General features: G+C 47.4%; 4 protein-coding genes across 8 annotated transcripts; 2 read left to right on the top strand and 2 right to left on the bottom strand.

The window, feature by feature from the left end:
* Window positions 1–8,285: 8,285 nt before the first annotated feature.
* On the top strand, window positions 8,286–19,724 carry NRBP1 (nuclear receptor binding protein 1). Of its 2 annotated transcripts, none has more exons than XM_059660283.1 (18): window positions 8,286–8,435; window positions 11,345–11,574; window positions 11,726–11,848; window positions 12,040–12,141; window positions 12,755–12,844; window positions 12,963–13,003; window positions 13,366–13,460; window positions 14,954–15,037; window positions 15,201–15,259; window positions 15,425–15,523; window positions 17,388–17,520; window positions 17,939–18,044; window positions 18,186–18,236; window positions 18,330–18,465; window positions 18,601–18,654; window positions 18,741–18,804; window positions 19,060–19,115; window positions 19,191–19,724. In XM_059660283.1, exons 2-18 carry the CDS (start codon window positions 11,365–11,367, stop codon window positions 19,293–19,295), a joined length of 1,608 nt encoding a protein of 535 aa, XP_059516266.1. In that variant the 5' UTR covers window positions 8,286–8,435; window positions 11,345–11,364; the 3' UTR covers window positions 19,296–19,724. The 2 variants fall into 2 exon arrangements, with proteins under 2 accessions (XP_059516266.1, XP_059516267.1); XM_059660284.1 differs by lacking the exon at window positions 8,286–8,435 and adding an exon at window positions 10,553–11,240.
* Window positions 19,725–19,772: 48 nt separating this feature from the next.
* On the top strand, window positions 19,773–21,434 carry KRTCAP3 (keratinocyte associated protein 3). Of its 2 annotated transcripts, none has more exons than XM_059660285.1 (7): window positions 19,773–19,896; window positions 20,039–20,223; window positions 20,310–20,369; window positions 20,544–20,750; window positions 20,872–21,006; window positions 21,113–21,225; window positions 21,348–21,434. In XM_059660285.1, exons 1-6 carry the CDS (start codon window positions 19,869–19,871, stop codon window positions 21,218–21,220), a joined length of 723 nt encoding a protein of 240 aa, XP_059516268.1. In that variant the 5' UTR covers window positions 19,773–19,868; the 3' UTR covers window positions 21,221–21,225; window positions 21,348–21,434. The 2 variants fall into 2 exon arrangements, with proteins under 2 accessions (XP_059516268.1, XP_059516269.1); XM_059660286.1 differs by having other exon boundaries at window positions 21,345–21,434.
* Window positions 21,435–21,493: 59 nt separating this feature from the next.
* IFT172 (intraflagellar transport 172) lies at window positions 21,494–52,623 on the bottom strand. Its single transcript, XM_059660282.1, has 48 exons — window positions 52,455–52,623; window positions 49,398–49,541; window positions 49,069–49,181; window positions 48,591–48,630; window positions 48,211–48,276; window positions 47,916–47,995; window positions 47,610–47,697; window positions 46,610–46,824; window positions 45,610–45,733; window positions 45,135–45,230; window positions 43,838–43,999; window positions 43,204–43,257; window positions 42,856–42,959; window positions 42,604–42,689; window positions 39,831–39,943; window positions 38,633–38,800; window positions 37,116–37,252; window positions 36,846–36,953; window positions 35,357–35,441; window positions 34,965–35,057; window positions 34,193–34,270; window positions 33,691–33,939; window positions 33,434–33,512; window positions 33,101–33,221; window positions 32,772–32,916; window positions 32,230–32,319; window positions 31,552–31,649; window positions 31,244–31,379; window positions 31,045–31,161; window positions 30,644–30,786; window positions 29,788–29,881; window positions 29,569–29,633; window positions 29,200–29,380; window positions 28,853–28,962; window positions 28,608–28,737; window positions 26,173–26,271; window positions 25,857–25,966; window positions 25,658–25,721; window positions 25,460–25,546; window positions 25,081–25,197; window positions 24,166–24,276; window positions 23,864–23,983; window positions 23,244–23,339; window positions 22,978–23,037; window positions 22,800–22,898; window positions 22,345–22,498; window positions 21,844–21,935; window positions 21,494–21,640 (listed from the first exon to the last, which is right to left on the bottom strand). Exons 1-48 carry the CDS (start codon window positions 52,491–52,493, stop codon window positions 21,551–21,553), a joined length of 5,250 nt encoding a protein of 1,749 aa, XP_059516265.1. The 5' UTR covers window positions 52,494–52,623; the 3' UTR covers window positions 21,494–21,550.
* Window positions 52,624–54,389: 1,766 nt separating this feature from the next.
* FNDC4 (fibronectin type III domain containing 4) lies at window positions 54,390–57,517 on the bottom strand. 3 transcript variants are annotated; one of them, XM_059660279.1, is made up of 7 exons: window positions 57,109–57,516; window positions 56,794–56,938; window positions 56,591–56,706; window positions 56,155–56,353; window positions 55,599–55,688; window positions 55,143–55,267; window positions 54,390–54,976 (listed from the first exon to the last, which is right to left on the bottom strand). In XM_059660279.1, exons 2-7 carry the CDS (start codon window positions 56,912–56,914, stop codon window positions 54,941–54,943), a joined length of 687 nt encoding a protein of 228 aa, XP_059516262.1. In that variant the 5' UTR covers window positions 56,915–56,938; window positions 57,109–57,516; the 3' UTR covers window positions 54,390–54,940. The 3 variants fall into 3 exon arrangements, with proteins under 3 accessions (XP_059516262.1, XP_059516261.1, XP_059516263.1); XM_059660278.1 differs by having other exon boundaries at window positions 56,155–56,359; window positions 57,109–57,514; XM_059660280.1 differs by lacking the exon at window positions 55,599–55,688 and having other exon boundaries at window positions 56,155–56,359; window positions 57,109–57,517.
* Between the last annotated feature and the right edge of the window lie 10,954 nt (window positions 57,518–68,471).

Below are 68,471 nucleotides of genomic sequence, written 5' to 3'. Positions count from 1 at the left end.
CAGTGAAGTCTTTTATCAGTCTGACTGCTGTTTCATAGGTAATCTATTTTTTTCTCCCATCTCTAATATCTTTTACAATTTTCTCTTTATCCTTGATGTTATATAAATATCACTATGATGTGCTATAGCATGTGCTTATTTTAGTACTAAAAGCTTACTTTTAATATTTGAGGACTAATGTCATTCATCAATACTTTAAAAATCTTATCTGTTTTCAAACTGTTTTATCATCATACTCTTTATTTTCTTTTACAACTCTCATATGTTGGGGCTCTCAATCTATTATCCCCCTCTCCTAGCTATATACTGTATATTCTTGTGTCTCCTCTCCAATTATACCCAATTTAGAGTTCTTATTAACTTTTTATTTTCACTATTTTGTTTCTCTTAGTCCCAAACAAACCAGGCAAGGAGTTCCTTTACTTATTTTGGAGAGGGCTTTGTCACTCTCTTCCCAAGCTTGCTCCAAAAAATAAAAAAGTGTTCTTATCTGATTCTCTCTTTAGTTTTCTCATTTACTCTCTTAATGTTCTCCCTGAAGAGTTTCCTCTTCTAGAAGTAAGAAACTTTGTAAAAACAAAGATTAAGTTTCAAACTGAAAAGCCAGAGGTGAGGTTAAAGGAAAGAAAAATAACACCTATGTTGGAAATGTTCAACTCTTACTGTTAAAAAGTGACATAACTTGCAGTGGAAAACCATAGGATTTATGGTCTAATTTCCTTTCTTCCAAGACTGGTGAGTCAGAAAAAAGGACAGTTGGATCTTCTCTGGACTATTCTTTCCTCCCTTTACTGCTAGTTGAATTTCTATTCAATTTCTGTCCTTTAAAACCAAGGTTAGACAGGCATCAGTTTTGTCTGAGAAACCTTATGAATTAGTTTCCTAAGGCTATTGTAACAAATTGCCAGAAACTTGGTGGCTTAAAAGATCACAAATTTATTCTCTCACAGTTCTGGAGGTCAGATGGCTGAAATCGGCATCACTGGTTTAAAGTTACGGTGTCAGCAGTCCTGGTTCCTTCTAGGGGCTAGGAAGATGCCGTATTTCCTTGCCTTTTTAGCTTCAGGAGACTGCCTGCATTACTTGGCATCACTCCAGCCTCTTGCTTTTGTGGTTACATTTCTCTTCTGTAGTCAGATCTCCTTCTGCCTCTCTCTTTTATGAACACTTGTGATTACATTTAGGGCCTATCCTGATAAGCCAGGCAAACCTCCCCATTTCAAAACCTTAATCATATGCTAAGTTCCTTTTTCAATATGAGGTAGCATTGACAAATTCCAGAGATCAGGATGTGGGTATCTTTGGGGGCCATTCAACCTACTGCATCTTCCCAGGGAGCTTTCATCTAAAAAGTCAATCATGTCCTTCTCTATTCAGTCTATGGAACTTTATATGTACTTCTGTTATTGCTCTTGTAAGTATTTGTAACTTTTTAAAAAGCTTTTTTTGTTTCGTTATTTTTATTTTCTTGTCTGTTTTTTTGTTTTGTTTTGTTTTGTTGGGTATTGTAACTTTTTTTGTTTAAAAGATATCTTCCCAAATAAAGATAAACTCTTTGAGGACAGGAACTTTGTCTTATTCATTTGTTGCCCTACTGCCTGCCTAGCCTGGTGCCTGGCACATATTTGTCATTAAACAAGTATTTGTTTAATTAAATTGAATTTTGCTCTCTTATTCACGCCTTGAAGTACAGCTGTGAGATATGAAATAAGGGAGTCTTAGACCACTAGTGCTAGAAAGGGTCCCTAAGCCTTTCTTTACAGTCTGATCTGTTTTTACAGGAAATAACTTTAGATTTGGGAAAGTTATCTTTATTACTACAACAAAAGTAAACCAACTACATGAAATCAAACAGAAAAGGTTTATATTAAGGTTTTTAGCCCAGGAAAAGCTGTAGAATGACCTGATAATTATTTTAATTGCACAACATCCCTGTGATATAAGACCGTATTACCTTTATGCCAGTAAAACACAGAACAAAATACATAATAAATCTGATTTTAACATAATTGAATGCAATGGTGGAAATCAAATAATTTCAGGTGAATTCTTAATTTAGGTGGGCTGTTTGTTATTTTATTATTTTATTCCCCTATGGCCCTATTATGTTTATCTTAGAAGTTGACTCAATTTCTTATGACAGAGGTATAGAGCTAAATAATGTTCCCATTTCATAAATAATGAAGCTCAGAGACCTAACTTATGAGGTGATATCACAAGGAATCATTCCTAGACAGGGATAAACCAGGCTATTTGCATCAGAGTCACCTTGGAAGATTCTGAGACATACAGATACTCAAGACCCCTTCCCCCCACCCCCACCCCCCAGTTAATCCAGGGAAGATCCTGGGAATGTGTATGTTTTAAGCACCTCAGGTAATTCACCATTATCAAGAATTCTCTTAGTTTGTGGCTCTGCAGAAATGTAAATGCCAAGCTTGAGGCAAAGGAGCATTTCCTTTGATTATGCCTTCATTTTGGAAAGAGGCTCTTTTCGAAGAAAGGATCCACATCACATCCCTAGAGGGATGATCACATTAGAGGCACGATTAGTGAATTTCATATTGAAGAAGAAAAGCTTAGAGCAGAAACCCAACAGATTTGCCAATTGTCTTGCTCTAGGAAAACCAAAATCTTGAAAGATTCTGGACAGTTTTATTGAGGAATAATTTTCACACTATTAAGATTCACTCACTGTGAATTCTTATAGTGATTTTTAGTAAATTTATACATTTATAGATGTCACAATGCAAAGCTAGAGTCCATTGGAAGATGAGGTCAGCAGGTCAATTGGGAAGCTTAGAATTAGACAAACATGGGTGGTCTTAAGGCATTGCCTTTCTTTACAATCATTTAATAAATTATTCAAAAGGTAAAAATAGGTATATAAGAAGTCTTTCACCCTGTCCCCAGCCATCTAGCCTTTATTCCCAATAATCTGGTTCTTGTGGTGGATTACTGACTTGCAATAGAAATCTTTAGGTAAATTAAGTTTGAAATGACAATGGAGCATCCACTATTATTTTGGCGTTTGGGCAAGAAGTGCTAGAGATAAATATAATAATTCAGGTAATATTGGAAGCTCAACAATAGATATATTATCTAAAGGATGGTGTAAAGAGAACAAAGAATACAACTCTGGGCACATTAATAGTTAGGAGGAAAGAATAGAAATTAAAGGTAGAAATTAAAAGAGCCCTGGCTGGTGTTGCTCACTGGTTAGAGTCAGCCCTCACACCAAAGGTTCTCCTGGTCAAGGGCAGATGTCTGGGTTGCAGGTTCGATCTCTTGCTGGGTGGGTGTGGGAGCCAATGGATTGATGTGAGATATCAATGTTTCTGTCTCCCTCCCTCCTTTTCACTCTCTCTAAAAATCAATGGAAAAAATATCCTCGGTGAGGATTAAGAAAAAATAAAATAAAAAGAGAAATGAGGACAAGTTGAGAAAGAAATGAAATAAATCAGTATTATAAAAAGTAAGAGAATAGTTTTAAGAACGTGTTGCTCAGTCCCAAATTCTAATAAAGAGGTCCTGTAGAGTGAGGAATGTGAAAGGAGTAGGAGTAGGAGTTTAAATACATGAGTAAAGCTTTGGTAGTGATATAGGATGGGATTCACATTGTAGGATATTGGGGAGACAATGGGAATTTCCTAATATACAAAGAACTCTTAGAAGCCAATAAGAAAAAGATGATCAATCCAGAATTTGAAAGGCAAACTGAAGAGTAAATGCAACTGGGCAATAAACATATGAAAACAATGTGCTGGAACAACTGGACACCCACATGTAAAAAATGAATCTAGCCTAGCCCGTGTGGCTCAGTAGTTGAGCGTGGACCCATGAACCAAGAGGTCATCGGTTGATTCCTGGTCAGGGCACATGCCCAGGTTGTGGGCTCAATCCCCAGTGGGAGGCGTGCAGGAGGCAGCTGATTGATCGATGCTATTTCTCTCATTGATGTTTCTATCTATCCCTCTTAGTTCCTCTCTCTCTAAAAAATAACATCCTATCTAATAATAGACAAACATGGTAATTAACCATACCTCTGACATGCTTCCCATTGGCTAATCAGGACGATATGCAAATTAACTGCCAACCAAGATGGCGGCCGACAGCCAGACAGCTGAAGCGAACAGGAGGCTTGCTTGCTCCAGTGATGGAGGAAGCCAAGGTTCCCCACCTGCCGCTGCCGGCCTCTGAGCTGCACTCTAAGAAACAATGTTGCAATTATAGAAGCTAAACAAACCCCAGAAACCTGCTTTCAGCCAGCGGGGCCTCAGAGCTGGAGCTGCAACAGTGTTTCAATTATAGAAGCCAAACAAACCCAGGCAGCCGAGGTCTCAGAGCTGGAGCCGAGCCTCAGAACTAAAGCCGGCTCTCAGTTCCAGTGACAGCCATAGAAGGTAAATAAATCCCAGAATAAAAAAAGAAAGAAAAAAAGGAGAGGTTGGGAGCTTCAGTCACCCGCCAGCAGCAGCCCTCAGCCCCTCACCCAGACTGGCCAGGCACCCCAGTGGGGACCCCCACCCTGAAGGGAGTGTGACCAGCTGCAAACAGCCATCAGCCCCTCATCCAGGCTGGCCAGGCACCCAAGCGGGACCCCCACCCTGAGCTGAGACACCCTTCAGGGCAAACCAGCTGGCCCCCACCCATGCACCAGGCCTCTATCCTATATAGTAAAAGGGTAATATGCAAACTGACCCTAACAGCAGAAAGACTGGGAATGACTGGTCATTATGACACACACTGACCACCAGGAGGCAGATGCTCAATTCAGGAGCTGCCCTCTGGTGGTCAGTGAGCTCTCACATGGGAGGAGCTCTGCTCAGCCACAAGCCAGGCTGATGGCTACCAGTACAGCGGTGGTGGTGGGAGCCTCTCCTGCCTCCTCAGCAGTGCTAAGGATGTCCGACTGCAGTTTAGGCCTGCTCCCCGCTGGCAAGTGGACATCCCCCGAGGGCTGCCGGGCTGCCAGAGGGATGTCTGATTGCCATCTTAGGCCCAATCCCCCGGGGAGCGGGCCTAAGCCAGCAGGTGGTCATCCCCTGCGGGGTCCCAGACTGCGAGAGGGCACAGGCCGGGCTGAGGGACCCCCCCTCCCCCGCAAGTGCACAAATTTTTGTGCACCAGGCCTCTAGTATTTTATAAAAAAAGAAAACAAATCAAATCTAAGCACAAACTTTACACCCCTCACAAAATTAACTCAAAATGGATCATAGACCTAAATGAAAAGTGCAATACTGTAAAACCTAGAACTTAACATAGGAGAAAACCTTCATGACCTTGTTTACCATGATGCTGTTTTATTATATTAGTATTATTTTACTCCTTACCTGAGGATATTTTTCTTTTTTAAAACATATATTTTATTGATTATTTTTACAGAGAGGAAGGGAGAGGGATAGAGAGTTAGAAACATCGATCAGCTGCCTCCTGCATACCTCCTACTGGGGATGTGCCTACAACCAAGGTACATGCCCTTGACTGGAATCGAACCCAGGACCCTTCAGTCCATAGGCCAATGCTCTATCCACTGAGCCAAACCGGCTAAGGCGTGAGGATATTTTTCCATTGATTTTAAGAGTGGAAGAGAGAGGGAAAGACAGAAATATTGGTTGCCTCCTGCACGCGCCCCAACCAGGGTCTGGGCTGAAGAGGAGCCTGCAACCAAGGTATAGAATCGAACCCTTTAGTCCTTAAACCAACACTCTATGCACTGATCCAAACTGGCTAGGGCAGAGAAGGTTTTAGATATAACACCAAAGATGCAACTCATGAAAGAAAAAGCTGGTGTCCTGGCTGGTATGGCTAAGTGGTTTAAATGTCGGCTGTGCACAGAAGGGTCCCAGGTTTGATTTCTGGTCAAGGGCACTAACTGGGTTTCAGTTTCTCTACCCTCCCCGGAGGTGCGTTCGTTTGGGGAGGCAACCAGTCAATGTCTCTCTCTCTCACAGGATGTTTCTATCTCTCTCTCTCCTTCCCCTCCCACCCTCCCTTTCACTCTCTGAAAAGCAATGGAGAATCAACAAAAGGACTTGTATGCATGCATATAAGCCAAACCAATGGACATGGACAACAGGAGGATGAGAGCATGAGTGGTGGGGGTGGAGAGGATGGGGGTTAATGGGGGGGATGATGACACATTTGTAATTCCTTAACTAATAAAGAATTTAAAGATTAAATAAAAAAAAGCAATGGAGAAAATATCCTCTGGCAGGAGGAGGGGATCAATGGGGGGAAACGGGGGATATCTGTAATACTTTCAACAATATAGAAAAATTAAGCCTTAACTGGTTTGGCTCAGTGGATAGAGTGTCAGCCTGCAGACTGAAAGGTCCCAGGTTCAATTCCGGTCAAGGGCACATGCTCAGGATGCTAGGTCCTCAGTAAGGGGCATGCAGGAGGCAGCCTATCAATGATTCTCTCTCATAATTGATGTTTCTCTCTCTCCCTTCCTGTCTGAAATCAATAAAACCTCTCTATAGCCGAACCGGTTTGGCTCAGTGGATAGAGCGTTGGTCTGCGGACTCAAGGGTCCCGGGTTCGATTCCGGTCAAGGGCATGTACCTGGGTTGCGGGCACATCCCCAGTGGGAGATGTGCAGGAGGCAGCTGATCGATGTTTCTCTCTCGTCGATGTTTCTAACTCTCTATCCCTTTCCCTTCCTCTCTGTAAAAAATCAATAAAACATTAAAAAAAAAAAAAAAAAAAAAAAAACCTCTCTATATAAAAAGCCAGCAACCGGAACATCATTCTAGACCGGGATGACCAGTTGCTATGACACCCACTACAGCCATATCTGTGGGTGGTGCCAGCTGGCCAACCTCCCGCTGGGAAAGGTTGATAATGCTACGGCCCAGAGGGAATGGAATGGGAAACTATAAGAATAATATCAACTGATATCTAATGAGTGTTGACCCATGGGCCAGGTGTTCCAATTGCTTTGGAGCTCACAGAAAGTAAAGGTTAAACAGGAGAGGAGAAACGTCTTTTCTTTGAGATTAGAACAAAGATTTATAATCTCAACTACCTGAAATTGTATGCTAACTTTGGTGGGTAAATCCAAAACAAGGTCCATAACTTTCACTAGATGTCTAACAGTGTTAGAGCCTTCTCTTTCTTCTTCTTCTTTTTAAAAAAAATATATTTTATTGATTTTTTACAGAGAGGAAGGGGGAGAGATAGTTATAAACATCGATGAGAGAGAAACCGATCAGCTGCCTCCTGCACATCTCCTACTGGGGATGTGCCAGCAACCAAGGTACATGCCCTTGACCGGAATCGAACCTGGGACCCTTCAGTCCACAGGCTGACGCTATATCCACTGAGCCAAACCGGTTTCAGCTAGAGCCTTCTCTTTCAATGGTAAAAGAATTAAGGAAGAATGAAAGACTGGTTTTTAAAGTAAGTATTTTGAGGTGAAGAGACAACGAGAAGCTTTTGCCAGACTCCTTTTTTTCTCTATTTAAGACTGAGAAATTCCCTTTAAGGACAATGAAATGTGGTGATTATGACATTCCCAAGTTCTGATGATGGGTTTGTCCTCCTCCCTCCCTAATACGTGTTTCAGGGCAGAGTGAACTGCTATCCTTCAGGCTTCGTGATTGGTTTTAGCAGATCAGCGGGGTCTCCCAGACTCTTTTGCCCCCAAACATTTTTCAAGAAGTCTTATTTGATGAGTCTTACTGTTTTGGATTTGACTCTTATCAACTTTCGGTAAATAGCTTAATGTCTTTGAGTCAGTATTTTGCAGTTGTCCACTATCATTGAATGATAATTTCAATTTCTTAGGAGCAAATGAGATAAACATCTGTGAAAATCTCTGACAAAGTTTTGGCCAATATCAGTGCTATGCAACCACGAAAAGTCAACTATTAATTTTCAGTGTTAATGTGTTCAGTAATTTTTTTAAGCTTTCGGAGTAACTGGTGCTCTGCGCAGTCTCCCCAAATAATGGGAGTGGGTGGGCGCTCCTCTAGAACTGAAGCTACTTCTTTGGCTCCTTTTGTCTTTTAGTCGGACAAAAACTGTCATGGCGCCTTCGAAAAGAGGGAGGAGGCCTTCCTTTCGCCCCGCGGAACCTTCCGGGGCACCTGGGGTGGACGGAGGAGTGGACAGAGATGAGCCCCAGTTGAGACCGACAAGATTGAAGCCTCGGAGAGGTCTCGGCCGGACAAGCTCAAGGGGAGGAGACGGGGCGGAAAGCGATCCCTGCCGGCGACCATCTATCCGAGGCCCCGCCCTCTCCGGCGCCCTTGTCCAATGGAAACCCAGCGGCACTGCGGCACCGCCCCTCTGTTGGCCGGGACGCCGAGAGGGCGGGGCCCACAGTTCGGTTGCGCTGCGGAGCGCAGCTGTGAGGGAGGCTCTCGGCTCTGCTGCCCCGGAACCTGAGCTGGAGCTGAAGCGCAGGCTGCGGGAAGCCGAGTGGGCAGGTGAGCGCCGAGGGGGGTGGGGGTAGGGGAATAGGGGTGGGGGGATGGGGTCCTGCGAGACGATGGAAGTGTCGGTCTCCGCGGCCTCGGGCGGGGGGACCCCGGCAGGCGGGTGTCTGGAGGCGGCCCTGCTGACTCGGCGGCCCAGGCCCGGCCCGCGGGAGCCGAGGGGCCCGGCCTGGGCCCCACAGTCCTAGCCGGGCCCTCCGTCACCTCCCCCGAGTGGCGGCGACGGCGGACGACGGTCCAGAACCCTGCCGGCGCCGGGCGCGAGGTCCGGCGTTCCTGTCCAACTCGAGCTGGCGAGAGGCGGGGCTGGCCGCGGGGGCGGGGGCGGGGGCGGCGGGCCGGGCCGGGCGGCCGGCGGAAGCGCAGCCACAGCCACGGGGCCGCGCCTGCTCGCGGGGTCGGCGCGCTGACTGCGCGGGGGCGTGGCCTGCGCCTGTGGCGGCGCCGCGGGCCTCTGGTGCTGAGGTGGCCGCCGCTCGCTCCCCGGCCGGCCTCCCCTCGCCGACACCTGGCGGGGCGCCCTGTTGGAGTGTGAATTCCTCCCCTGCGCCCGCGGTGTGTCTGCCCAGGAACCCTGTAGATCTCCGAGGCCCTCTGGGGTCCGACCTGGGGGAGCGCAGCCTAGGCTTGGGGCCTGCCGCGCTGCTGGCCGAGGAGTTGCCCTGCTGAGGGGCTGCAGTCCCAGAAATGCACGTCTCAGAGAAAAGCTTTGCAGGGTGATCTACCTACATTGCTCCGAAATGAACACGCTGTGCATCTCGGGGTGGTTGGAGGCGGCGAGAAGGCTCCGTTAGGGGCGTAAATGGCCTTTTCCGTAGTGGTGTATTCAAACCTCTGAACGACCCTGGACAAAACTCCCAGTGTTGCAAAGATTTCTTCATTAGGAGGGGGAGTGCTGGGGGGTCTTGGCATTGCCTTTATTTTGCTGCTGGGGAAAGGTTGGGGAGGGAGAGGACAAGCACGTTCAAAGGGCATCCTGTGACTGATGAAAGTTTGGCTTTTTTTGTGGTGCCCCTACTGTGGATTAGTAGTCTGTGTTCTGGGTCCAGAGGTTTCTTGAGAGTCCATTGGCGACAGGCTTCCAGTATTAGAATTCCACTAGTATTTCCTATTGTAATCTAGCTGGAAATTTAACTTAGCTGTTCAGATTCCGGATATATTCTATATTATAGCTGCGCTAGAAAGGAACCAAAATTAACTCATATTCTGGTAGATTACTAACACATTCTCATTATAGCCTTCCTGGCTGGTTGAATAAAATGTTTGATAGTCAAGAACCTAGAAAATAACATAGGGAAATAATATCTTGCCAGATTTTCTCCGTATGCTTTGTTGCTCTCTGGTATTTAGTAGGGTGTCATATAATAAAAATCTCCTGACTTGAGTTAAAAGTAGTGTAGGTTAGCCCTAGCCAGTTTGGCTCAGTGAGCATTGGACTGCGATGGAAGGGTCCTGGGTTGGATTCCAGTCAGGGCACACGGCCAGGTTGCTGGCTTGATCCCCTAGGGGGCGTGCAGGAGGCAGCCAATCAATGATTCTCTCTCATCATTGATGTTTCTGTCTCTCTCTTCCTCTCCCTCTCTGAAATCAATAAAAATATATTTAAAAAAACATAGTATTAGGTTGGAGAAGAGATGGGCAGAAGGGGGCATTCTCGAGTTCTAAAAAGAAATGAGCGTTTTTCAAAAGATTGGTGTTGATCAGAGATCTGTATTCTGAACTGACTTAGAGGAACAACTCTACTTTCCAGGATAACATTTTCATACTGGAGAGCACTCCCTGGAGACCAGCACACACGGGTTCCAACTCCTTCACACCTTTTGTTGTTAGAGAAATGGAGTAACAGACCATGGTTGTTCTATGACTATCTGGACAATTAGTGACTTTTAGCTTTTGAGAATTTCTTTTCTTCCAGTAGCTATGCCCCTGAAAAAATGTTTTACTGTATAGTACTTTAGTATTTGTTCCGATAACTACTTGTACTTGAAAGGAGTCTAGGAAAGTGGATCCAGTGCCCCAGGGGATGGTGCCTTGGAGCCATGTGAATGAAATGAAAGCTGGAAGCCTAAAGTCTGAGATCTGCTTTAAATTTGTGACTCCATGAGTATAAACATCGTTTTCTTTTATTCATTGTATCTCAAGCACCTAGCCCAGTGCTTGGCCCATAATAAGTGCTTAATACATATTTGTTGAATGAGTGAATGAGAAAAAATGTTGCTACTCAATATCCATTTGCCACACTCACATCACAGGGAAGGTGAGGTCATCAGGGATGAAGTCACTAACCATTGCCTGTCACCTGGCCCAAGGGTGGCCTCACCATGGACTGGCAGGCTCCTTGTGTGTGTAGGAGGGATGGATAGTGAATGCCAAGGTTAGTTCTAGTGGAGTAAGTCACAAGGAAGAACCCCTGAGGGGTTCACGAGGATAAACTGGCTGAGAGCGCTACAGGTCCAGCCTTTGGGCTGGATAAGTGAACATTTTGGGGTTTGGAGTAATCTGTTCTGAACGGTGTCCATGCAGCTTAGTTCTTGAGCACAGTACAAATACGGCAGATGAGGATTCAGAGGGAAGGCTATTGAGCAAATATTTGCTGAGAAAACAATGGGCCCCTGGTTTTGCTGTTCATTTGGACTTTACTAAGGATGCATTATTGCCATAAATCTTGTGTTTGCCACTCTTGGGTGGGTCATCTTCAACCAAACTAGCTTCTCTTCTCTAGATTAGGAGAGTAGTTAAGGCTTCAGTGTTCAGACAGGACTGTTTCTGCATTTGGATTTTAAGGAAACAAAGGAGGTATGTTTTTTCTTTTTAATCCCAGATGAGGTTTTTAGGATTAAATCTTTATAGATCTATCCTGACTCTGCCTTCTTCATCCATCCTTGCCCCAACCAATGCAGGCCTGAGTGTTCGTTCCAGCATGTCGGAGGGGGAGTCCCAGACGGTACTCAGCAGTGGCTCAGACCCGAAGGTAGAATCTTCATCCTCAGCAACTGGCCTGACGTCAGTGTCACCTCCCGTGACTTCCACAACCTCAGCTGCTTCCCCAGAGGAAGAAGAAGAAAGTGAAGATGAGTCTGAGATCTTGGAAGAGTCACCCTGTGGGCGTTGGCAGAAGAGGCGAGAAGAGGTAAGGTGATGGAAGTGTCACTGTTAGGGCAAATCCTGAAAAGTACAGACCAAACTTCAATAGGTCAGAGCCTAGGTGAAGATGATCATATGGAGTATTAAAATTGGGGGCTCATGAGATAACTATAATTACCTTTCATTTGAATTCTTAGGTGAATCAGCGGAATGTACCAGGTATTGACAGTGCATACCTGGCCATGGATACAGAGGAGGGCGTAGAGGTTGTGTGGAATGAGGTACAATTCTCTGAGCGCAAGAACTACAAGCTGCAGGAGGTAGGTAATGGTGAAATGATACAGACTGTCTATGGGGTGTTAGAATGCTGGTATTAAAGAGGAATTGGTATTGGGAAGCTGACTAAGGAGAGTATGTTGGGGTTAGATCGTTTTGGGGAGGGATAGGGAATGGTTTTTCAGGATTACAATGATTTCTAACCCAATAATCCCACTGTCTCCCCTGCTCCCAGGAAAAGGTCCGAGCTGTGTTTGATAATCTGATTCAGTTGGAACATCTCAACATTGTTAAGTTTCACAAGTATTGGGCGGACATTAAAGAGAACAAGGCCAGGGTAAGAACTTTTTCCTGAGCTTACTGCAAGAAACTAGCTACATTTATTTTTACTTACATCCAGATAGTAAAACAAGATAGTTTTGAAACAGAGCTGGAATCAACTGGTGTGGTGATCAGAGTAGGGCTTTGACTACCACCAGTGCCTTTTGTCCGGTTATAGATGGGGCAGAAATGAGTGAACTTTTATTTTCTCCTTCCCATACATAGCTCAGTAGTTTTCATTATACTACTAAGTGTAGGAAGTGGCCCTTGCAGGCGTGGCTCAGTTGATTGAGCGTTGTCTGTGCACTGAAGGATAGCTGGTTTGATTCCCAGTCAGAGCACATGCCCAGATTGAGGTTCGGGGTTCCTATGGGGAGCGGGGCGGGGCGGGTGTTAACCAATTGATGTTTCTCTCTTGCTCTAAAAATCAATAAAAAACATTTCAAAAAAAGAGATGAATTCCCCAAAAACATTAAAATAAAATTTCAGGAAGTGGTATTAAAACAAAAAAAGACAAACTTAAAGAACAAAACCAAGCTTCCAAGTTTATATACATGTGGTGTTTGTGTATATAAAGGCAGGGGATCATTTCTGCTGTAAAGCTTTATTGGTGTGCTTTGCCTCTCTAGGTCATTTTTATCACAGAATACATGTCATCTGGTAGTCTTAAGCAGTTTTTGAAGAAGACCAAAAAGAACCACAAGACGATGAATGAAAAGGTATGGAGGGAGAACAAAGCTGGTTTGGGGGTTTCAAAAATTTTATGTTAATTATAAAGCTGATCAGGAAGGTGGTTGAGAGAGGGATTACTGCTGCCCCTTGCTCACTCTGTTCCAGGCTTGGAAGCGCTGGTGCACACAAATCCTCTCTGCTCTAAGGTATGTAGGGTCTGGTTAGTGTCTTTCCCGTGTCTCCTGATTTAGTTCCTCCAAACAGATTTCTGAGCACTATTCTGCTGTTTCTGCTGCCTCACCCCACTTTCTTTTAGTCATATCCTGTCAAGACTAGGCCCCCATGAGTCTTTTAACCTTCCTAATGCCCTAAACACGATACTGCCTCCCAACTCTTTCTCCTAGTGCCTATCCAGCTATTTAACTCATCAGGCAAAATGGAGATTCAGAGAGTGGGGATTATCTTTGTGGTGACCAGCAGATCACCAGCCCCTTGCCCCTCTTAACCCCTGGGTTCCCCCTGCCCTTAATTTCCCAGTGGCCCCTCTAACAGCCCAGTGCCCCCACAGCTACCTGCACTCCTGTGACCCCCCCATCATCCATGGGAACCTGACCTGTGACACCATCTTCATCCAGCACAACGGACTCATCAAGATTGGCTCTGGTGAGGGGAGGGAGAGGTTCTGGGCAGGGGAGCCTCGGGATTTTGGGAACCATGGGGGTAAGACGAAAGGAATGGGGAGAACAGAGCAAAATTCTGAGGTGTGGGCTGGTGATACGGGAAAGGACCTTTCTAGGGGTAATTCATAGGAGAGGCCAGTCAGTAGAAAGGGTGTAGGGTCTAATCCTAGTTGTACAGCTTTTTGGAGGGAAATGGGTAAATACAGAGAATCACAGATCTTGATAGGAGGTTGGGAAAGGGCAAGAAGAGATGGGTGTAAGGTCGAACTTGAGCCTCTGGGGCTGGACCTACCAAAGGAGGTTCCAGGCTGTGCCTGCTGTGAGTGCTTTCATTTGCTGTGTATCTGTGTGCAGTGTCTAACATCTCTGTGTGCCGTGTTTGTGTGGTATTTGCGTGTCCATTTGTCTGGGGCTTGGCTGCTCCATCGCTCACAACTTTTCTCTGTTTTCCTCCCTCCCGCTTACGGGCTGCTCTGTTCCCAACAGTGTTTCATAGGATTTTTGCTAATGGTGAGAGCTCCCTCTGCCCCACATGGGGCTCTGTTTGTGCTCCTTCTGCTCCCCTTTGCGGCTGCCCAGTGCATGCAGTCGTGGGAGCAACCCCTATTCTTCTATCTCCCCTGCCTAATTACGCCTGCTTGGCTTCTGCCCTACCAGTCGTTCAACTGCTTGCCCTTCCATAACCTGCTTGTTTCCTATGGACTTGCCTGGCTGGCCACTTACATCCTAGATTCTTATTCCCCTCATCATCAGGCTGGTTCCCTAAATCATACTGTGCTCCCAAACTCTGTGACATGTAGTCATTGTTTATGATTTGAGTGAGTCCAAATTGGGCCTGACCCTGGTTCCTCGTTCAGCTCTGTGGCAGGCAATGCCCAAGGATAAGGGGGTAGAACAGGGGTCTAAAATTTTTCGTGGGTTACAAGTGAAAGTGACTCAAGGATATTGGTTCAATTTTGAGCTATTTCTGAGTTTTAGACAGCAGAGGTGGGCAAGAAGGAGGCTATCTACTTGGTTGTATCCTTCTTATCTTTTAAGTGTCTCAGGTCTCAAATGGTCCTAGATTAGGAAGGGCTGCCGGTATTTTATGCTGTTTGCAGGGTGGGTGAAAGAACTACATCAAACATTTTCCTGGGATCAGGGATTAGATGTACCTGGGCTTATGGGGAAGGTGAACAGGTCACAAGCGAATTTTTCCTTAGCCCGTATTGCTCCTTGATTAGCCCAAAGCCCCATAAACCTGTTAGTTTAGTATGGAACCTTTGTTGCAACTGAATTAGGGACCTTCGATGAGAAGTGGTAGACTGAGAAAGGGGAGGTAGGTGGTACTCCAGTGTAGTCTGTAGTTGATGGGAAAGGGTTTGTGCCTTTTGAGGGTTGGAGACTTCAGGAGAGAATTTGGCTTTTGGGGGCCTCTCTGGAGTGCGACTTCTTTGTTCATGGTGGTTAGATTGTGGGTATCTCCCCTACTCCCAGTGGCTCCTGACACTATCAACAACCATGTGAAGACTTGTCGGGAAGAGCAGAAGAATCTACACTTCTTTGCACCAGAATACGGAGGTGAGGCATTCCAGTTTTTCTGCCCTCTCCCCATCCTGTTTTCCACAGAAATAACATAACTGAAACTGCTAGTCCTCTACTGGCATACAAATTTTTTAAAAAGGCATTTCTGCCATGCCCTGCTCCCATCCTTATTCACCAAAGGCTTCTCTGTTTTCCTTAGAAGTCACTAATGTGACAACGGCAGTAGACATCTACTCCTTTGGCATGTGTGCACTAGAGGTGAGGAAACCACATCAAAGAGGGGTGGTGGTGATGGAAAGGGGTCAGATTAGAAGATGGAAGGGGAGATGGAGGGAGGACAAGTAAAGTACTGGTCTTGAGGGAGAGACTGGGAACACTGAGGTTCTGAGTTCTCCACTTGCCTTTTTATTCCCCTCGCTGCAGATGGCAGTGCTGGAGATTCAGGGCAACGGAGAGTCCTCATATGTGTCACAGGAAGCCATCAGCAGTGCCATCCAGCTTCTAGAAGACCCATTGCAGAGGGTAAGAGTCTTCAGGGTCACTTCCTCCTTAACAGACTTTGGAAATGTCTTCAGTTTTTCTTCCATGCTACCTACTGGGAATGTGCTCTCTTCTAAGAGCAAGAGAACATAACCAGAAAGGACAGGCAAAAACAGTAAACATTTCCCTATGTGGTGACTACCATGTGTTTTGTATATACACATAGTTCAGGATTTATGAAGGGTAATATTGGGGTTAAAGGTTATGCATTAATTCAGCGTGGAGGTAAACTAATTTGATGGTTACCTCAGGTAATTGGTATATACTCTAAGACAAGGGTAGAGAACCTTTTTTCTGCCAACAGCCATTTGGATATTTATAACATCATTCATGGGTCATACAAAAGTATCAATTTAAAACTTAGTCTGCTGTATTTGCTCAAACATTTAATTAACTCACCCCTAATGCCTTGGCTCTAAGACATCTGTCTTGATTGATATATATATATACATACACACACACACACACATATATATACACACACACACATATATATATATATATTTTTAAATTTCTTTATTGATTAAGTTACTACATATGTGTCCTTATCCCCACATTACCTCCCCATCCCCCCCGCTCATGCCCTCACCCTCCAGTTATCTGTGTCCATTGGTTAGGCCTATATGCATGCATATAAGTCCTTTGGTTGTCTTGATATTTTTAAATAAATCAGTTTGAATTTGATCAGTCATTTGGGGATACACACACACACACACACACACACACAGCTGACTTTGAATAACGCGGGGAAGGAGTACCAACCCCCTGTGCAGTCGAACATCTGCATATAACTTTTGACTCCCTAAAACTTAAGTTATCCCTTGGTATCCACAGGGGATTGGTTCCAGGACCCCCTGTGGATACCAAACTCTGGGGATGCCCAAGCCCCCTGTATAAATGGCATAGATCAATGCATACTGTCTGCCCTCTCCAACCACGGATTGAAAACAGTACAGGTATTTATTAAAACAAATCTAAGTGTAAGTGAACCCATGCAGTTCAAACTCATGTTGTTCAAGAGTCAACTGTAGCTTTAGGTAGGGAAAGTGACCTTAAATAAAGAGCTAAGACTTAAAGAATTATAAGGGTTATGAGTCAGTAGATAAACTGCAGTAAGGGGAATCAGGATAGGAGTGTCCATACAAGGATAGTTTGTAGCTCATTACATTAAGTGTGAAAGGGAGAGAAATGAAAGAAGACTAATGGAAATTCTTGAGGCTAGTGTGGAATAAGTTTCCAGTTCAGTGTTAGGGGTGGTGTGTTCAAGGGAAAGATTAGGAATAGGACATTATGGGCCTTCAAGATTGAAAGGAGGAAAAGTAGATTATCATGGGACCTATGGAGATGGAAAGGGGTGACTTAGAAGAGGCATGGGGAAATCCAGTGCATTTAATAAGTGTGGCGGACAAAGGAAATTGTGGTTTGAGGCTCAGGAAATTAAAGGATGGTGAATGTTATTGACCACAATGAATATGTTTGGGAAGAGAAAAGATAAATTTGGCGAGGGTTGGAGAAGATAAGTAGGCAGTGATTTGGGCCAATAAAGCAGAGAGGTAGAAAATAAGGAAAATAAGTTTGAACTGTAAAGAAAAGAGAAAGCTTATGGTTGGAGAGCAGAAAAATAATTATTAAAACCAGAAGGGCAGTGAATAATACCTTTTATATAATACCTTATAACTTTAGTTCTCAAAGCCCTTTCCAATAACATTTAGCAATGGGTTCCCTCAACTAGTGTGAGCACCTAGTATATACATACAAAGCCCTGTGCTAAGTATAATGAGAGAGATAAAGAATACAGTGGGGTGCTTGCCAATTGCCTGCTCCACTTCCTTGTTCCCTTTTCCAGGAATTCATTCAAAAGTGCCTGCAGTCTGAGCCTGCTCGCAGACCAACAGCCAGAGAGCTTCTGTTCCACCCAGCACTGTTTGAAGTACCCTCACTGAAACTCCTTGCTGCCCACTGCATTGTGGGACACCAACGTGAGTCCTGTTGGCCCTCTTAGGAATTTTCTTCTTATATGGAGCCTTATAACTATCACTGGCATGCTATCTTTTCTCTTCTGCTTCGAAAGGGATTCTTTTTTTGTTGTTAATCCTCACTAGAGGATATTTTTTCCATTGCTTTTCAGAGAAAGTGGAAGGGAGTGAGGGAGGGGAAAGAAGGGGGGGGGGAGAGGGAGAGAGGGAGAGAGAGAGATACATACAGAGATAGAGACATCGATTGAAGAGAGACACATTGACTGGTTGCCTTCTGCAACCCTTTGGTGCTGGGCCAACACTCTAACCACTGAGTACCCAGCCAGGGCTAAGGGATTCTTAACCCCCCAGGACCTCTGTACCTTACATGAGATTAGTCTGACTATCCCTGTATAACTTCTCATTCTGTCATGCCCTCCAGACATGATTCCAGAGAATGCATTGGAGGAGATCACCAAAAACATGGATACCAGTGCTGTACTGGCCGAAATCCCTGCAGGACCAGGAAGAGAGCCAGTTCAGACTTTGTGAGTAACTGAGAGGGTCTGAAAGGGGCAGACTGGTCACTACCATCCTGAGGATTCTGTCAACTGTCCATTCTCTGGGAATGGTTGAATCTACTGTTTTGCTTGTTTGATTCCTTCCATCATCTGTCTTTTCTCCTCCAGATACTCTCAGTCACCAGCTCTGGAATTGGATAAATTCCTCGAAGATGTCAGGTGAGAGGGGAGTGAGGCGGCTTTCTGAGGAAGCAGGGGTGGGCGTCCTAAGGCATGCACAGAGCCCACGTGACTTGTCTGACCTCCCTTTAGGAATGGGATCTACCCCCTGACAGCCTTTGGGCTGCCTCGGCCCCAGCAGCCACAGCAGGAGGAGGTGACATCACCTGTGGTGCCCCCCTCTGTCAAGACTCCAACACCTGAACCAGCTGAGGTGGAGACCCGCAAGGTGGGGCTCTGTGGGTATGGATGTTGGTATGGTTATGGTGGGAGAAGGCATCTCCAATAAGGCTTTGTCCCTCGAAGAAAAGTATGTGCTTCTGCTCCTTGGCAGCCATGTCACTCCCTGGTCCCTTCTCCCCAGGTGGTGCTGATGCAGTGCAACATTGAGTCGGTGGAGGAGGGCGTCAAACACCACGTAAGGCTCCGGGCCAGGGCTGCATGGGGTTGGGTGGCCAGAGGGTGGAGAAGAGGAGCCTCATTTCCTGACTGTCTCTTCCCCAGCTAACGCTTCTGCTGAAGCTGGAGGACAAACTGAACCGGCACCTGAGCTGTGACCTGATGCCAAGTGAGTCTCTCCTTTCCCTCCCAGGATGGGAGTCTGTGAGCCTTATCTGTGAGGGGCACACTCAGGGGTGGGGAAGGTGACAGGGCAGTCACGCACTGACTTCCGTAACGTGAATATCTCGGCCCCTAAAATTTAAGTCTGATAGTTTTGCTTGTATCAGTCTTTCCCCGCCAGAGTAGGCCGACTGGGGCTCTTGGAAGGGCTCCGTGCCTCTCACTTGCACCGTGTACTCACGCTCTCCTGTTTCTCTGTCAGATGAGAACATCCCTGAGTTGGCGGCTGAGCTGGTGCAGCTGGGCTTCATTAGTGAGGTGAGGTTTCTGCCTTCAGCTGCGGGGCTGCCCCCCGTTCCTCGCTCAGCGGTCTCACTGAGCTTTCTCCCTCAGGCTGACCAGAGCCGGCTGACTTCTCTGCTAGAGGAGACCCTGAACAAGTTCAATTTTGCCAGGAACAACACCCTCAACTCGGCCGCTGTCACAGTCTCCTCCTAGAGCTTACTGGGTCAGGCCCTGACCTGAGCTGTGGCTGCCACTGACCGGCAGCCTTCCCGCCCCCTCCCCCCAGTCAGTATTACCCTGTGATGCCCCCTCTCCTTTGTTCTCTAGGAGGGCTTTGGGGCTCCCTGGTTCTGAGCATCACCGACCCCTTCCCCTTCTCTTCCTCCCTCTGCACTTTGTTTACTTGTTTTGCACAGACGTGGGCCTGGGCCTCCCCAGCAGCCGCCTCGTTGGGGGCTCGTAGCTGAACTGCCGGCTCCTGCCCAGCCTGTGCGGAGTGGAGGCCCAGGTCGCCCCGGGGAGCTGACTTCTACGATCCCGCTGGGGCGGAGGGGGCGGGAGAGGGTGGTGCTGCCGTGGTGGCCCGGGGGCCATTCAGTTCGCCTCAGTTGCTGCTGTAATAAAGTCTACTTTTTGCTAAAAGCGTCCTGTGTGTCCGCGCCTTCCCGGAAGGTGGGGCGGCGCGGAGGTGGGGCCTTCAGGTGGTGCTGGGGCGGAACTTGCCTGCGAGCGGGGGCGGGGCTGCGGGCAGGTAGAGGTGCCCGGCGGCGGGCGCGGAAGGACGCGATGAGGGGCTGCCGCCTCTGCAGATTCGGTAACTCGCACCCCTTGGCTCTCGTTTTCCTGCCCCCGCCCCCCTCAACCAGTCCCACGGCCCCCGGTTAGCGTGGGTGGTCGCGCGGGGCTTCCCGGTTCCTCTCCGGACTCAGGCTGGCCCCTCCCCCCGTGCTCCGCAGACGCAGTCCGGGGCCCTCGGCGGCTTATGCGCGTGGGCCTCGCGCTGATCCTCGTGGGCCACGTGAACCTGCTGCTGGGGGCCGTGCTGCACGGCACCGTCCTGCGGCACGTAGCCAACCCCCGCGGTGCGGTCACCCCCGAGTACACCGCTGCCAATGTCATCTCCGTGGGCTCGGGGCTGCTGGTGAGTGCGGCGGGAGGGCGGGCCGGGTTGTGGGCGGCGGCGCGCGGAGCGCATTCCGGGCCTCACTCGGCCTTTGTGTCTTCCAGAGTGTTTCCTTGGGCCTTGTGGCCCTCGTGGCGTCCAGGAACCTCCTTCAACCACGACTGGTGAGGGTAGTTTATGGAGTTGTAATGAGGGGGCCTTGAGTCAGGGAAATAGGGGCTGACTCAGCTTCATCTTTAAGTGGGGAGGAGGAGACCCAACTAGAGAAGCCCAGGTGTCTATGGTCAGTGGGAGCGTGGGCCACTCCAGGCTGCTCACCTGACCTTCTGACCCTCCAGCACTGGGCCCTGCTGGCAGTAGCTCTGGTGAACCTGCTCTTGTCCACCGCCTGCTCTCTGGGCCTCCTCCTCGCAGTGTCACTCACTGTGGCCAATGGTGGCCGCCGGCTTATTGCCGACTGCCATCCAGGACTGCTGGACCCTTTGCTACCGCTGGACCAGGGGCCTGGACACGCTGACTGCCCTTTTGACCCCACAAGAATCTATGTGAGTGTGTTCTCAGCTTTTTTGCAGTCCCCAAAGCCTGGGCCTGCCCCTGTAATCACCCCAACTTGCCACTCTTGCCCTACTCCCTCTGAGTCCCCCCATCCTCCTCTTCACCTTTTAGGATACAGCCTTGGCTCTCTGGATTCCTTCTTTGCTCATGTCTGCAGCGGAGGCTGCTCTGTCTGGTTACTGCTGTGTGGCAGCACTCACCCTCCGTGGGGTTGGGCCTTGCAGGAAGGAAGGGCTACAGGGGCAGGTAAGGAAAATGAACAGGAAGGGTTCATTCAACACAGATTGGCTGTGTTGAAAAGATGCTGAACTATAATTCAGGGCCAGAGTACTAACTCTACCCTCTTCTGCAGCTGGAGCAACTGACAGAGCTTGATCATCCTAAATGTAGAGAGCAGGATAATGAGCAGCTACTGGATCAAAATCAAGAAATGCAGGCATCACAGAAAAGTTGGGCTTAGGACAGGTAATGGGCCATGAGGATTGTAGCCTGGAAAAGGGTAGGGGCAGGGATTACTTTTAGAACTGGGTCTAGTCCCTTGCTATGCTGCTTGCCCTCTGACCTAGGCTCTCCCTTCTATTAAGCAGGTGCTGATCCAGAAGCTCAGTCCACAGGGCTTTCCACTGACCCCCAGGATGATATAAATACTGTAATAAAAGAACTCTTCCACTTGACTCTGATTTGGGGGGAAAGGGCACTGGGTGACCTTAATTAAAGAATACAGTGGTCTCTGTTAGTTACAAGAGTTTAATGAGGAAAGAACTTAATATTCTTCCCTGAGCTCTACCAGTTATTGAAAGGAAAAGCTGGTGCTGGGTATCCCTCCACACCACTCACTGATGAATTTCAGCACATCCTGGCACACTGGGCTGTGCGAGGTCTGTAAGCAAATAGAACATCAGAGGAACTCATCAGTGCTGAGAAAAACATTCCTGCTATAAAGAAAATGAGCTCCATCAGTATGGGCAGCAGGCAGGGTTCAGAGCATGCACCTGCCTTCTTGACAATCCCACCATCCTCCTAGTTTGTTTTCTTCAGTGCGGTATTCTCCCTGCCCCATCATTCAAGTCTCCCTGCTCTAACCTTGATAGCCATAAGGAACTTATTCCAGTTGTCCTTGTTAACTGCCGTCCCTGGCCGCTTAAAGTCAATTTTGTTCCTCAGAATGGGGTATCCTGTAGGGGAAGGAAAAAAAGATGAACTGGGGTTTGAGCGGGATTGAGGGAGAAAACAGTAATTTAGGGGTAGGGATGTTCTTGTCTTCTGCATCCTTTACTAAATCAGTAAAATAGTGTTTTGTTTTAAATATGTTTATTGATTTCAGAGAGGAAGGGAGAGATAGAAACATCAATGATGAGAGAGAATCATTGATTGGCTGCCTCCTGTACGCCTCCTACTGGAGATTGAGCCCACAACCTGGGCATGTGCCCTTGATTGGAATCGAGCCTGGAACCCTTCAGTCTGTAGGCTGACGTTCTACCCATTGAGCCAAACCAGCTGGGGCAGTAAAATAGTTTCTTGGTCCTGCTGTTTCCCCCTCCTTTCTACCAACTATAGAATATGGGGTTTTATAGGGTTCTGTACCTGTAATGAGGCAGGGCAGTGCCCGAACTCCAGTGCTCGCTGCCACCAAGGAAGCCTCGTAGGCACCTCGCTCATCCCGAGGTAGAACCTGCTCTAGCCGCTGGTCCATTGAGACTGTGAGCACCCAGTCTCGAACCTCTTCTCTCTCAGTCTCCTGGGAAGGACACAGGGAGCACAGCTTCAAACAGGGCAGGACACATGGGAGGATGGTTAGTGGGGGAGTTGCTAAGCCGTCATCCTTTCACCCATAAATGGTCCTTGAACTGAGGGTCAGTCACACTCTTAGCTTTTTCCTCTGCTTCTACTGTCCCTGAAGGAATAGTGAGGACAGGTCATTCCAAAGATGTGGTGGACTGATGGCTGGTACAAAGGGTTGGGAGGACCATCCTCAAGTGTGCTCCCTTCTCAGTGCACTCACACTGCGAGCCTCCCAGGCTCCAGTCCTGTGCCCTTACCGGTATGTGCTGCTTGGCTGGGAGTGGCACCTCAAAGGGAATGTCTGTGTCCTGGAAGTCAGAGTGGTCGAGGGCATCCAGAGTCCCTTCCTCGATTGCCTGTGGCAGAGTGAGCAGCCATCAGTCCCAGCTTGTGACGGGTAAGACCTGCACCTCTGGGCACAGCCTCCCTACTCACATCGGTCAGATCTAAAAAGCGGTTGAGGAAGATGAATGCCATGTTCTCCCAGCCAACTGCCTGCAACAGAGAAGAGTTGCAAGTGGAAGTGAGTAGCTGGGCTTGGATGCTGCTTGTGCAGGGGAACAGTCCAGGGAGACAGGAAGCTGCTCTCTTCATAACATCAGCCCCACACTCAGCTTTGTTCTGCCTGAGCACACGGGGTAGTCTACCTACCAACTTTTGATCTTGTCTCTTTAACCCCATCTTTCCTCGTCCCAGCTTACCTTGGCAGCGATGCCTGCTTCATAAAAGGCTTTGTCTGCAGGTAGGAGCTGGGTGTGACGTAAAAGTGAAACAGAAAGCTTGGCAGCCACAGTTTCCTGTGGATTAAAGTCAAAGCATTGTGACCCTGGCACTTCAGTGACTGAGCTACCGGACTGATGATCCTATGACTGAGGCAGCCATCAAGCCAGAAAACCAACATCATTGTTAAACTACTATGCATCTCAAGCCATTCTGGGTCTTAGTATTTCCATCTTCACAGGACTGGCCACAGAGTATATATAAAGTTCTTTCCATTTTTAGAATTGTATCATCTAAGAACATGAAATAATGACACAATCTGTTATTAAGGCGAAGGTATATGTATAAGAGTTGAGTACAGAAATCATGGGATTTGAATGTTTAAGCATAATGAGGTTGCATTGTGTAGGCATGGAGCCCTGAGAAGTTAAAAGGAGGCAGGGAGAAAACCATCTCAGCAAGGGTTAAAGAGTTATTTGAACAGAAGAAAAGCTAGGAGAGAAGTGGGCGAGGGTTGAAAATCCAGAACTTGAATTCATTCAACTTCATACATTTGAAGAAACGTCCATAAGACTGAGTGCTTCTCCCCCATCCATCTCACCAGCTGTTTGATACTCTGGGCCGCAGAGCGAGTGGCATAGTAATGAGCGATCAGCAGCATTGTCTCAAACTCCTCATGTGCTGGAGAGTTTGCCTCACTGGACTTCACCAGGTTTTCACACTAGAGCAGACAGAGCATAGCCTGGGTCAGGGATCAGAGGAGTACCAGGGCCAGAGAGTGGTCAACTGGTGGCCATCTGGACGCAGGGAGGTGCAGTACATGAGAGGGTAAAGATTCAAGTGCATGAAAGACGAGACGAGGACAGGAACAGGCGGTCACTGTTGTGGACCCGACTTCCTCACCAGGTTGAAGAGGACATCCCGAAGGTCAGCCCAACTGTGGTAAGCCTCAGCACTGTTGGTCCCAGGCGAGTTCACCATGTCAGTGAAAATCCTTTTGTAGATGTTGAAGTTCTGAAGGTAGAGGGGTAAAAAGAGCCGAGTGAGAAGGGGACAAAGTCATTGGAAGTTGGGTCAAAGAGAGGAAAAATGGCTGTAAATGTGTGTGTGGAGGAGCTAGGAGACAATGATGGAGAAAGAACAGGAGTAAAAAAAGAACTATTTCCTACTAGCTGGTGATCTGTGACAGGGCAAATATGTGAATGCGAATGCAGTCTGTGAACGGGCTAATACTCCAGGGAACTGTGATGCTCAGATATGAGAGCCCTGTTCATTCACTGGGGGAAATCGGCCCTAGAGTTGTGTGTAGGGACCTCAGGTCCAGCTGCATTGGATAATGAACCCCCATCCCCAGGCGCTGACAATCAGTGGAGAACTAGACACACCTGGAAAGCTGCTGCATTGTCTTTTGAGATCTTCCCCTGAGACCTCCCCTAAGATCTCCACCCTAAAACCCTTACAACCGAGGACCCAGAGCGTGCTCCCCAGGAGCATGCCTGTGCCTTTCCCTCCCTCTTCTCTCCTGCCGCCCCCCTCCAGCCCCCCTCACCCCCGCCCCCCCCAGGCTTGTTACCATTACTTTCTTCCCAAGCTCCTAGGCCCTTCCTGTTCTGTGTGTTGGCTAAAAGCTTGGGAGGTGGGTGCTTCAGTGGGGAAACCCTCCAGAGGGGCTGTACATTTTGGAAGAGACTGGGTGGGGTCCCTGGGCATGATACTGATCAAAGAATCCTTAGCAAAGACAGTTCCTGAGGGCAGGGAGGTTCTCGAGGAGAGGGTAACAGTTTTCCGAAGGAAACATCCCAAGGAGCAAGCTGGTACCTGTGGGTTCGCAGGGGCTCCGTGTTGCACATACAGGGCCAGGGCCTGGGCACAGTCGCCCTCTCGGATCAGGTGAGTTGCATACAGAGCCACGTACTTGTGCAGAATCTTGTAGTTCTGTTCCAGGGGTGGAGGAGAAGCACGGGGGAGGTGTGATCAAGTAAGACCAGGCAGTGAGGGTGGGGTGGTGACTCGAGGCTGTGGATTTGCTTAGGAGGCAAAAGGCCAGCTTGGCCTCTGACCCCAATGTATGACTAAGCTCTTGGATGCTGATTAGTCATCTTTTGGGTTTAGAGGAGTAGGAGAGAGAGCTCTGGGACAGGTGTGGAGTCCAGGGAACTTGTACAGAAGAGCTGGGAATGGGAATAGAGAGCAGTACCTGCTTGGTAGCTGTTTCAATGCACTTGTCCCACTGGCCCTGCTCCACATACAGGTCCAAAGCAGCCACCACATCTACACCCACCAGCTGTGGATCAATGGAAAAAGAGTTAGGGGAGATATGACATGAAGGGGAGAAGGAGAGAATCTCTTGAGTCTCTGTGTGTGTTCTGTCTCCTGCTAACTCCACAAGTCTCACCGAGTCCACTTTGCCCTGGTTCTTGAGGAAATCTTTATAATGCTGGTCCACGTAGTCTTCATACCTGTGAAGATGTACAGAGAGAAAAAACTTCATGGTCCCGGGGTAGTCTCGTGGTCATACCCTTCCCATGAGAACTTTCTCCCATTTTAAAAGGAAGTAAGAACATTTCTCAGAGAGAAGGGGGATATGAACTCACCGGGGATCTAACTCCTTGGCCACACGCTTGGCCTTGTTCCACTCCTCACCCTCCATGAAAGCATCGATGGCTTCCTTGACTAGGTCCAGGTTCAGATAGAGCTCTGCAGCCTTCATGGTGGGAAGTAGAGATGGAGACCGTCTTTCTCCTCCTCACCTCCGTTTCCCCCTCTGTGAACTCTTCCCTCTGTTTCCCCAGAACTGCCTGCCACCAGCGCCAAGAGGTCCACCCACCCCATGCACCTTCCTGGGTGTAGATGTCACCATTCTACCCATCTCTGTGAAATCTGTCTTTTCAGTCCCAGCACCCTACTTACTGCACTGTGCTTTCCAATTCCAATCAGCTGGGGTCCTATAGCCCGAACTACTTCCAGACTGCGTTGGGGAGGCAGAAACTTGATGGAGAGTTCGGCTGCCTGAGTGGTGGAACAGAAGATGGAAAATAGGTAGTAGGAGAGACAAAGACTGCTAGGGGTCTTCAGCCTGATTTTTTTTTTTTTTTTTTTTACCTCCAGTTGCCAACTTTCTCTTAAACCTTCCCTCACCTTCCACCCTCCTGGGAAAAGCTTGCCTTCATGGTCCATCAGAGCCTTTATGCGACCTCAGCACCTCTCTACTTGTCCTCTTTTCAGACTCTTCCTGTTTAAGGTCACTGCATTTGGTCCTGCAGCCTTTGACAAAGTGGTTGCTCAAGTTCTTTGTCACAAATAGAATCTCGGTAACATGGTATAGGAAATCCTAAAATAGGCGCCCAGGACATTTTGTAAATATTTGTGTTGGGTTTTTTTGAGCCTGTTTCCTCATCATAAAAGTGATGGTTTGTCTAGACTTGTACTGTCCAGAACAGCAGCCACTCGTCACATGTGGCCGGGCCCAACTGAGATGTGCTGTAAGCTTACATGCACATTGGATTTCAAGGACTTAGTATGGAAAAAGGAATGTACAACATCTTAAGTTTTTATATTGATTACATGTTGAAATAATAGTTTAGATATATTGGGTTAGATAAAATGTTATAATTATTTTCACCATTGTTTTTTAAAAAAATTCATTTGAATGTGGCTACAAGAAAATTTTAAATTACATGTGTAACTTACCTTTGTGACTTTATTTCTGTTGGACAGTGCTGGTCTAAATGACCTTAGAGACATCTCCAACCCTAAAACTCAGTAAGTCTACAAACCAAGTATTCTGTGAGCTTACTCTGTTTTCACTGTGATGCTGACAGCCTCACCAGATTCTAATTTCCGCACGCTGTAATTTAGCTATAGACTATGCTAATCCTCCTGGCCTTTCCCCCACTTATGCTTTTAAATATATATATATATATATATATATATATATATATATATATATATATATATATATATATAATTTATATATATTTTTATTTTTAAAATTTAAAATATAAATTATATTATATTATATTAAATTATATTAAAAATATAATTTATATTTATATTTATTTGGTTTCAGAAAGGAAGGGAGAGGGAGAAAGAGACAGAAACATCAATGATGAGAGAGATTCATTGATTGGCTGCCTCCTGCACACCCCCTACCAGGGATTAAGCCCACAACCTGGGCATGTGCCCTTGACCAGAATTGAACTTAGGACCCTTCAGTCAGCAGGCTGATGCTCTATCCACTGAGCCAAACAAGCTAGGGCTTTAATATATTTTTATTGGTTTCAGAGAGGAAGGGAAAGGGAGAGACAGAAACATCAATAATGAGAGAGAATCATCGGCTGCCTTCTACACATCCTACACTGAGCCCAAAACCCAGGCCTGTGCTGCCCTGACAGGGAATCGAACTGTGACCTGGTTCACAGGTTGACACTCAACCATTGAGCCATGCCGGCTGGGCTCCCCCACCTATTCTTGCCTCTCTTTCTTTACCTGCCAAACCCGTCAAGGTTTCAAGTGCCCCCATCCAGGAAGCCATCCTGTGACCGATCTGAAGACGGTGTAGTCATGCACAGACCCTAGTAAACAATGCCCTGGAGTAACAGCAGATGTTTAATAAATACTTGCTGATTAAAATCCGCTAAATGCTCATAATCAGTCATCAGTCCTCCTCCTTCCTTCCCCTCCAACTTCCAGGGGCTATTCAATTGCAAGGCCTCAGAAGCTGAGGGAAACTACAAGGGCATCATCCACCAACATTTTATTTAGGGGGCTGATCAGTCTCGCTCCTTCCTAACTCCTAGTACCACACGTCCTCGAACCTAAGGCACATCGCTTAAACTGTTCGTGTATCCCGATTTCAAAGATACTAAAATGTGATGATTTATGTCTTAGAACTGAGGAAGCATGTTGGCTTGGCTTAATCCGCTAAGACTGTTTGGAGCTGCCGGGCAGAGAAGCTCCTGCTTTCTTCCCAGCTCCGTTGGGCTCCAGCTCCAGGGTCTGGCCTTTGCCCTTCCAGCTCTGGCCCCAGGCCTCGCTCCTTCTCACAAGGCCTCCCTGAACTTCACTTGGATCACACACTTGAGTGGTCACTAAGGTGATCACTTCACCCAGATACAATATTAATTAACTGAGCCACATGTTAGTCTAACTTCCCTCGATTTCTGACTGTCAGGGTTCTGTCTTTTATCCCCTTGCTAGCCTGTGCAAGTTCTGGATCTAACATCTGGCAGGCACTCAGTAGACACCTGCTACCTGATCGAAAACAAAAAGGTGGCGGTAGGAGGGAAAAGACGGTCTGAGGAGTGCTGGGCGTGAACGGAGCCTGGGGGGGTAGGCAGCCTTACCTTCATCCAGCACTTCTCCACCAGGCCGCTGCTTCCCGTGTCCCGCACTTTGAGGTAACAGTCGACCGCGAGGCTGTGCTCCCCAGCCTGCTCCCACTGTCGAGCTTGTTCCACTAGCCCCTCCATGCCCCTGTGGAGAGGACAGTGCTCATGACCAGGAACAGGAGGGCAGCCTCTCCCGGGCCGCTGTATACCCACCCCACCCCCAGCCCTGCCCGCATTTCCTGGCCCCCCTGGCTTCATACCTGGCCCCCTTCTTGGTAGCTTCCCGCTCATACTCCTCCTGCAGAGCCTCCAGCTGGCCGGGCATGTAGTCCTTGCAGATCCGCAGGGCATCACTCCACAATCCAGCCTCCTGCTCAGATTTCCAGGTATCAGGAGGGCAGAGGCAGGCGTGACCGCCTCCCACTGCTACATGTGGAATGGACCCCTGACTCCTGTCTTTGGACCTGTTTTCTTCTTCCTCTTTCTCGCCGTCCCCTCCCCAGTACTAACCTGATCTTACTCAGTACTAGAGGTCAGGGTAAAGCTCTGTAGGCTCACATCTGCTCTTCCCCTCCCCTCATGGCCCTGGATTCGGCGGTTGTCCCACCTTATAGTAATTGAGGGCCAAGCCTGGCCTCTGGGCCCGAAGCAGCAGTCCTTCTGCTTTCTGAAAGTCCTTCTCCTCCAAGGCCCCCCGGGCCTGCCCCACCAGCACATCGGCGACACTGTCAGGGTCGTGGGCTTCGGCCACACGCTGAGCAGCCTCCCAGTCCTGGTTGTGGACAAACCTGCTCCCAGATGAGAATACAGGAGAGGCTAAGTATAGGATTGAGGCCTCAACCGTGGGAGGCAAACAGCCAGGCCACTGAGTGGGTATCAGATTTATTGGTACTAGGTCTGGATGGAGGTGAAGATGACAAAGATCCTGGGGCTGGGCTTGGGAGGACAGGATTTAGGAATTTCTGGGGTAACTCACATGAGGACTGCTTCCTTGGGTTTACCAGCCCTAATGAATTCCGCTTCAGCCTCTTCAAATTTACCCTAGAGGGAGAGAAAGGCAGCCACACATGAGGAGATTGGCACCACAGGCAGCTCTGAGACCGGAGGGGTGAACATCTGGCAGCAGTGGGCTGGGGGGTGGGAAGGAGGGCTCTGTGGTCAGGGTCAAAGCAATGGAGAAGGGTCACAGCCATACCTCGTCCTCCAGGTACATAGCGTATTTGAGATGAATCTCGGGGGTCTTGTGCTTGAGGGCCAGCCGAGAGAGTTCAAAAGCAAATTCAAAGGAGCTGAAAGGGAAGGTGCAGGTAAGGCTTGCCTACTCAGTACTTCCTTTTATAAGAGGAAAAGGGAAAGGGAGGGCAAGAGAAAAGGGAAAGAAGGGGCAACAATTGAGGGGAAGGGAAAGCTTGGGAAAGAAACTGGTATGAAGTGACAGAGAAGCATGGAGAGATGTAGAGAAAGGCAGGCAGCCCTGTGACATCACCTCACTGTCCCCGGGGATTAGGACACATTTGGAAAAGCCTGGGCTGTGAAGAGTGGGATGAGCAGGAGGGAGGGAAAGGAGGTGTGGGCCTCAGCACTACACCGACAGGGTAGGAAGGGCTCCTGGTGCTCCTGCCTCCTCCTCCTGGGCCACACCTCCGTCCGCAGAAAAACAGCCTCACAGATGAGTGAGACTGCCTGCCCGCCGCACTCTGGCTCGATGCAGGGTTACTACAGGTGCTCGTGATATTACTTACGAAAAGCTCATTTCGCATTTAACGGACTCACACTTCTGTTACTCAGTAGTAAGTACTGGCTCAGTGCGTTTTAGCTGTTCTCGCTCCACTTTTGTCCTTAGAACAGCCAAAGATTAAACACTGTTCTGAGACCCAGGCGATAGGCGAAGAGTTACTAACTCATCCTTGCCTCTCTGCCAAGTCCTCCCACCACATGTCTTCGCTCTGCCTCAGCTTTTAGGAATGCTCGAGTTCTGCCTCCTTTCTTTCTCTATGCTTTGCAGAGGCTCTGTCCGGAAAGGGCCAGTGGAGGGAAGGCTTGGTGCTCACCAGTTGTCGGCAGCATGGTCAATAGCAGCTTCCAGAAGCCCCAGCTTATTAAGCAGCCTCACTGCAGCCTCTCCTCCCAGGCTCTTTGCCCAGAGATAAGCCACCTGTTTGTGGGCGTTGGCTCCTCCGTGAGTCTTGGCCACCTGTAAAGCAAAGCCCCTCGCCATCCTCCAGAGCAGGGCTACGTGGCTGCGCCCTCCTCGTCTCTGACCTGACCTCAGCTCTGACGAGGATCAGGGACCTGCGCTAGGACAACAGGAAGAAGGCTACGTTTCAGGGGCTCTTAACCTGCTTACGGTCCAAGCATGGATTTCAGGGAGTCCATAAACCCTGAACATGGCACGAGAAGCTGGGTATGTAGGTGTGGCTGGAAGAGAGATGGTGTGGCCTGGATCCCTTACCCGGTAGGCCTCCTCCCAAAGCCCGTTGGACCGGTACATGTTCACTGTTGCCTTCCATTCCTGGGCCTCGAGGTAGTGATACTCGGCCTCCTGTAGTCGGCCTTCAGCCTCCAGCTCCTGGGGAAAGGTGGGTCAGGATGGAGAGGGCAGATGGAGCTTGTCTGAGGAAGGGGGGAGCAGGGACAGAAGAAGCGCTCACCTTGCCCAGATGCAGGTGTGTGTCACCGAGGAGGTCCGGGTGGTGCTTCCCTACCAGGCGGATCATATCGTCATACAACTTGTGCTTTTTGAACATGGTAATGGCAAGATCAGGCTCTTCCACTGTCACATACAGCCTGGGGGTGGGAGATACACGTGGGCCTCCTAGACCAACATTCCTGTTGCTGGAGCCATTCCGAACAGGTCTTGTCACTGCCTTCTGAACAGAGGGCACACACCCTCAGACCCCAGCCCTCCCTCCAGCCCTGACGCCTCATCTCCTTCCACACCTGTGGGGCCTCGGCTCACCTTTCAGCCTCACGGTACTTGCCCTGCTTCTCCATCTCCTGCGCCTGGGTGATGTACAGCACCGACACGTCTTCTGGTCTCATGCACTTCATCGCCAGCTGTGCACACAAAGGCAGAGCAGCCTCAGGTGCCAGTTCCCAGGAGAAGCAGAGGGCTGTGCAGAGCAGTCAGTGAAGGGGGGCTCGAGGGAACTTGTTTTCTCAGGACTCTGCACTTTCTCATCACCCACAGGAGTGAGGTTACTGCCACTCTCCTAATCAACTCAGGGAATTCCAAGGCCGTAAGAAGCCAAGTAAGAACTATATTTTGCTAAGGCATGAGGGTCAGAGGTGCCCTGTGCTGGGGGCATATGTCCCCATTACCATGCTCCTACCGTACCCACCGGCTTCTGGGGGCAGAAGTGAGAACACAGCTGCCAGTGTCATAGGGTGTCAGGAGTGGTATTCCAGATCCCCCAGATCCCAAGCCCATCCGATCTTCAGAATTACAGGTTTGGGAACACAGGTCTCTTCATCTTGCCTTTCCCTGTGGCTAGGGATCGAAGTTACCCAGACTACATTTTGGTACTTTCTCAGCTCTCTGGGAGCCCATGGGAATGGGAGATCAGACACTAAGGAGAGTGGCACCACCACCACAAAAGAAGAATTCTCTCGTCATGAACTCCACCCACTTCTCTACCTTGTGCGCCTGCTCCCAGGCGCCAGCCTGGGTGTACATGTCTATTGCATCTTTTGTCCGGTCCCCCTTAATGTAGAGTTCCTCAGCAATCTGTGGTTGAGAGAAACAGATGCAAAAGGTCAGAGCGACGGGTTAAAGCTGCCAGTAGGAGGAAAGAACAAGCCTCAGCCAGGCTGGAATAGAGCCTGGGGTACCGTTATCATGCCACAACAGAGGAGAAAAGAAGGCTATGAGTGTCTCACACCTTCTACTGCTTGGAAGAGAAGACCAGCCCAAAACAATGGGAGTTTAAAGGGCCTTGCCTTTCTGTTAAATTTTAACTAAGTTGGAATGATTCACGAAGAATCACTCATACTGGCACAGGAGGGTCTGTGTCATGTTGGAATGAAATAGGGTCAGTAAACCGTTTGTTTCCATTCGGGTGGCGATGCTGGGCTCCAGAAAGAAGGACTTGGTGAGGTGGCCCCCACCTCCTGTTCTGGGTTCTCCCCTTGTCGTCAGGTACTGCACTGCCTCAGGCTGCAGAAAGGGCTCTTCCTCACCTCATACTCCTGCAGAGACGCATAGTGCTGGGCCACGCGAGGATAGTATTTGGATGCAGTGCTCCGGTCCTGCAGATCTAATATATAAATTGCCTTCTTCCACTGGCGGGCACCCAGGGCAGCCTCAATTGCTTTAATGGAGCACCTGGCACAGTGGGAAAGGCATAAATGTGTCAGAGGAAAGAGGAAGATGGGTGCAGGTAAAGGACAGCTCGGGCGGACTCTGCTCTACATTTCGAGATCTTTTCTTCTAGGCCTTGGCGTCCTTAACTTGCCCCAGCACCTCTCACCTCACGTCCCATCTCCTTTGCACCCCCAGACCATCATACCTGGCTTCAATATAGTGATTAATGGCGGCGTCAAGCTGCTTCTGCTGCACCAAGTGGTCCCCCCATGCTTCCTCTAGTTTCATCACTTGCACTGGGAATGCTAATCGAGCCAGCTCCACCGCTGCCGGGGATGGAGAGGTACACAGTTGAGACTTCCAGGGATGGGACTCGGGAAAAGGAAGACAGGGAAATGAAGTGCAGAAAATCAGTGAGGAGTGGAGGAACAGAGGAGAAGCGGAGCCAGTCAACCTGAACAGATGCACCAAAATAGGACCGGGGACTGTTTGGGCAAGAATCTGCGACAGTGAAGGATGGGTTGTGGATGGCTAGTACCTTTCATGAAGGCGTTGCCTTTACAGTAGCACTCCAGGGCCCGCTGTGGGTTTCGAATCTTCTCAAAAAGATCACCTGCCTGTTAACATACTGTATTACTACAAGATACCCCTACTACACAAAGAACCAAGTGTTGGCCCCCAAGAGGAGAGAATCGGCCACCAGTCAGGGGGGGCTATGCTCTCTAAGACTCCTCTGGGTAGGAAAGGGGCACTGAGCCCTGGAGATGAGGGGCGGGAACAGGAAGTCAGCCATACCCTTTCATACAGTTCCCCCTTGATAAGGGCTGCGGTGATGTGTTCTACCAGCTCGGTGTTGGCTAGCAGTTCCTCTCGGGTCAGCGCCAGCCGAGCAGCTCTGGCGGGGAGCCCGGCTTTGAGGTAGAGGCTGATGGCCGCTAGCCCATCCCCTTGGCTCTCCTTCAGTTCGCCGGCTCGCTCCTCTTGCTGGGTGTCCATCAGCCACTGGTAGTAACCCCGGCGCAGCTTCTCCAGGGCAGGGTGTCCCTGGACATACAACGGAGGAGAACTGGGAGTCACATCCCTCCTTCCCACCTTTCTGCTTCCTATGCGTCTCCAATCCCACGGTAACAATGGGAATCCCCCTGGACACCAATGTCCTAACACCTCACCATGTCAGCTCCCAGCCCCAGCCCCAGCCCCGTTCCAGTTCCTACAGCCTCCTTGACAAGAGGAGGTTTCTGATGTTGGTGGAACCGAGTTCTGAACCACTGTGGAGAAGACAGAACCTTGAGTTTACCTTGGCCTCAGCCACAGCGATACACTCGTCCCAACGGTGCAGCTCCTGGTACATGTTCATGGCCTCCTCAACAGCGTTCTAGGGGAACCCGGGCAGAGGAAAGAGGGAACCAGGAAAATATGAGCATCAGAAATCAGCAAGTTCTCCTCAGCCTGGCTAAGATGCCAGCCCATGTGGCCTTGACTTATACACAAGCAGAGATGGATTTATTGTGAAACAAAAGAAGATTAAGCTTCAGGGAACCTTATTTGGCAGGATCCTTCCAAGGCAGTTTTTTTTTCCTTTTTTATTTATCCTCACCTGAGTATATGTTTATTGATGAGAGAGAGAGAGAGAGAGAGAGAAACATCTATTGATCTATTGGTTGCCTTCTGTACGTGCCCTGACAGGGGATCAAACCCGCAACCTTTTGGTGTATGGCATGACACTCCAATCAACTGAACCACCTGCCAGGACCCCAAGGCAGTTTTTTTAAACAGGGCCCCTCAAATGGTATAAGCTTCAGCCCCATAAAATCCAGATTTTCCTCCATGCACGAGATTTATAAAGACAGGCTCTGGAGAGCAGGGGAAGATAGGCATTTTATGAAAGAGAGTAACTGTAAGGACTAATGCAGAGAGGGAAATTGAGTGAAACTAATGGTATAAACATTTCTCTAATTCTCCCCAAACCTTTGGAAGCCCAGCTAACCAGTGCTCTTCCCTCCCCCAAGTCTGCCTGGGTTTTCCCCCCTCTGATCCCCTTATCCATCCGGTCCCTCTTCCCCCATTGCCTGTTCCAAGAAGATCATTTCAGCCAGTTTGTAGTTCTTCTCCAGCATGGCTAGACGTGCTCGGACCCGATAAAAGTCTGTTCCTTCTCCACCCTGTGGGGAAAAGGGAGGTTCCGGTTAGTCTGTCAGTGCTGCAGAAGCCATTCTGTCTGTGCAGGCTGAGACAGGAAGGCCTGAGAGGCGTGGAAGCTACAAGACTTGGAAAGCCGAAAAACTTCAGGAACTTAGAGGCTTAAGGTTTGGCAAGAAATCCCCAAATGGTCCAACTTAAGGGTGCAGGTGGGGTGGGCCGGTAGAGGAAATTAGTTAAAGCTGGAAAGCTAGGATTGCTGGAGCTGAGGACCAGGAAATCTCAGCTGGAGACACTGAATGAATCGGAGGACAATACTTGCATATTCCTGAGACACTTGATCTGCAATCTTGTTGGTCTCATGCAGGAATCGAGCTTTTGCTACGTGGCCCAAGGCAGAAAAGCACCTACGGTATGGAAGCAATAACAGGAATAGTAACATTATTATAGGATCATCATTAATTCACTGGATCAGCAAGTATATACTAAGCATCTATTATCTGCCAGGCACTGTCTTGCCAGAACTGAAGACACAAAGGGAATAAAACAGATGAGGGCACTGCTCTTAGGGAACTTACTTTCTGGTGGAAACAAATAATTAGTTTAAAAAAAAAGATAATTTGAGAGAATGAAAAATAAAATGTGTGCTATTATAGACAGTGACTCAGTGACTGAGGGAACTATTTAAGGTGGCAGTCGGAGAAGGCCTGTCTGAGGTGCTGACATTTGAACTGAGACCTGAATATAAGAAAGATGCAATCACGTAAGATGGGGAAAAATTATTCCAGGCAGAGGGAGCAGCTAGCGTAAAGGCCCTGCGGCAGGAGTGAGCTTGGCAAGCTCAAAGGGCCCAAAGGATGCCAGTGCGGCTGGAGGCAAATGGGCAAGTAGGTACCGGGTATGGGAAGGAAGCAGCAGCCAGTTATTGTAGGGCCCTAGGACATGGCAAAGAGTTTGGGTTTTCTACTAAGTACAATAGTAATATGCTAAGCAAGTAAATGATCATCTAATTTATGTTTTAAAAAAATTACTTCAGCTGCTATGGGGCTGAATGGACCTAAGGGTATAGGACAGTCTCAGGGAGACTACTTAAGAGGCTTTTGCAACACTGCAGGTAGGAGATGGTGGTGGCCAGTTCTAGGGCGGAGGCAGCAGGGTGGGCAAATAAGAGACTCGGATCTGTTTTGAAGACCCTGGACCAGAGTCCCTCGGACGTGCTGACAGTCTAGCTGTGGGGAGTACGGGGAAAGTGGATCAAGGATGGCTCCTAGCCCAAAGAGCCGCCGTTGACACTGACTGAGCACCTACAATCTGTGCTCTTTGCATAGATGCTCTCACCTGTTCTTCTTCACTATCACTACCCTTCTTCTTTACTATCCTTCAAGGTTAATTTTATTATTTATTACCCCTATTCACATAGAGGAAATTGAGATACCAAGGCTTGGAAAAATTATGTAATCTCTCTAAGTTTACACAAATTGATAAATGGAGCCCTGTTTTGAACTCTAAGAATCTGGAGTCCCAAGTTTGTCCTATGAACTCCACTCCTATACCATACTCAGAACATACACACCAATGCAGGAATTGTTAAAAACTTAGAAGCGGCACCCAGTTACAAGAACGGGAAGCAAACACACTAAGAGACACACGCCTGCAGTTCAGGATGGGGAGGTCTGGGTGACTACCATGGAAGGGCTCAATGGCATCTGCTGGCGTGGGCAGTGAACACGGGGGAGGAGCAGCCCTCACGTCCAACACCCACGTGGCCAGCCCCTCTGCTGCTGCCACCTCAGCTCTACAGTCCCCCTCACCACTCAGCAATGTGTAGCTGCCTCGCCTCCAGCGCCAGTTTACTCAAGGTTTTCCACATGGCCTCTGTTTCCGGGGTCATTTTCAGAGTCTCCAAGAAGGCCGCTGCCCTGGGGAGGGAAGGAGCCAAAGCACAGGAATGAGTCCAGGGTCAGGAAGACACGGAGGAACACTGCGATGGGGCGGGGCGGGGGGGGGGCAGGCATATCCTGTTGAGATACGGCCAGTTTTACAACCCGCCCCAGGTGCTGGTTACCAGCCCAGCTCCTCACCGGTTGTAGTTGCCGTCATCAATGGCTGTTCCAAACTCAATGAGGTTCTCATCCAGTGTGTAGGCAACTGTAGTCACCCCCTCGGTCACCATCACCTCGGTCTTCCCCCCTTCCCGCTCCAGCCCTACAACATCGCCCTGTAAAAAAGTCCATCCCCCACCACACCCCATTCCAAGTTAGTGTTTCCACCGAGTCAACTGCAGAACAGACCCACCCTCATGCTCACACAGCGAGGGAGTCACAATGACCCTTGTTTTCCTAACAGCTAGTTTCTCTCAAGAAGATAAAATTTCCTTATCTGTGCTATTATCCTCGGGTTAAAGTACACTCGTAGCTATGATGGCACTAATGCCGGCAGGTAAGGTGACAAAATGTGACATCCACTTCTGCTTCCAGCAGGACCATGACTAGGTATTCTTAGGGATTTTCCCCTAAAAGACAACTTGACCCTGGCATAGTTTTTATTATTATTTTTTTAAATCCTCACCTGAGGAGTGAGGATATTTTTCCATTGATTTTTACAGAGCAGAAGGGAGGGGGTGGGGAGAAACATAGATGTGAGAGAGACACATCAATTGGTTGCCTCCCACACACACCCCAACTTGGGGTGGGGATCGGACCTGCAACCCAGGTACTTGCCCTTGACAGGGAATGGAACCCATGACCCTCTGGTACACAGGCTGATGCTCCAACCACTAATACACACTGGCCCAAACCTGGCATACTTTTCAATGCATTGCTGAGTTCAACTGAAGAAATCACTAGGAGTGCTTCCTACCCCCTCTTCCATCCTTTCCCCTTGAGACAGAGACAGAGACGGAGAGGGGAGGGGAGGGGAGAAAATAAAGTAAAAAAGAAAAGAAAAGAGAAAAGGTCAGCAAGCTAAAACCTGAGCAGGAAAATATGAAAGGTGAGCAAGTGTGAAGAGTGCATTTGCTCTGAAGGCAAACACAGCATCAGGATGGTCCTCTAGGAAACAGGGAGGCCAAATCTGAGAATCCCTCACTAGGCCCCCGGATCCTCTCTCCAGTAATGGGGACCAGCGTGGCCCAGGCACTGACAAGCCCGATTCCTGCAGAAGCGAACACAAGCCCCTTGGGAGGAAACACGGATCTGCGGCAGGACAGAAGAGAAGGTCTGGTCTTTGTCTGAGAACAAAGGAACTGGAAGTCTATGGCTTAGAACAGAGAATCAGCCCGCAAGGACGTGACATAAGAACTGCCCTTCCAGGGGGGTTTTCCAGCCGGAGGGAACGCCTCGGTGGGACTGGGTGGAGTCCCAGGGCCACTGCAGTGGAGGCCATACTCCCAGGGTCTAATAGAATGTCAAGAATCTGAACAAGAATGGTTCTAGGGCCTGGTCCACTGTGAGGAAAGAGTCTAAGCTTTTTTTATGATCACCTCCGACAGAGAGATTATGGGTGGTGGGCAGAGAAAACCAAGTAACCTTCGGAGCCTCTTCAGTGCTCTAATCAATCAGCCTGACATTATGCCTGAGGTGCCCTGGTGTCGACATACCTTTACAGAGGTCATGGTGACCCTCTCAGGTGCCTCAATGTTGTACCACACACACAAGCTGTTTCTGTTCTGAGCTACCAGCACATCACTTCCTGGGACCCACTGCACGTAGGAGCAGAAGTTGAGGATCATTGTCTTCGAGCAGCTTTCAATATCGTATAGATGCAACTGAAAAGGAAGGGGCGGAGAGCACAATTACATGGGGATAGGTGGTGATTTGGGATCTTGACCATTTCCCTAATGGTGAAATGTGCTGAGCTGACCCACCAGTCAGGTACATGCTCAATTTCAAAGCGTACTGACCGGCAACCCTTGAAGTTTGAGTTGGCATATTCTGACTGGCCAAGTAAGAGATGACCTATATAGAGCAAAGATCTACACCCTACAAATTTAAGTTAGGTGAAGGTCCAACTTTCATTCTTAGAATAACTGGGCCAGAGTTACCAGCCTGGATTACAAAACTAAGGCCACCAGCCCAGACGGCATGGCTCAGTGGTTGAGCGTTGACCTATGAACCAGGAGGTCACGGTTAGTGCACATGCCCAGGTTCGTTCTCTTTCTCTCTCTCTCTCTCTCTCTCTCTCTCTCTTCCTCTCTGAAATCAACACACACACACACACACACACACACACACACACACACACACAAAAGGCAGGCCACCAGACAAATTAAATGGTCTGGAATTTGTGATGGGGCTTTCGCATAACAATGAGAATAAAATAAAAAATCATCAGATAGTCTCTTTGCCCCCAAGGTTGAACTCCGGTGATACCATATTGAAATGAGAATTAATAAGGGGCCAGGAGGAGACTGTCGTCAGGCCAGCTACAATGCTGTTGGACTTGTGTAGCTGGCGAGCACTAGAACAGCAGGTGTGGGTAAAGGTCAGTGAGGCCCAAGGAAGAGGAATGCAGGGCGAAGGGAGTTTCACAAGGACACACTTGTGAGTGGTAAGAGAGAAACCAACTCTCAAATTCCTCTACTGACTTTGGTGCCATCGTGACACAATCTCCTTAAGGGCAATAGAGTACGGGCTGTGATATCAGATACAAAGAATGTTGAGTCTTCTGGGCCTTGTGCTATGGTAATGGCATAGCACCAAGAAATGACATCCTATCCTCTCCCCACACCCTGGAAGCAGCTATACCCCATGCTCTATGGACCAGTCAATGGCTAAGGCCTTAGTAACCCTCCTCACACGGAGTTTCCGGTCCCTGAAGAGAAGCTTGTGCCCAGTCTCGTTAAGTTCCAGCCAATCCACACGGCTCTCGTGGCTGATAGTGCCAATGTTGTAGCCACCAATCAGATCCACTAGAGAGCAAAAGAGACAGGATTAAGAAGAGACGTTCCACATAATCATATACAGGGCAGGGGGCACTCTGCAAAAGTCTGGCCTTACAATTATAGGTTGGGTTTTAAGAATGTTACATCAATCTAGAGTATGTCCCGAGGAATTCAAATGGCCAACACAATAGAGTTTGCTAAGATGCTGGGTTTCTTCAAAAATTGTTGAGGTTTTGTTTAACTCTATAGTTAACTCAAAAAATGTGTTTCCTCTCTGGCACTCTTGGAGTTGTCCCATAGCAGATCAGAACTAGGGAGCAACTGGCTTCTATTACTCACAAAACCCTCTGGAATACAGCACTGGTCACTTTAAGGATGCACACCAGCTGCAGGACACCCCTGAGAGAAGGCTGATGAGCAAAATGACCTTAATGATCGGACTGACTCCAAGGAGTTACCTGCACATGAGAGTGCCTATGATGTAAGAGCACTGAGGGGCAAACAGTGGTGAAGGCACACACAACATCGGGGGAACCTCTGAGTAAAGCTAGGCTGGTCAGGACAGAGGATGAATATTTTGTTTTGTCTGAATCTTGTAAACAATATAAGAAACGATCACACTTAGAACAGACCACTCGCCCTAGCCAGTTTGGCTCAGTGGATAGAGCTCCGGCCTGTGGACTGAAGAGTCCTGGGTTCGATTCCAGTCAAGAGGACATACCTCGGCTGCAAGCCTGACCCCTAGCCCTGGTCGGGGAGCATATGAGAAGCAACCAATCGATGTGTCTCTTGCACATCAATGTTTCTCTATCTCTTTCCCCTCCCTTCCACTATCTCTCAAAATCAATGAAAAAATATCCTCAGGTGAGGATAAAAAAAAAGATCAGACCATTCAGGGATTCCTAGGATGCTTTCAGGGAGTCTCTCGAACAAATCCATTCACAACTCTTACTGACATACATTATTAACAAGCAATGTACCTGCCTTTGTTATATATGCTGAAGCTAAAGACCAATGCCAGTTAATGTCTACAACTGGGAAGACCAACTTAAAAATGAATTTTCCTTTAATTAGGAAGCAAAAATAATAAAGCCATGTTTTAATGCCCTAATTATAAGAAGAGTCATAGAATGCTAGAGCTTGGGGACTCCATTTACATACACTGAAGATGAGACCTAAAGAGTGAGGTGAGCCTGGCCAATGTTGCTCAGTGATTGGGTGTCAACCCGTGAACCAAGAGGTCGCTGGTTCGATTTCCAGTCAGGGCACATACCTGGGTTGCGGGCTCCTACTGGGGCGTGCGGGAGGCAGCCAATCAGTGATTCTCTCTCATCATTGATATTTCTATTCTCCCTCTCCCTTCCTCTCTGAAATCAATAAAAAAATATTTTTAAAAAGTCTGAACACTAAAAGACACTGAAAAGGAGAGAAAAGGCAAGCCATGGGCTGATATAAAATACCTGCAATGATAATACCACCAAAGGCTCTAAATGCACACATACAGAACTCCTCCAGGTCAGTTTAAATAAAGAAGACCTGATTTTAAAAATAGGCCAGGGATATGGTCTAGCAATTCTCAGAAGAAGAAAGCAAAAGCCCATAAACAAATGCACAACAACAAAAATATACAATTAGATACTATTTCATCAAGTTGAGTCAGTTGAGTCAAATTATGAAGTCAGGCAATGTCAAGTATTGGAAAGAACGTGGAAGAACGGAAACTCTAACTGCTGGTGGGAGTGTAAATTGGTACAATCTCTTTGGAGAGCGATTTGGAAATATTTCGTGAAATTAAAGATGTGTCTCTTCTATGATTCAGCAATTCTACTCTAGGTATAAATCTTAGTGAACTGAAACACTCTAACAGTGAAAAAACAACAACTTAAGTGTCCATCAGTAAGAGACGAGCTAAAAGACCAACGGTACCTATAATGAAATGTTTAGGATTTGACAGAACTGGGTATGGATATACAAGTAATAATAATCTTGGTATTATTAACAGCTAACATTTATTAAATGCTTATTATGTACCAACCACTAGTCTAAGTGCTTTTCGTATGAGGTAGCTGGTATTTTTATCCCCATTTTGGGGATGAGGAAATTGAGATACAGAAAGGTTAAGTAACTTACCTACGAGCACACAGGTACTAGTAGAGGTGGGGATGCTTGACTCCAGAGCCCTGTTCGTTACATCTACACTATAAGGGATGCTATTCTCTAGACTCCTTAGAGAATACTATGCTATTCTCTATACTTGTTCTTTTTCTATGCTTAAAGCATTTCATGATGAAAAATTAACAATTCCAAACCAGTGAAATACAAATAAAGTTTCTCATCACTAGTTACTAATGACAAAACATACAGAAAATAAGGTCTCTTCCAGTTCTAAGAGTCTATGATTCTATGAAGACTAAACAGGAAAATTTATAAATTTGCTAATGGTTCTTCTCTACAGTTCATAATTTTTCAGACCTAACATAGATGTCTAGAGAACCTGAGTAATTCTATGGGCAGGCCTATATATGTACCAACATACGGACATATGGAGTTGACCATTTCACATATCCACTGTAGAGTGGGGTCACACATTTACATCTAATTCCTGGATCCGCCACTGTACACAATCCTGTGATATGTAAGTGCACTATAAACATCTATTTTAATAGTTATGAGAGAGTCTTACTTACCTATAGCAATAGTCTTAATATCAATAAGGTAAGCCAATTTCTTATTCTCTTCCATTCCCTTCTGACGCCTCTCATTAATACGGACACTGAAACATGAAGGTGAGGTAAGGCAAAAGAAGGAAGTTGGGATGTTTATTAAGGGCTCAAGTACCACATGGGATGAAGTTTTAAGGTTAATCTGAGGACATAGGAGTTAGAAGTCAAAAAGGAATTCTTTTGAGTTCCACATTTTAGAGAACCTTGTGGGGTTACCTGATGAGGTGGGGGTTCATGAATTCCGTACGTACAGAACCCAGGGTATCATTATTCCCATATTCCACCAGGGTTAGCTCCCCAGCATTGAAGATCATGCATACCTGGGGATGAATAAAATTGCTATATGGTGGAAAGGTTGCATGAAGAAAGAGAAACAGTAAAGGGAGATGACTGTCAGATCAAGAGGACTCCCACTTTTCTCTCTGTTCTGTTCCTCTGCCCATTTCACCCTCTGCCTTTCTTCATCTGCTGTCTTCTCAACCTATTGCCATTTGCCATCCTTCTGACACGAAGGAGCCGGAAGGAGGCTTATGAAGATCGTGATGGTGAAAAAGCTCTACTCACATTTTCATTTTCAAAGAAATACTTCTCATTGCCACCAGATCCCTGCCAAGCTATCTGTAAAAAGAAGACATAGGGAACAGTGTGGGTAAATGTCCAAGACAATGCCGAAAGAATGAAAGGGTAGGAGGCAGAGAAACCGAGTCTGGGGAGGGTATGATGTTGCACAAAAGTGGTGCGTTGTCAGCTTTTGCCCTGGTCGCTATGTTTCTGAGAGGTGCCATAAACACAGTCTAACAGTGGTGACCTGTATTCCAGGACTCCAAAGCTCCTGGGCCTCATTCCCTGAAACCAGACCCACGGTATCAGAATGTTAGAGCTTCCTGTGGAGATCTTCCCCTAGGAACCCTGGCTCCTCTGAAGTAGCAACTCAAGAAGTCCCTTCCCAAGGCAGGGGAGGGTGGGTGGGTGGGGGGCAATCAACCAAGGACCCTGTATGCATATATATATATGGCCCATGGACACAGACAATGGGCCTTGAGGGCCTGGGGTGAGGGGCGGGGGTGGGCTGGAGGGGGTCAATGGGGGAAGAAGGGGGACATAGGTAGTACTTTCAACAATAATAATTTAAAAATAAAAAATAAATAAAATAAAGAAGTCCCTTCCCAGCCCCCCACTCCCCCATCTTGGTTCCTACCTCACTAAGGCGATTCGTGTTCAGGTCCCCCAGCAGCAGTGTGTCGGACGTGTGGGCCACCAGGTAGCGTTCCTTTCCCAGGATTTTCACTTCCTCCACCTCATAGCCATAGTGTGACTTGAGTACCACTCGGGTCCCCGATGATAGGTTCTTCACAATCACCTGGGTAGGGGACAAGTCTGAGCTCCCTAGGCTCCCGACCCAAGCGAAGGGTGAACATGCTGTGCCCTGTGCCCACCTCCACAGCACGAAACAAAGCTGGTATCTCGTTTCCTCACCTGGCCTAAGACACCGGGTAATAAGAACACCGCACATTTCCATAGTGCTTTACCATTTATGAAATGCTTTCATATGTTATCTCTTTCGATGCTTATAATACATATGATTCTGAAAGTTCCACTGGACAAAACCAATCACTCTTCCTATGTTCCCACAGCTCTTTGTAGAAGCCTTTATGGTCACTTTTACCACTGTTACTATATTATTTTTTATATGTCTGTGCCTTTGCTGGAATGATCTTCTCGATTACGGTACAGGGTGTTACAGATAATTATCTTTGCATTCGCAATGACTAACAGTGCTGACACACAGAGAATGGATAAATGTTTCTGGAGAAAATGAAAGAATGAAGGAATCAATGAATAATAAATGAAAGAAAAAAGGAAGTGTCCTAGCTGGTTTGGCTCATTGGATAAAGCATCGGCCTGCGGACTGAAGGGTCCCGGGTTCGATTCTGGTCAGGGGCATATGCCTGGTTGCAGGATCAATCCCCAGTAGGGGGAGTGCAGGAGGCAGCCAATCAATGATTCTCTCTTATCGTTGATGTTTCTATCTCTCTCCCTCTCCCTTCCTCTCTGAATCAATACAAATATATATAAAAGAAAAAAAGGAAGGTTAAGGTAGAGAAACGAAAAAAGCAGGCTAGGGAACTAAGAAATTAACTTGCAACACCACACACAGTGAGCTCAGAGGCTCTAAAACATCAGAATTCGCCCTTGTACTCCTACTTATCAACTTCACCAGTTGACAGCAGCTAGGCAGTGAAGTTTTAAACCAGGAAGATGTAAGTGGCAATCTCCATACCCCTTAAGCCTGATGCTCAAACCTTTTCTTGTAATAACCTGGAAGAACTACTTCAGTAAAGTTGCCAGAGAGCTGGACCGACACGTTCTGTTCCCCAGAAAAGCTCTGCCGGAGGTTACATTTGACACTGTGGCTGTGGCCAGAAGGCAGGGAAGTATTCCAAGGAAGAGTGAGCCATGGCAAGATCTTGGAGTGGCAGGCTTTCCGCCCGTACCTGGCTGGGTCCCACGTAGGTCAACTCAAACTTGTTCTTATAGATGCTCCTTCGGAGGCAGCAGTCAAACTGTTCCACTCCCCCACACAGTGTGCCCTAGAAAGGAAAGCGACCGCATAAAGGGAAACACATGGACACAGGCACGGGCAGGTACCTACAGACACCTTCACAACTGAGGTTCGAGAACCTAGGGGAGTTGGTAGTTTGGGCAGGTCCCAGCAGGAAAAGAGTTGGCAAACTCGGACTCAAGGGCATAGCGATGGGATGTAAGGGAGAACTCTGCTCTGCCTATACAACTCTCTTGGCCTCCAATAAAGTATGCAGTTCTCTTTCTTGTCTGTAACGTCGGATTTCTAGGCTGGGGTCAAAAGGGAAGGGGAGGTCCTCTAGTGTCCCGAGAGCGCTTTAGGACGAGGCGGGCTTTTTCAGTCTGGAGAACATCACCCACACAGGAAGGGCTAACTGAGGGGCATACTGCACAGAGCCGCGAGCCATCCCGCTTCCAGGCCAAGGCAGTGACGGTGTATAAGTTGGCAATCTCCTTGGGCTTCGCCTCTTCCCAGACGCTTCTTCGAGGGCTCCAGTTGAGCACCCGAAGTCTGTAATAAAGTATGTGGCCTTTAGAAGAGATGGAGGGTGAGGAAAGGAGTGAAACGGGGCTGGTATCTGAAGGAAATGGGTCTTGCTAAATCAGAGAAGAAAGGAAAGGAAAGAGAACAGACAAGCTAGTAGGAGAGGACAAAAAGGTTCAAAGGAAGTAAGTTGGGAAAATCAGATCAAAGTAAAATGGAGTAAGAGTGATGGGAGCTGAGAAAACAAAAGGAGATTGGAGCTGGTGAGAAAACAAGCTGTTAGCAGTAGAGAAATATGGGGGGGGGTGGAGAGAAATGATAATAGTTAGGGAAGAAAAAAAGGAACAGGAAGAGTCACATACAAGATTAAAGGAGCTAGAAAGACAGGACTGACAACACTGGGGTTAAAAGCACTCTAAGAAAGTGATGGGACCCAGACCCTAGCTGTTTATCTACTGTTCCATCATTCATTCATTCATTCATTCACCAAAAATTTGAGCATATATTATGTACTAGATGCTAACCTAGTTACTGGAGATAAAAAAAGAAAAAATGAATAAGGGCTCTTCAATTTAGCCAGACAGATACAAACTCCAAAGTATAATACAATGTGATAAACACTAAGCCAGTGGTCTAAAAAGAGGTGACGGGAACACAAGTGGAAATACATTCCACTGTGGAATCCCAGAGGGAAGCATAGAGACACAACAGAGCCTGTGCATTTTGGACTTGCCAGTGTGCCCATGGATGGAGCAGAAGAGGAAATGCATAAATTAAAACCCGAGAATCTCTTTCAACATACACTGATTGTGATCCAGTCTGCCATTCTGGTTGAGGAAGACTGGACTAAGGCAGAGTACACAGGGAAAGCAGGCAGAAGATGCAACTGGAAGGGGGCCCCACCTGTCATAACTCCCCAGCACAACAGACTGGCCCCCAGGACTTGTTGCAGCTGTGGTGAACTCTCGCTCCTGAGGGTCCCGGCTATAGTCAAACGTTTGCAGCACTTGGCCTTCCTTTCCATAGGCCACAATCCTCCGATCACAGCCTGCAGCCACGATGCTGTTGGTAGCCCAGGCCAAGGCATAGGGTGGGCACGGATGGTTAATCAACTTCCCCTAAGACAGAAGTAGAGAGTTCCAACACTCTGACTCTGGGAACTCCCCCAGAAATGTCTCATTCATAGCACTGGACACACTCACTCTGATCATCTTACTCTGCAGAAATCTTTCTCCCAGCACATCCTGATCCTGAGACTTCACATATTGCCTTTCTGTCTTATATGCACACATACATATATATGACACAGATGTACACACCTACTGACCTTGTGTTCAAGAGGAACCCTCAAAATACTTATGTGCTGGAGATATTTACTATGTACCTAATAAGGTCCCCAAAGGGAGATGTCCTACACATTAACCAACCACAGGGAGCTATGGCTCCTTTTTTATTATTTATTTTTAGGATGGAAACATTTAATTAAGTATTACATAAGTAATTCTTCATGTAAATGATTCAAACCAAAGAGAATTAGCGTAAAACATAAACATTCTTTTTACCTTTTCCCTTTTGAAAGTAAACAAGTCTTTCTTCTATAAGTTTCTATATATTACATATTCTTTATGTAATGAGAGTAATTTTCACTTTTCATTACTCTCAGAGTCTTTATTTCCCTTTGTCTCCAAGTCCCTTCCACCTGGCTTACCTTTTCCCATAAATATTAAGCTCTGGCCCCCTAAACACAAATCCTCCTGTGGCCGCATCCCACTGTCTCTCCCCTGAGGTCTCCCTCCTCTAGCCTCCTTCCCCGGCACCTCAACCAAAATCCCTGAATGTCCAGCCTTCTCCAGGAGGGCTCTTGGGACTTCCTTACCCGCCCCAGAGCATGCTTTATTCATACCTGTGACTCTCCAGACCCTTCATCTGCCAAGAAATACCTAACAATAGTGCCATCGGCATGACCGGATAGAATTCCTTTCCCAGAGCAACTGAAAAAGGGGAAAAGAAAAAAAGGAGAGAAATCCAGGAAAAGATTAGAATACTCTGTCTTAGCAAGAAATTCCCCTTTCTTTGTCAAACACTGCCCTGCCTGTGGTTCCCGCGCCCAGTCCTCCCCATCTTTCATACGATGGTCTCCCAGTCCAGACTTCCCCACAGCCTTTTCCTACCATTCCCAAACTCCTGGGATACTGCTCTCCGTACTCACTTTGTTGTCAGTGACACCACGTAAGAATCTGTCCCGTAGATGGTAGATGACTTATTAGTTTTAGTGTTTGCTAAACGAACCTGAAAATGGGAGAATGGACACAAGTCTGGTTAGGGTACTTTCAATTTCGCCCAGGTCCTAAGGAAAGAAAAAGAAAAAGAAAAAGAAAAAAACTGGTCCCTATGCATCCTCCCCCAGCACACAACTCCACCCTAAAGGAGATTAGCCATATTTCTTTCTTCATAACAATTATCCCCACCCCCAGCCTTTCCTGTGGTTCTCTTCCCTCCTTTACCTTCCCTTCGGCCAACCCAAAGGCAATGTTGTTCTCCATGGGCCACTGCAGACAAGTGACAGCACTCTGTGAGAAAGAAAGGATGAAAAGGATAGTCGCGTCTATGTGGGTTGGCACATTTATAATAGCATGAATCCGAACCGCCTGGGCACCTTGGCTCATGCCACCACCACAATCGCCTACAGGGAAGGAGAGGAGGGGACACAACTGGGCTCTGAGGAGGAAAGCAGATGAGGATGAACAGCCAGGTAGCACCATCTTTGCAGTAGGCGAAGTCAGATACCGACGTTAAGAAAAGCAACTCCTGGTTGCATTTATAAGCAGGTATACTGATACATGTCTGTTCATCCTAATCTCCCAGGGGCTGGTCTGAACTTTACCGTCTGGATGAACTTGTTACAGATGACTTTCTTGTCACCCCTGCCAAATAAAAGGAAGAAAAAGCACATTAAAAACCATTTCCGTAAAACAAAACAAAACAAAACAAAACAAAAACACCATTTCCGTAGATAAATTGGCACAAAGAATGCTGGAGGAAGGGAAGAGTGAGCAGATATGTTCCTACCGCTCCACAGGTGCCTTGAAAAGAGGCATAGGGGGAGCGTGAGTAGCTTTGGAACAATCACCCGGGGCTCCCCAGGATCTTACAGGGCCTCCTTGTTGACTTAGACCGATTCCTCCAGGGGTGGGGTCTCAGAACACAGGGGGCCGGCAAAGTCAGGGAAGCAAAAACAGACTCTGCCTTCCGTGCCACAGCTTGGCCCCTCCTCCTCTCTATTCTCCCTCCCCAGTGAGGCAGTTCCTCCTGCCTTCCCACTCTGCTCTGGGTCATCCCCTCCTCCCAATCGCTGTCCTTACCAATCTTCTCCAATTTTGTACACATAGATGATGTTGTCAGTCTGTCCTACGGCAATTTTAGTGGAATCAGGAGAAAACGCCATGCCCTTCACCATATAGCTCTTTCTGCCATACTAAGAATTAAAAAGAAAAAGAAAAAAGTAATGAGAATATGTGAAAGGGAAAAGAGAGGAAAGGGTGCATGTGTGACTGTGAAGAGCTTGAGGGATTTATACTGAGAAATGGAAGGGTAGGCCAATTTCTATGCCTAAGGCCAGGAAGTGGGTTAGAAAGTTTTTCAGGTTCCTAAGGCCCATCAACAGGTTAAGGTACACATGAGTACTCTTCACCTTCATGTCAGCTGGTTTGGTGGAGAATTTATCTCTCCGCTCCCCATGTTCATCATACAGCAACACCACTCGGTCCACTGTGCAGACAGCAAATTTGGCATTGTTCTGGGACCAAGCCATGCAGGTCACCTTTGCAGCTCCATCCTGCAGAGGCAAAGAGGGCAAAAATAAATCCAAGTGCTGGGCTAGAATGCCAAAAGCATTTCTAATTCCATTACTTCTACTGTGGCTCTTGTCAATTTTCCTTAAAGCAAAGAGATGCACATGACCCATCTGGTCTCCAAGGCCATAAAACCCTAGACTGTGAGAACAAGGTGCTTCTAGAAATCCAAAATGCAAATGTACTAAGAGGTGACATGCTTAGTCAACTGTACCTATGTCCCTGCAATGGTTTTGTTCCCTTTGAAATAAATTCAATTGATCTAAGTTTTGGTCTTTAGCCATTTATTCAATTAATATTTTCTGAATACCTCACTGAGAAAGGCACCTGGCCAGGGTCTGAGAGGGAGACAAACACCGAAACATGGTCTCTGCCCTAGAATCTAAAAAGACGGTGCAAAAAAAGGGAAAAGTCCCATAAGTGAGGTACGTACAAAGCACTGTAATAGTTTGTAGAAGCCTGAGATAATTTGTTTATACAATCAACATTAAGCTTTGAAGAATGAATGCAGCTGAGTGAGGAAATTATCTTAGGTAGAAGAAAATGGCATGAGCAAAGGCAAGTATGGTCAAGTAATGGTAATTTAATTGAACCAAAACTGTCTTGTAAATAGCAAAATAGAGGAGAAACAGACTGAGGCCAGTTCAAGAAGGATCTTCAAAACCAGGATTTTTGGATTAGTTGGTAGGAAAGGGGGAGACAGTAAAACTTCTGGAACAGGGAGTAAAATAATCAGAGTTGAGACTTAGGATGAGCAATGCCACCTTGTTTTTTGTTTTCCCTTAACTATCCACTTCACCAAAGCCCAAGTTAGAAGTGATCATCTCCCAGTGGATTATTCTTGCCAGGTCTGTCCCTTCTGCCACCAGCCCTGGTCCTCTACGATGCTGCACTAAGAATTTTCCTTCTTGAAATAAAAAATTTAGTTTCTGCTTCAATTGATTAATTACTTGAGCTGTAGAGTGCTGCCTTAAAACAGTTACTTTTCATTTCCAATCCAGTTACCTCCAGTCAGAGATTTAAAAAAAGGCTTTTCCCCATCAAAATCCTCAAACCAGTCAGAAAATAGCCACACCACCACTAGTGTCACCCTCCAACTCTTTTTTAAAAACTTTATTTTTTAAAAAAAATATTGTTATTGATTTCAGAGAGGAAAGGAGAAACATCAGTGATGAGAGAGAATCATTGATTGGCTGGCTCCTGCATGTCCCCACTGGGGATCGAGCCCGCAACCACAAACTGGGCATGTGCCCTGACCGGGAATCAAACCGTGACCTTCTGGTTCCGCTCAACCACTAAGCCATGCAGGCCCGGCACCCCTCCAACTCTTGATTAAATTATGTTAGAAGGGCTGAGGGCTCCGCGACAATTGTTGTCTATCATCTTCCTTTGTCATTTTTTCCAATCCTGGGCATTCAGCCCTTTCCTGCATCATGACATCATCTTACTTTGTAAGATTGAAGGAAATTTTCACTTCCAATTATTCCATTAAGGTAAAGAAAAAATTTAAATTACAGATTCAGGGGGCAGTTTACTGAGCAAAGGGCACATCTGTCTCTCTCTTTAATTTTACTTTATTGATTTGATTTTAGAGAAACATCAATGTGAGAGAGAAACATTGATTGGCTGCCTCCTGCATGTGCCCCCAGTTAGAGACTGAACCCACAACCTGGGTATGCGTCCTGATGGGGAATTGAACCCGCCATTTCTTGGTGTGTAGGATGATACTCCATCCAGCTGAGCTACACTGGCCCAGGCTGGGCACATCTTTCTTTTGTTCTAATTTCCTTCTATCCTCCTAATGCCAATCCTCTGTTAAGCCTTCCTGATTTCCATAATTAATTCTCTTTTCTCTGCAATATATACTTCACAGGGCTGTTCTGAGGATTAAATGCACTAGGAAATAGAACAATAATAGCTAACCTTTAACAAGCACTTACCATAGACTGGGCATTTTGATAAATGCTTGATATTCATTATCTTGTTTTACCTTGTAACACTGAGGCAGATGCCACGATTATGCATCTTTTACAGGGGAAACTGAGACACGGGAAGGTTAAGTAATTTGCTCAAGTGTCATGACAATTGGTAAGTGACAGAACCAAGATTTAAATCCATGTATGTCTGACTTCATAAGGCACAATCCTAACTTTACTTATGCTATTAAATATTCAGTTACAAGAGATATTATTCTTATTAGTTTTGTATTTTGAATTTTGAATGTCCTTCTCTCTTGTCTATCCATTTTTTACACTGCTTTTCGGTTTACAATGTTCTTTTGTGTATTATTACCTCCTTTAACTCTTCCCAGATCCCCTAAGGTTGCTATTAGAGGGAATGCTGAGAGAGACAGTGTGATAAGGGCTAAAGTCTGAGGTAGCAGGACATGTATTTAAAGTAGCGGTGGCGCTAGGACTTGAATTCTGGTTTTCTAACCCCTACACCCAGCCTTTCTTCGCCATGTTTCAGGGTTCCTCCCCCAGTAGCCAGCCTCTTGTGAATAAGAGATCTATCTGCACCCTCAGAACGAACGGTGCGGACTCCTGCACTCCCTCTTGGGGGCATGCACTTAAAGCGCTTATTTAATTCCGTGTAGGTTTACGTTCGTTGTTTACAGGCGCAGGAGCCTTTTGAAGGCAGGAGCAATGGCAGCTGGTTCTGGATCCCTCCGAGCCCCAGCACGGGGCCTGGTACAAAACGGATGCTAAATGACACGCAATGCAAGCTGCAGGGGTTGGCGCTGCATCTCGCCGACTGGACAGCATCGACGCAGCCGAGTCGCGTCCAGCCGTCGGTCCTCTGCACACAGTAGGCACTCGACATGATTACGCTTTAGTCCCCCGCTTCTCAGGGAATGTTAAGACGGGCCGGGGAGGGACGGGCACGCAACTCCTCACCTGAGGGCTCAGCAGGGTTCTCAGGTGCTTCAACTGCATGACGAACACCTGTGTCTCAGATGCCACCAGACAGCGACAACTCCGGCGGTTACCTGGACAACCCGTCACGCAGCCGCAGGCGCAGCTACGCCGCTGACGCAAATGCGCCCGGAGCGCACCACGCGTCGCAAAGTCACCACGTAGGTTCGCGGCGAAGCCAACAGGACGCGCGCAGGCGCAGTGAGCTTTAGGGCGGGACCGGGGCAGGACTTGATGACTCCTCTCCGTTACCAATCCCGTCGCTGCCTGCATTCCAGATCTTGCCCGGCTCCCAAGCCTGCTGCAAACCGAGGTCTACGTCATCGCAGCCTTTCTCGCCCTCTGATGTACGTAAACCTGGCTGAATGCTTTCTTTTAATCCTCGCAGCCCTGAAGGAAAGCAGGGCAGTTGCTCTTCTAGAGCTTTTACAGTTGACGGAATTGAATCCAAATGAATTATATGACTTGCACGGGACCACGAGGCTAATAATGATAGCTAACAGTGAATACTCAGCGTGTGTCTGCCGGGCTTACTGTGCAAAGTGTTGCACATGCATTATCTCATTTAACCTCAAAGCCACCTTTTGAGGGGCTAGCATTATTAGTCCTATTTTACATAACAGTCAGTTAAGGATGGAACTGGGATTCAACCTAGAGCTGGCACATTTGAACACCCTTTCTATTCCTTGTCAACTCCTACTTCCCTGTCTCCACACCACTATACCCCGTGACACTCCCACCCCAAGAAATGATGTGTCCAGTCTGAGAGATTAATGTTTTGGAACCAGTGGCCAGGGAGAGGTAAGGTAACCTGCTTCCAAATTGGATAATGGTGGATTAAAGACTTCTGACTAGATCAGGATGCTTTCCTGTTTCAGGGTGGAGAGCAAGCCAGAAATGGGCTCATCTGATAGATGAAGGTTGTCTTGTGAAATCTGGGGGTGGAGATTGGTTACGTAGAAAAGATATTGACTTCTTGAACCTTATTTGGATCAGGGTCTCTTTCAGAATTGTTGGTTTAATTTCTTGTAACATCCCAGAGAGATCAAGATTCAGAAAAGGAGAGTTATTCCTAATCCTTCTCTGGAAAGATCTAGAGGTGAGAAGACCTGTAACCTGTCTTCTCAAAGTGTAGCATATGCTTTCCAGACAGATTCTGGGTTCGGAAGCCTTTCCCCCACAGTGGTTGCAAATGGCAACTGGTCTTTCACTGGCACCAACCAATTGGAACTTAGGAAAGAGTAGAGGACAGTCCCTGTTTTTACAGGAAACAAATAGGTGCCAGAGCCCAAATTATAGTTCTTTTGACTGGGGAGTTTGAACCCTTCAACTTTATTTCCAGAATCCTCCTCCGGATATGGTGGCAGAGAGTGAACGTAACGTCATTTATGCTTTACAGTTATTATTGAACGGGACTGAGTGAACAGACAGAGGCAACAGGGAAAGCAAGGACAGGGAAGAATAGGCACAGGAACACACAGGAGGAGCACGTAGCACCGAGGGATCCATGAGTGTAGCTGCTCTTTCATTTGTCCCAAGACACTGTTCAGTCCTTTTCTGAAAACTAGCTCAGGTTTGATGGAGGAGTCACAGGAATAAATGGTGAGGAGCTGAGCTGCTGATGTGAAGGTAACAAGGCTCCCAGCCCTCTCATGTGATGTAACTTTAGTTTCCACTGGTACAGGAAGAATTTATATCCTCTTCTTTCCTTCTCCCCTTTCTGGCCCAACAAACCAAAAGGAACTAGGGCTCTGGTTTCCTATACCCGTTTCTGGCCCCTCTCCACCCATCCCAGGCTGGAGAATCAAAGCAAACACTTTAAAATGAGAGTTTGCTCCCGTCAAGTGGGTGGTAGTGTGAGGGGCCCTTGGAGTCAGAGAAGATGGGGAAACGTCTTCAGCATACTATACAGTCAGCTCCATTTTGTCCAAGAACCTTTATTGGAAAAATGTCCAAGGAGTGAGATCACCAGCAGCTGGGGGTGCTACCAAGTGAGAGGGGGCGCACCTGAGGCTCCATGGAAGACATTGGAGTAGTGCAGTGCAGTGCCTGTCATTATTTATTTGCTGGGAGAGGGGGAGTACCCACAGAAACCCCTCTCTGAGACCCAGAGGCAAGATGTGGGGGCAGCAGGGAATGCTGAGAGTCCTGATACAGGGGAAATGGGGGCTCCATTTGGGACCTAATGGGATAGGGTTGAACAAGTGATTCTCCCCTGGACCTGGGGGATGGAAAGACATACCCCATCTGATATCCTCTCCCCAAGTCCAGGGGCACAGACCTACCTTCTGGCCCTATTCACAGTGGAAAGAGGATGGGTACCAGGCCTGAGATTGTGGGAGTGTCATTATCTTCTGGGATACTGTGGGATCCTTCCATCTTGGGCTGATCGCCATCGTACGCTCTCCCTGACCCCATCCCCATCCCCAGGTTGTTAGTGCATCTCTCTTCTGGTTCTGTTTCTTCATTCATACGTCTATGGTGTTGATGGATGGTGACTTTTTCTGTGAATGAAAATGACTTGAGTCTCTAAATTTCTGGAAGGAAATACCACCTCCATCCCAAATTTCCATTGGGACTTTTCCTGCCCCTCGTTGCTTTTCTCCCTTTTCCCTGACTGCTCCTAGAGGCAAAATCTCACCCTTCCCTCCCTCACAGGCCCCACCTCACCTGTCTTGTCCCCACTGGCCTTCCCTGAGGACTCTGCTCTGGCCCCTTCCCCTTCTCCTTGGGGTTGTTGTTGGAGTCGTTGTCCTTGATGATATCGTACTGACGGCAGAACAGCCCGATGACAGCTGAAACACAGCAATACAGTCTGAGCCTTGATCCCAACCTCCCCACTCACATCCTCAAAGAGCAGTGAGATGCCCACAGTTGATAGAGAATCCGAGAAGAAAATCCTTGAATTTCTGGTGCCCACGCACAAGCACCACCCTCTTAGTCTTCCTCTCTGGGCTCCCCATAACCTCCTCTCCCTCTCTTCAAATTTCTGCTAATCCCTCTCAACTAAGCATCTTCCCACTCCATTTCTCTCACCCCCTTTTCTCTCAACAACCTTCACCACCTCCCACCTTCACTGAGCCCCATTCCCTCAATCATTGGTCCCCTGTCCAGCTGCTTACTCACCAGCCCACATGAGCAACACCACCACAATGATGACCACTTCCCCTGTCTGCAGTGGTCGCTCTCCATCCAGACCCTCCACTGTGATGTCACCTGAGGGGGAAGGACACAGCCTCTGGGTGTGGAGAGCAGCTAGAGGTATGTCTATGCAGACAGTGAAGGACGGAGATACTGGGGAGTAGAGTCAGGGTAGGCCCATCACAGCATTGCCCCCCCCCCTCTGGGAAGCTGTTAATGAACCAAGTGGTCACAGGCCAGAAAAGCAGGAAGGCTACGGGTCAGGCACTTGCTCACACAAGCTGCAGCTGCTGTGAACTGAGGTTGGGTAAAAGGAAGCTTAAGAGCCCTTCCTCCAAGGGATTCATTACCAGCCTGTGTACACCCAGTCGCCTGCCAACCTGCTTCCCTTCCTTTCCTGGCAGTACAACAAATTAAATCATCCTTCTCTTCATCTAAGCTAGACTGTTGCTTGCTTTGGAGAAATAAACAAGAGGCTCAAGTCTAGATAAAAAGCCAGAGCATGCAAAGCGTTAGGGAGTGGGGAATAACAGATCCTCACCTGGGCTCGAGCTGTTTGAAGGCAGCCGGTCAGAGCCCTTGAGAGTTCGGAAGTGCACCCGGGGCCCGGGGGGGCTCTCCCCGCGAAGGCCGATGCTCCTGACCTGCACCGTGTAGTCGCTGTCTTCAGCCAGGCCCCACAGGGCACAGGCCCGAGTGGTGGTGTTCACCTCGCGGATCACCCGCTGTCCCGGGCCATTCTGTCGCTTCAGAAAGACAATGAGAGGGAGAAGGGCGGCCTCACCCCACTCCCAGGCCACGGGCTCAACCCAGCACTCTTGAACACCCAAGCCAAGGGAATACGGTGGAAAGGGCAGCTGGAGGCAGGGCACACCAGCGCCCAGAGTCTCCCCCGGCTGGCAGGGAGCTGGGGTTGGTGGTGGGGCTATTCAGAGACCCAAGGACACAAGTTCGGGGAGCAGAAGGGTGACTCATACTTGCTGGGAAATGGAGTAGCCAATGACGATGTTGCCTTCTGGGACGTCCCAGGACACAGTGGCCGAGTTGGCTCTGAGGTGAGTGACTGTCACATTCACAGGAGATGGAGGCCGGTCTGTGAGTGCCGGCATGATAGCAGGTTAACAGGTTTCCACCCACAGGCTAGCTCTGGCCAATTCCCACCTCGATCTCCTTTACTCACCTGCTCGCACAAAGCCCAGGTCACAGCTGACCAGCAGGAGGACCGTGGGACTTAGATAAGGGGAGAGGGGCATCAGCGAAGCCATGGTCCCCACCGAGTCCGCTAGGAGGCACCGAGGCATCCGCTAGACATCCAGGCGGGGCTCCTGGAGATGGCAGGAGTTGGGGGTGGCGGTCAAGGGCCGTCCAGAATGCCCGTGTGGGCAACAACTCTCCCGGACGCCCCGCGGCCCAGAGCGCCCCCTTTCCCAACCTTTCCTCGCCCCCGCATCACCCAGGCGCCCCCAGTGCGCGGCTCTGCCCTGCCCACACCCACCTCCGCCGGTCCTCGCGGTCGGTCAGGCCTCGGGGGGGTGCCTAGTGGGCGACCCATCGCCCGAGTTGGTGGTGCGGCCCCTACCCCATCCCGGCCCGGGCCCGTCGAGGCGGGTAGCACGGGGCCGAGCTGCGGGCAGAGAGCGGAGGCGTAGCGAGCGCTGGTTGCAGGGCCCCCAGAGCTGGGACCGGCGGCGTAGTCTGTCCGTGAGCAAGGGCGGTGCACCGCCTGCCCGCCGGCCTGGGTGCGGGTGCGGGTGCGGGTGCGGGAGGCTGTGCGGCCGTCTCCGCCGGCGCCTGCAGCGGGATGTGACCGTTCCAGCGCGCGAGCCGCCGCCTTCTGCAGCGCTGGCCCCGCTCGCTCCGCCGCAGCCTGGCCAGACGTTCCGGCCCCCGCCCCGCTCCGCTGGGGTTCCTGCTGCCGTCATTGCCCCCGCCCCTCCCGCACCTCCCTTCTTTTCTCGGAGCTCCTCCCACGACCCTGCCCTTGGCGGACCCCCGGGTCCCATTCCTTCAGATCCCACGGCTGAGCCCGCGGGGGCGACGGGAGAGGCACTGTGTGAGGGTCTCTGGCACCCTCCCTCCTCCGATGGAATTAGCCGAGAGTGCGGGAGGGGACAGAGTGATGGAGACAATTGTTTCAAGAATCTCCTACTTGTAGACTGCGTCAGCTTTGAAGTCTTTTCTCCATTCACGACGTGGTATTTATTCCTTCAGTCTCTCTTTCATTTATTAAGCAAATATTTATTGAGGGTCTCCTATGTACCTGGAATGTTAAGAGGCTGAGATACAGCGATTATTAAGAGTCCTGGGTTTTTAGGGGGAAATTTAAAGAGCAACGACTTACCTCTCTTGTCTTACCTTTTCAACTTAACTGTGTGGCCTTGGGGAAATGGATTGATCCAGGTCTCAGGTTTCCCACCTGTAAATCAGAGTCCATAACATCACAGGGCTGTAGTGAGGATCAAATGAGACAATGTTAGGGAACGATCTTTACAAATCTTACAGCACTGTGTGCAGGAGAGATTATTAATTTGCACCAACGTGTCAGTTACTTCACTCATTCGATAACCATCTGATGAATCCTCACGTATTTTCATGCTTTGGCTGAGCATAAGATTTGGAGTCAGAACCTGGATGTGTGTGTGGTCTTCAACTGACAACTTCTGAGCTTCAATGTCATCATCTGAAAAGGGAGGATGTTAGTATTGTCCTCTTAGTGTTCCTGTACCAGATGAGATCCTGTATGGGAAAAGCGCATTGCTCAATGTAAATAAATGTTGGCTGATGTATTTAGGACAGTGCTTTGGTTTCTAATTCTTTTTGCAGCATTTCTATTTATGTGGTGCTTTCTCCTGTAATATCCGGTTCAGTGTGCACACCCCTGGGGCTCTGAAGCTTCTGTTTTCTTCCTTCTGAGAGGAGAGGGAATTGGGGCAAGTGGGGCACAGATGACTGGACGACTGTGTGCATTGAACATGTGATCAAGCCATGGCCCCAGCCCTCTGACCTCTGCTGACCCTTTGGCCTCCTGCCAGCCCTCTGACCTCTGCTGACCCTTTGGCCTCCTGATTCATTCCTGGTCCTAGAGCACTTTTGCCCAGGGACTCTCACTGACTGGGACTGGGTGTGATTCTGTACTTCCAGGCTCCAGGCCATCCAGAAAGAGGTCATTATACCAAAGGGCAAGAGTAATGAACTTTGGGTCTTCCTCTTCAGGGGCAAAGCAGGGACTGGGGAGGCTAGGTGCTTGTAAACAGGGATTCCAGAAGCTCCCCTGGGGTTACCAAATGATTTTGAGACCAGGAAAGGGTACAGGTAGAGGGCTTGGAGGGGGGCAGGGGCAGATAAAAGAGCCAGGGTACTTGGGTTAGTCATCACTGTGGCTCAGATAAGGCCCTGACCACTGGAAGCAGAGGCCGTGGGACAGAAAGGCTTGTGTGGATGCAGAGGCAGGCAGGGCAGTGTGTCCACAACATGGGACCACATCAGGCACAAAATGGTTTCAACTTGTGATTGTGGCCCGAGAGCCCCACAAATGGGAGGTGAGACCCTTCTTCATGTTGGCCTTCTGCACTGATTCCTAAATCATTTCTCATCTGTACTTCCTTCCACCTTGGGTTTCTGTTTTTCTCCTCCTCCTTCCCATCTTCCTTCCTGATCTTCTTTCACTAATAGGCCCAGAGTACCAAGTGCAGGCTAAGTCCATGGCGTGTGTGTGTGTACAAACACCGTGCCTGCTCCCACTCCTACATCCAATTTATTAGTCATGAATGAAGCTTTGGCTTCCTGTCTATATCCTTGTCCCCGCTTCCCTCTAGTTGTCTGGGTATGATGTAGTCCTGCCAATCACAGAGAAGTCAACCCACTGACCTGGGACTTGGACAAAGCAGATGTTGAGCAAATTGTTGGATTGCTGGGGCAATGTGATGCTGAGAAGGGGCAAGCCATGTCCACATACCAGGTGACCCAGACCCATGGCCTGGACACTATAAGATGCCAATTGCATCCGACTTCACCCTCTAACCTGTCAGACCACGGTCCCTAATTTTGGAAACTCCAGGAGCCCCTTCACCTCACCTCACCTGCAATCTACTGTCCTCTTCTTGTCTTCTGATTCCTGCTTGTTCCTTACATTGAATCAATTCTGACCATCATGGTGCAAATGGCTGGAAAAGTTCAGGAAGTACTGAAGGTACTAACACTCGATCTGCTCTCTGCCTAAGCTTCTGTTTCCCTCTACTTTGCTTTTGTCTTAGTCCCATTTCTCTCTTTTACAGATCTCAGTTCTCCTTTCTCCCAGGCTTCCCTCTTGAATCCTTGTTGTCATCTTATTCAGAGAGAGAGGAAGGGAGAGGAATAGAGAGAGAGAAACATCTATGAGAGAGAAACATCATTGATCAGCTGCCTCCTGCACGCCCCCTACTGGGGATCAAGCCTGGTGCCCTGACCGGGAATTGAACCAGTGATCTCTTGGTTCATGTGTTGAACCAGTGATCTCTTGGTTCATGTGTTGATGCTCAGCCACTGAGCCACACTGACCCAACTTCAATAACAATTTTAATAATAATAATCACCACCCAGCTGGCATTGCACAGTGATTAAGCAGTGACCTATGAACCAGGAGGTCACAGTTCCATTCTGGGTTAGGGCACATGCTCAGGTTGTGGGTTCAATCCCTAGTAGGAGGTGTGCAGGAGGCAGCCGATCAATGATTCTCTCTCATCATTGATGTTTCTATCTCTCTCTCCTTTTCCCTCTCCCTTCCTCTCTGAAATAAATAAAAATATATTTTTTAAAATAATTATCACCTGCATAATAACTTATCATTGACAATTTACTTTCATACCCATTGCCTTCACAAAAACTTGTGGAGCTAGTATTATTGTCTGTTTTTTTGTGTGTGTTGTTGTTTTTTCCAGATGGCAAAACAAAAACTGAGGATAACCACAGTAGTTTGCCCAAATAAACGCAGTTTTTAAAAAAACACCCATTTCAGGGTACCATGCCTACCCCAAGAATCAGCTTCAGTAATTCTGGAGTAGTGCCCCAAAATCTGTCTTTTTAAAGTGCTTCCCAGATGACTCTGAAGATCAGCCAAGTTTGGAAGCCACTGATTTAAGGAACAACTGGAAGATCTCCATGCCCACATTGTTTGGAATCCTTCATTTCACTTAGTCACAGTGCCTGAAATTAGCATCCGCTGCAGCAGATATATTTTTGGTGAAGGAAAGGCCTCCATTTAAAGGATCATGGTAAAGAGTACCTCAGACTCAATTATACTTTCGTATGAATTGCACTACAAGCTTGGGAACTGGGACTTGAGAAAAGTACCTCGGAAGGAACCCAGCGCACCCCTGTCCCCAAGACCACCCCTAAATACACAACGCTGCTCTTGAGTGATCGACAGGCTTTCTCTGGAATGCCTCCAGGGACAGGAAACCCTCAGCTTTATCAGGTGGCCCACTCCAATGGTTTATTTAGCAGAGTTAAGCCTGGCTGTACATCGGAATCTCCAATGGATGCTTTCAAACAATAGACATTTCAGGGCTTTACCCCAAACCTAGCCCAGAACTCCCACACAAAGGGCTAGAATCAGTTTGTTCTTTGTTTTTTTTAGCACTCCCAAGGCAGCTTACCCTCAGCTTTCTGTTTGTTTGTTTTTTGTTTTTTAACCCTCACCCAAGGATAGAGTTTAATATGCTGACCTTCTCTGAGATCAAAGTAGCCATTTAGAGAGAGAAAAAGAGGGGTGGGATTTGGGGGCACAGGACTCTCAGGAATGGGGAACACAGAGGGAGCCTCTGATTGTAGGTTCTGTTCCATCTTGTCTAAATTCCTGCCATTGTATGCCAACGAAAATGTTGTAAATCAAATCCTATTTTCTCATTTCCCTTTTCACTTTAAAATGTGTTATTTCCATCCATTTTAGAGACAGGTCTCTTAAATCAGTAGTTATAAAACACCTAAATGGCTAGAGTAGTTTCTGTGTTTTTTTTCTTTATTGATTAAGGTATTACATATGTGTCCGTATCCCCCACTTGCCTCTCCCCTCTCCCCCCTTCCTCTCCACCCCCGCTCATGCCTTCACTCCCCTGCTGTCTGTGTCCATTGGTTATACTTATATGCATGCATACAAGACCTTTGGTTGATCTCTCCCCTTTATCCCACCCTCCCCTACCTTCCCTCTGAGGTTTGATGGTCTGATCGATGCTTCTCTGTCTCTGGATCTGTTTATGTTGTTCATTATATTCCACAAATGAGTGAGATCATGTGATATTTATCTTTCTCTGACTGACTTATTTCGCTTAGAATAATGCTTTCCAGTTCCATCCATGCTGTTGCAAATAGTAGGAGTTCCTTCCTTTTTATAGCAGCGTAGTATTCCATTGTGTAGATGTACCACAGTCTTTTAATCCACTCATCTGCTGATGGGCACTTAGGCTGTTTCCAAATCTTAGCTATGGTGAATTGTGCGGCTATGAACATAGGGGTGCATATATCGTTTCTGATTGGTGTTTCTAGTTTCTTGGGATATATTCCTAGAAGTGAGATCACTGGGTCAAATGGGAGTTCCATTTTTAGTTTTTTGAGGAAACGCCATACTGTTCTCCACAGTGGCTGCACCAGTCTGCATTCCCACCAGCAGTGCACAAGGGTTCCTTTTTCTCTGCATCCTCACCAGCACTTGTCGTTTGTTGATTTGTTGATGATAGCCATTCTGACAGGTGTGAGATGGTACCTCATTGTCATTTTGATTTGCATCTCTCAGATGATTATTGACTTTGAGCATGTTTTCATATGTCTTTCGGCCTTCTGTATGTCCTCTTTCGAAAAATTTATTTAGGTCCATTGCCCATTTTTTGATTGGATTGTTTATCTTCCTTTTGTTAAGTTGTATGAGTCCCCTGTAAATGTTGGAGATTAAACCCTTATTGGAGATAACATTGGCAACTATGTTCTCCCATGCAGTGGGCTTTCTTTTTTTATTGATGGTTTCTTTTGTTGTGCAGAAGCTTTTTATTTTGATGTAGTCCCATTTGTTTATTTTCTCTTTAGTTTCCATTGCCCTAGGAGCTGTATCGGTGAAGATATTGCTTCAGCATGTGTCTGAGATTTTGCTGCCTGTGGATTCTTCTAAGATTTTTATGGTTTCCTGTCTTACGTTTAAGTCCTTTATCCATTTTGAGTTTATTTTTATGTATGGTGTAAGTTGGTGGCCTAGTTTCATTTTTTTGCATTTTTTTTGTTTGTTTTTTAATCCTCACCCAAGGATACATTTATTGATTTTAGAGTGAGAAAGGGGGAGAGGGGAAGTAAATGAAGAGAGAGAGAGAGAGAGAGAGAGAGAGAGAGAGAGAGAGAGAGAGAGAAACATCAATTGGTTGCCTCTCTTATGCACCCCAACTGGGAACCAAACCCACAGCCTAGGTATGTGCCCTGACCAGGAATTGAACCCATGACCTTTGGGTATATGGGACGATGCTTCAGAGCCACACTAGCCAGGGCTAGTTTCTGTTTAAAGGAGTTTGTGCTGCCCAGCCAACGTGGTTCAGTGGTTGAGCATCGACCTATGAACCAGGAGGTCACAGTTTGATTCCCAGTCTGGGCACATGCCCGGGTTACGAGCTTGATCTCCAGTGTGGAGGCTGTGGGAGGCAGCCAATCAATGATTCACTCTCATCGTTGATGTTTTCTGTCTGTCTCTCTCTCCCTTTCCCTTCCTCTCTGAAATAATATACATACATACATACATACATACATACATATATATGTATTTAAAAAAATAAGTTTGTGCATCTGTGTGTAGAAAGTATTAACTAAAGTATTAATGGTGGATTGCTTTAGGTCTCATTTATATATTTCAATTTCATATATAGACTTTAAAAAAAAAGGAATGCAGTTTCATTCTTCTGCCTTATTAATCCTCTCCAAAAATTGAGGTGGGCCTCCTACTAGTAAGCCTCCAGTGCTCCTGTTCCTTTTTTCTCTAGATTTGGATGTGTATCCCTAGCATCCTCTGCCCTTCCTTCACAAAGGCCTTAGCCCAATCCCTGCTCCTCTGTGCCAGTGATGGGCACATCTGTGACATTCTCCTTCATCTTCCTCTTGTGAGATAGGAAGGCAGGAATTCCATATTACGCACAAGTTCCACATCTTTCATCTCCCAGATGCTCATCTCTCCTCCGGTCTGCAATTGTTTTACTTTTAATCTCCTTTTCTCAGACACTGGGAATCGAACCTGAGATCCTTTGGTGGCGGGCTGGTGCTCCAACCACTGAGCACACCAGCCAGGGCTCTTATTAGTCTTTGTTTCTATATTTTTGTAGATGTTTTCTATGTAGAGACATTTTACTTACATTTTTATATAGTCCAATCTATCAATTTTTATGTGTTTTTTGTGTTTTGCTTGATTCAAGTTTTTATCTTTCTAAGTAAATGTATTGAAATTGTTTGAAATAAGGAGGCTTCCATGAGGGCTTGTAAATCTTTAGTTGTCGAAATATTTTTGATGTAAACTCCCCCACACTTTCATTTTGAAAAATTTCAACTTACAGAAAAATTGCAAGAATCAGACAATAAACACTCACATGCTTTCCCTAGCTTCACCAAACAGCATTTTCACACATCTGCTTCATCTCTCTTCCCCACTGAATCATTTGAGAGATAATTGGAGATATGATGACACTTGACACAAATTGCTTGTGTCCCTTATGAACAAGGGCATTCGCCTACATAACTATAATATAATTATCACACAAGGAAAATTACAATTAAGACAGTACAATTATCTGATATATAGACCATATTCAAATTTCCACAATTATCTCTGTAATGTTTTTATTTTCCAGATCCAAGATCCAATCAAGGATAACACATTGCATTTAGTTATAGGTCCCTTTAGTTTCCTTTAATCTAGATGAGTTCCTCAGCTGTTTGTCTTTCATGACGTTGATATTTTATAATTCTAGACCAACTGTTACCTAGAATGCACCTCATTTTGGACTTGCCTGATTCTTTCTTCATTATATTCAGGTTAAATTTTGTGGCAGCAGTACTGCACAGAGGAGCCTGTGTCTTTATCAGTGTATCCCACCAGGAGGTGCCTGATAGCAGCCTGTCCCCCCCCCCTTTTTTATTGATTTTTTACAGAGAGGAAGGGAGAGAGATAGAGTTAGAAACATTGATGAGAGAGAAATATTGATCAGCTGCCTCCTGCACACCTCCCACTGGGGATGTGCCCACAACCAAGGTACATGCCCTTGACCGGAATCGAACCTGGGACCCTTCAGTCCACAGGCTGACGCTCTATCCACTGAACCAAACCGGTTACTAGCCTGTCCCTTTATTGGTCATCTATGTTTGGTCATTTGGTCAAAATGATGTTGATTAGATTTCCTCATATTCTAGTCCTCAGCAGTCTTTCATCCAATGGTTTTAGCATCCACTGATGATTCTTGTTTGAATCAATCATGACCATGGTCATTTTAAAATGGTAATTTTTCTATTTTTATGCTTCCATCTACATTTATTAGTTGGCATTCTTCTGTAAAGAAAGCCTTTCTCTTCCCTCCCTACCCCATCTACATTTGTTGAGTATCAATATAGACTCATGAATTTTTGTTGCTGTTGTTGTTAAATGTGTTTTAATCCATTCCTGTCATTACTCATTTTAATGCTCAGAAAGACTACTCATTCAAGCTGGCCCCTGTATCCTTGTGACATATCATATCCACATTAGTATTTAACACTCTTTGCTGTGTTTCTTTTTGGGGAAAAATCCCCTTTTCTCTTATGCAAAGGGTAGCATACTATATTCTTTTCTGCCTTGTGTTTTGCTTAACTGAAAATCACTCCACTTCAGTTTATAAATCTCTTCTTTATTATTATTTACGTGCATGTATGTGTATAAGTACAATAGTTTACCCAGTCATCTCCTATGTAGGAGCACAAAAATGATGTTCCAGGTTCACCATGTACTTTTCCTAGTTCCAGTCCTGGAAAAAGCTATTTTCCAAGGAGTTCTAGTTGTTGTTACTAGAGATTGCTATTTAGAAACCTAGGTGCTAGGTATGCACACTGCTACTGGTATGTCCTTGCCTCTAAGCCCTTTCAGTAGAAAGAACAAGGATATTCATTATATATATATAATCCCCTCTGTTCCTTTAATGGACTCCTATTACCCTCAAAGTGTGGTAATAGATGTTATACAAAAGTTATACAAAGGTATGAAAAGGGTACTACAGGGGTACAGAAAAGAGGTCTTCAGTTCTGCCTAAGAGGGGAGTCAGGAAAAAGAGGGAGGAGTTCTTTGAATTAGGTCTTGAAGGATGAATAGGAGTTTTGGGGGTCAGGCTGAAGGCTTCTCTCTGCTCTTGCCTCATCTCATTACAATTTCTGGTCTTGATAACTCCTTTCTATTCTTGCATCCAACCTGGAGGCTTCTGACTTCTATACTGAATGCTCTAGCTCAGTGGTTCTCAACCTTGGCTGCACATTAGAATCACCTAGGAATCTTTTTAAAATCCTGATTTCTGGGCCTCATCCTCCGGAAATTCTGTTTGTTTGTGGGGTATTTTTTGTTGTTTTTTTAAAAAATATTTTATTGATTTTTTATAGAGAGGAGGGGAGAGAGAGAGAGAGTTAGAAACATCGATCAGCTGTCTCCTGCACATCCCCCACTGGGGATGTGCCTGCAACCCAGGCACATGCCTTTGACCCGGAATCGAACCCGGGACCCTTCAGTCCGCAGGCCGACGCTCTATCCACTGAGCCAAACCGGTTTCAGCTGTATGTTTGTTAATAATGTTGTGGCCTCACCCCATAACAAAGAAACAGAATTTCCGGAGGATGAAGCCCAGAAATCAGGATTTAAAAAAGATTCCCAGGTGATTCTAATGTGCAGCCAAGGTTGAGAACCACTGCTAGCTCCTCCAGGGTTCGTCCTCATTGATGACCTCACATTTTCAGGCTTCAGTTCGCCCTGTCTCCCCACAGGTGATACCTGTAGTCCTGATGAGCCTCCTAATCTGGTGCTCCCTCCCAGAGGCCCAGGCACAATGGGCTGCAGCTCCCTCTATCTGTGAGACTGTCAGGAGCGCCCTCACTGGGCCAGGCTGAAAGTTCAGCACCAACCCCCTGGAGACCTTAGAGCAGTGGTTCTCAACCTGTGGGTCGCGACCCCTTTAGGGGTCGAACGACCCTTTCACAGGGGTCGGCTAAGGCCATTGGAAAACACATATATAATTACATATTGTTTTTGTGATTAATCACTATGCTTTAATTATGTTCAATTTCTAACAATGAAATTGGGGTCACCACAACATGAAGAACTGTATTAAAGGGTCAGGCATTAGGAAGGTTGAGAACCACTGCTCTAGAGCCTGCCCGCAGGGAACTGGTGTTTCTTTGTGGTGAAGCCCAGCCCAGCCCTGCCAGTAGGGGGTTGTTGGGCCAGAAGTAGGTGTGGTGGGGGGAGAGGCCCAGTCTCCAGGGGCACCAGCAGCCAAGGGTGGGGAGAAAGAGTCTCTCTACTTTAGGGGAGTTCATGCCCTTGACCCTGTGGCCTCTGCTTTCACTGGCATATTTTGATTTCAGAAGAAAAAACTAAATGTCGCCCTAGGTGGTTTGGCTCAATGGATAGAGCATCCGTCTGTGGACTGAAGGGTCCCAGGTTCGATTCCGGCCAAGGGCACATGCCTGGGTTGCGGGCTCGATCCCCAGTAGGGGGCGTGCAGAAGGCAGCCAATCAATGATTCTCATCATTGATGTTTCTATCTCTCTCTCCCTCTCTCTTCCTCTCTGAAATCAATAAAAAAAATATATATATAAAAAAACAAAAACAAACAAAACCCCCCGAAATGTCTTGTTTTGGAAAGTTAACTTTCCAATTTAGTAGATCAGAGTCAGTATATCAGACGCGGGACAAGATGGGTGGCATGGGTTGTTCCCAACATCAGGTTTGTTTACTTCTCCCCTGACCCCCAATCCCATTTCACTGGCCTCTGACCCAAACCTATTTCAGCATCTCTATATTCCCTGTCTCCAACATGTAGGTACACACACACACACACACACACACACACACACACACACACTCCACTCCAAAATAACATAAGGAGAGGAGGGAACAGATAATTCTAAGGGATGAAGTTGTGTTCCCAACACAGGACACCCAGAAAAAGACAATCCCACTTAGGCATGCCAGGATCTTTATCACTAGAATGAATGTTACATCCACACATTAGACCATGAATTGAGAGTTGCAGCCCCTGACCAGTATTTCTAAGGTGAACATGAGGAACTCTAGGGGGGCTGAAACCCTTTACTGGTGGGACCCAACAAATACTACAGACGCCAGTCTGTACATTTTAGATCTCAGTTGCCACCAGTTTTGATAAATCAAAGTCACCCTCTCTCATCCCAGACCCATGCCAGCTCTTCAGTGCCTATGATACATTACTCTGATAGTAGAGAGTTGGCTCCCCCTTGTGCCTGAGAAATACCCAACTAATAGACACCCAGGAATTCGGGACAAAACCTCTCTGAAGCTCATGTAAACCTTTTTAGGGAGGAGGGTGACTGCTAAGTAGTCAAACAGATTTTGGTTTTATGAGTATAGAGTAGTTAACCGTTTAAAGGCTCTCCACATACCTGTGGGCCTCCAGTCTCTATCATCTGAACTCTCTTTTCCTTTCTATATCTACATTTACATTAGATCTTTTTAAAAAATATATGTTTTTATTGATTTCTGAGAGGAAGGGAGAGGAGAGATAGAAACATCAATGATGAGAGAGAATCATTGATCAGCTGCCTCCTGCACAACCCATATTGGGGATCGAGCCTATAACCCAGACATGTGCC

The sequence above is a fragment of the Myotis daubentonii genome, chromosome 12 (assembly GCF_963259705.1).
Source record: "Myotis daubentonii chromosome 12, mMyoDau2.1, whole genome shotgun sequence".
Classification (NCBI taxonomy): Eukaryota; Metazoa; Chordata; class Mammalia; order Chiroptera; family Vespertilionidae; genus Myotis; species Myotis daubentonii.
The sequence above is the reverse complement of the archived record's forward strand: the minus strand, read 5'-3'. Positions and strand labels throughout refer to the sequence as shown.

What these genes read in the sequence shown, in the direction of transcription:
- NRBP1 (XM_059660283.1), top strand. Translation starts at nt 11,365, where the DNA reads ATGTCGGAGGGGGAGTCCCAGACGGTACTCAGCAGTGGCTCAGACCCG. An exon ending in AGAACTACAAGCTGCAGGAG is followed by an intron (nt 11,849 to 12,039) that starts GTAGGTAATGGT and finishes CCCTGCTCCCAG; the next exon opens with GAAAAGGTCCGAGCTGTGTT. An exon ending in TAGAAGACCCATTGCAGAGG is followed by an intron (nt 15,524 to 17,387) that starts GTAAGAGTCTTC and finishes TCCCTTTTCCAG; the next exon opens with GAATTCATTCAAAAGTGCCT.
- KRTCAP3 (XM_059660285.1), top strand. Translation starts at nt 19,869, where the DNA reads ATGAGGGGCTGCCGCCTCTGCAGATTCG. An exon ending in CCGTGGGCTCGGGGCTGCTG is followed by an intron (nt 20,224 to 20,309) that starts GTGAGTGCGGCG and finishes TGTGTCTTCCAG; the next exon opens with AGTGTTTCCTTGGGCCTTGT. An exon ending in AGGAAGGGCTACAGGGGCAG is followed by an intron (nt 21,007 to 21,112) that starts GTAAGGAAAATG and finishes CCTCTTCTGCAG; the next exon opens with CTGGAGCAACTGACAGAGCT.
- IFT172 (XM_059660282.1), bottom strand. Translation starts at nt 52,493, where the DNA reads ATGCAGTTGAAGCACCTGAGAACCCTGCTGAGCCCTCAG. An exon ending in TTGAAACAGCTACCAAGCAG is followed by an intron (nt 25,198 to 25,459) that starts GTACTGCTCTCT and finishes CCCCTGGAACAG; the next exon opens with AACTACAAGATTCTGCACAA. An exon ending in GCTTTTTAGATCTGACCGAT is followed by an intron (nt 22,899 to 22,977) that starts GTGAGTAGGGAG and finishes ACTCTGCCACAG; the next exon opens with GCAATCGAGGAAGGGACTCT.
- FNDC4 (XM_059660278.1), bottom strand. Translation starts at nt 56,914, where the DNA reads ATGCCTCGGTGCCTCCTAGCGGACTCGGTGGGGACCATGGCTTCGCTG. An exon ending in CCTGGGCTTTGTGCGAGCAG is followed by an intron (nt 56,707 to 56,793) that starts GTGAGTAAAGGA and finishes CGGCACTCACAG; the next exon opens with ACCGGCCTCCATCTCCTGTG. An exon ending in TTCAAACAGCTCGAGCCCAG is followed by an intron (nt 55,689 to 56,154) that starts GTGAGGATCTGT and finishes CTTCCCCCTCAG; the next exon opens with GTGACATCACAGTGGAGGGT.